Below are 71276 nucleotides of genomic sequence, written 5' to 3'. Positions count from 1 at the left end.
ACCCATTGGGGTATCTGGGACGGTTTAGCTCACTTGGCTAGCAAACAAAATTTAATCCCCTGTGGTTGTCCTCCTCTCGAACAGGTATACCCCTTTGGATACTGTCGGGGGGATAGCCTATCAGGGGAAAACAGCAGCAGCCGGAGCAGTGGCACCATGGCTGGCTCTGATGTTCAAAAGGGAGGGTCAAAGCGCAGAAGAGCAATAGTTATAGGGAACTCTATAGTCAGGGGCACAGATAGGTGTTTCTGTGGACATGAAAGAGACTCCAGGATGGTATGTTGCCTTCCTGGTGCCAGGGTCCAGGATGTCTCCGAACGGGTAGCGGGCATCCTGAAGGGGGAGGGCAAACAGGCAGAGGTTGTTGTACATATTGGTACTAATGACATAGGCGGGAAGGGGCATGAGGTCCTGCAGCAGGAGTTCAGGGAGCTAGGCAGAAAGTTAAAAGACAGGACCTCTAGGGTTGTAATCTCAGGATTACTCCCTGTGTCACGTGCTAGTGAGGCTACAAATAGGAAGATAGAGCAGCTGAACACGTGGCTGGACAGCTGGTGTAGGAGGGAGGGTTTCAGTTATCTGGATCACTGGGAGCTCTTCCGGGGCAGGTGTGACCTGTATAATGAAAATGAAAATCGCTTATTGTCACGAGTAGACTTCAATGAAGTTACTGTGAAAAGCCCCTAGTCGCCACATTCCGCCGCCTGTTCGGGGAGGCTATACGGGAATCGAACCGTGCTGCTGGCCTGCTTGGTCTGCTTGGGCATAAATATCCTGACCGAGAGGTTTGCTAGTGTCACATGGGAGAGTGTAAACTAGTATGGCAGGGGGGTGGGTACCAGAGCAATAGGTCAGAAGGTGAAAGCATTGAGGGAGAACTAGGGAATAGGGCCAGTATGGCTCTGAGGCAGAGCAGACAGGGAGATGTTGCTGAAAACAGCGGGTCTGGTGGCCTGAAGTGCATATGTTTCAATGCAAGAAGTATTACAGGTAAGGCAGATGAACTTAGAGCTTGGATTAGTACTTGGAACTATGATGTTGTTGCCATTAGAGACCTGGTTGAGGGAAGGACAGGACTGGCAGCTAAACATTCCAGGATTTAGATGTTTCAGGCAGGATAGAGGGGGATGTAAAAGGGGTGGCGGTGTTGCGCTACTGGTTAGGGAGAATATCACAGCTGTACTATGGGAGGACACCTCAGAGGGCAATGAGGCTATATGGGTAGAGATCAAGAATAAGAAGGGTGCAGCACAATGTTGGGGGTTTACTACAGGCCTCCCAACAGCCAGCGGGAGATAGAGGAGCAGATAGGTAGACAGATTTTGGAAAAGAGTAAAAACAACAGGGTTGTTGTGATGGGAGACTTCAACTTCCCCAATATTGTCTGGGACTCACTTAGTGCTAGGGGCTTGGATGAGGCAGTTTGTAAGGAGCATCCAGGATGGCTTCTTAAAACAATATGTAGACAGTCCAACTAGGGAAGGGGCTGTACTGGACCTGGTATTGGGGAATGAGCCTGGCCAGGTGGTAGAAGTTTCAGTAGGGGAGCATTTCGGGAACAGTGACCACAATTCAGTAAGTTTTAAAGTGCTGGTGGATAAGGATAAGAGTGGTCCTAGGGTGAATGTGCTAAATTGGGGGAAGGCTAATTATAACAATATTAGGCGGGAACTGAAGAACCTAGATTGGGGGCAGATGTGGGAGGCTTTCAAGTGTCAGTTGAAAGGAATTCAGGACCGGCATATTCCTGTGCGGAAGAAGGATGAATACGGCAAATTTCAGGAACCTTGGATGAGAGATGTTGGTCGTTCTGGGTGAGTGTGCTTAACACTCACTTTGGCTCTGTTTCTTGTTCTAAGCTCTGGAGTCGCCAGGTGCCGTTAAGACACCGCCACAAGCTTCAAGGTGAAGTTCAAAGCAATAAAACCATACACCAATTAGTAAGTCCAAACAACTAGAGTTTATTATAATACAATTATAATAACTACCCATGCACACGCTAAAGGATTAAACTTACTCCTACCGCTAAACAACTAATACTTATCTCGAAGAAACTGCTGGGTCAGGGAACAAGGCCTCTTGCTCTTCTCTGGTCTGCAGACTTCGGATTGTTATCAATTGCAAAGGGGGTCAGGAGTGCCTATCTCTGGTAGCGGTCGTCGTTAGGCACTTACTTGTTGGTGGCTGCTGCTTGACGGCTGGAGTGGAAGACAGGAGACAGGAGGCTGAACCATGTGTGGGACCTTTCTATTATAGATCCCAGGGGGTCCGCGCCCCTTCGGGCGGACTCCCTTACCTGCTTGGAATCGATTGGGTCTCTTCCCAATCGATATGTTTGAACCCCCCAATCATAGGGCAGTTCCACAGTTGCTGGGGCGGTTCTTGGGACCTATTGTTTTGGGCTTCTCTGGCGCCACTGGGTCTGGCCGTCCATAGAATGTATCGATTTGTGCTTAACTTGTGTCCATTGTATCTGGGGATCGCCCGGTATCGCCTCATTAGTATGTTAACTGGTTTTCTTTCACAGTGCTGTCTGGTTTCTGCAACAGTCAAAACCGGTTTCTGCAGTCATCCCAATATACAATCGCCTTGCAAGCTGCTTGCTTTCCAACGTGTCCATTTTCCCTGCATTCCTTGCAATCTTCCATTTTGTGTTGGGCAGTGGCCACCCCAGGTGGCTACAGAGATATTGTGGGCCTCGTCAAAAAGAAAAAGGAGGAATTTGTCAGGGCTAGAAGGCTGGGAACAGACGAAGCCTGTGTGGAATATAAGGCAAGTAGGAAGGAACTTAAGCAAGGAGTCAGGAGGGCTAGAAGGGGTCACGAAAAGTCATTGGCAAATAGGGTTAAGGAAAATCCCAAGGCTTTTTACACGTACATAAAAAGCAAGAGGGTAGCCAGGGAAAGGGTTGGCCCACTGATGGACAGGGGAGGGAATCTATGTGTGGAGCCAGAGAAAATGGGCGAGGTACTAAATGAATACTTTGCATCAGTATTCACCAAAGAGAAGGAATTGGTGGATGTTGAGTCTGGAGAAGGGTGTGTAGATAGCCTGGGTCACATTGAGATCCAAAAAGATGAGATGTTGGACGTCTTGAAAAATATTAAGGTAGATAAGTCCCCAGGGCCTGATGGGATCTACCCCAGAATACTGAAGGAGGCTAGAGAGGAAATTGCTGAGGCCTTGACAAAAATCTTTGGATCCTCACTTCTTCAGGTGATGTCCCGGAGGACTGGAGAATAGCCAATGTTGTTCCTTTGTTTAAGAAGGGTAGCAAGGATAATCCAGGGAACTACAGGTCGGTGAACCTTACGTCAGTGGTAGGGAAATTACTGGAGAAAATTCTTTGAGACAGGATCTACTCCCATTTGGAAGCAAATGGACGTATTAATGAGAGGCAACATGGCTTTGTGAAGAGGAGGTCATGTCTCACTAACTTGATAAAGTTTTTCAAAGAGGTCACAAAGATGATTGATGCCGGTAGGGTAGTGGATGTTGTCTATATGGACTTCAGTAAGGCCTTTGACAAGGTCCCTCAAGGTAGACTGGTACAAAAGGTGAAGTCACACGGGATCAGGGGTGAGCTGGCAAGGTGGATACAGAACTGGCTAGGTCATAGAAGGCAGAGAGTAGCAATGGAAGGGTGCTTTTCTAATTGGAGGGCTGTGACTAGTGGTGTTCCGCAGGGATCAGTGCTGGGACCTTTGCTGTTTGTAGTATATATAAATGATTTGGAGGAAAGTGTAACTGGTCTGATCAGTAAGTTTACAGACGACACAAAGGTTGGTGGAATTGCGGATAGCGATGAGGACTGTCAGAGGATACAGCAGGATTTAGATCGTTTGGCGACTTGGGCGGAGAGATGGCAGATGGAGTTTAATCCGGACAAATGTGATGTAATGCATTTTGGAAGGTCGAATGCAGGTAGGGAATATACAGTGAATGGTAGAAGCCTCAAGAGTATTGACAGAGCGATCTAGGTGTACAGGTCCACCTAAGGGGCAACACAGGTGGAGAAGGTAGTCAAGAAGGCATACGGCATTCTTGCCTTCATTGGCCGGGGCATTGAGTATAAGAATCGGCAAGTCATGTTGCAGCTGTATCGAACCTTAGTGAATGAAATGAAATGAAAATCACTTATTGTCACAAGTAGGCTTCAAATGAAGTTACTGTGAAAAGCCCCTAGTCGGCACATTCCGGCGCCTGTTCGGGGAGGCTGATACAGGAATCGAACCGTGCTGCTGGCCTGCCTTGGTCTGTTTTGAAAGCCAGCGATTTAGCCCTGTGCTAAACAGCCCCTAGGCCACACTTGGAGTATAGTGTTCAATTCTGGTCGCCACACTACCAGAAGGATGTGGAGGATTTAGAGAGGGTGCAGAAGAGATTTACCAGGATGATGCCTGGTATGGAGGGCATTAGCTATGAGAAGCGGTTGAATAAACTCATTTTTTTCTCACTGGAACGAGGGGCGACCTGATAAAGGTCTACAAAATTATGAGGGGCAGAGACTGAGTGGATAGTCAGAGGCTTTTCCTCAGGTAGAGGGGTCAATTACTAGGGGGCATAGGTTTAAGGTGCGAGGGGCAAGGTTTAGAGGAGATGTACGAGACACGTTTTGTACACAGAGGGTAGTGGGTGCCTGGAACGGAGGTGGAAGCAGGGACGATAGTGACATTTAAGGGGCATCTTGACAAATACACGAATAGAACATAGAACATTACAGCACAGTACGGGCCCTTCGGCCCTCGATGTTGCGCCGACCTGTGAAACCATCTGAAGCCTATCTGACCTACACTATTCCATTTTCATCCATATGTCTATCCAGTGACCACTTAAATGCCCTTAAAGTTGGCGAGTCTACCACTGTTGCAGGCAGGGCGTTCCACACCCCTACTACTCTCTGAGTAAAGAAACTGCCTCTGACATAAGAACATAAGAACATAAGAACTAGGAGCAGGAGTAGGCCATCTGGCCCCTCGAGCCTGCTCCGCCATTCAATTAGATCATGGCTGATCTTTTGTGGACTCAGCTCCACTTTCCGGCCCGAACACCATAACCCTTAATCCCTTTATTCTTCAAAAAACTATCTATCTTTACCTTAAAAACATGTAATGAAGAAGCCTCAACTGCTTCACTGGGCAAGGAATTCCATAGATTCACAACCCTTTGGGTGAAGAAGTTCCTCCTAAACTCAGTCCTAAATCTACTTCCCCTTATTTTGAGGCTATGCCCCCTAGTTCTGCTGTCACCCGCCAGTGGAAACAACCTGCCCGCATCTATCCTATCTATTCCCTTCATAATTTTAAATGTTTCTATAAGATCCCCCCTCATCCTTCTAAATTCCAACGAGTACAGTCCTAGTCTACTCAACCTCTCCTCATAATCCAACCCCTTCAGCTCTGGGATTAACCTAGTGAATCTCCTCTGCACACCCTCCAGCGCCAGTACGTCCTTTCTCAAGTAAGGAGACCAAAACTGAACACAATACTCCAGGTGTGGCCGCACTAACACCTTATACAATTGCAACATAACCTCCCTAGTCTTAAACTCCATCCCTCTAGCAATGAAGGACAAAATTCAATTTGCCTTCTTAATCACCTGTTGCACTTGTAAACCAACCTTCTGTGACTCATGCACTAGCACACCCAAGTCTCTCTGAACAGCGGCATGCTTTAATATTTTATCGTTTAAATAATAATCCCGTTTGCTGTTATTCCTACCAAAATGGATAACCTCACATTTGTCAACATTGTATTCCATCTGCCAGACCCGAGCCCATTCACTTAACCTATCCAAATCCCTCTGCAGACTTCCAGTATCCTCTGCACTTTTCGCTTTACCACTCATCTTAGTGTCATCTGCAAACTTGGACACATTGCCCTTGGTCCCCAACTCCAAATCATCAATGTAAATTGTGAACAATTGTGGGCCCAACACGGATCCCTGAGGGACACCACTAGCTACTGATTGCCAACCAGAGAAACACCCATTTATCCCAACTCTTTGCTTTCTATTAATTAACCAATCCTCTATCCAAGCTACTACTTTACCCTTAATGCCATGCATCTTTATCTTATGCAGCAACCTTTTGTGTGGCACCTTGTCAAAGGACAGATATAGGACATCTGTCCTATATCTACTACCCCTCAATTTAAAGCTATGTCCCCTTGTGTTGGTCATCACCATCCGAGGAAAGAGACTCTCACTGTCCACCCTATCTAACCCTGACTATCTTATATGTCTCAATTAAGTCACCTCTCAGCCTTCTCCTCTCTAACGAAAACAACCTCAACTCCCTGAGCCTTTCCTCGTAAGACCTTCCCTCCATACCAGGCAACATCCTAGTAAATATCCTCTGAATCCTTTCCAAAGCTTCCACATCCTTCCTATAATGTGATGACCAGAACTGCACGCAGTACTCCAGGAGCGGCCGCACCAGAGTTATGTACAGCTGCAGCATGACCTTGTGGTTCCGAAACTCAATCCCCCTACTGATAAAGGCTAGCACACCATATGCCTTCTTAACAGCCCTATTAACCTGGGTGGCAACTTTCAGGGACTTATGTACCTGGATGCCGAGATCTCTCTGTTCATCTACACTACCAAGAATTTTGCCATTAGCCCAGTACTCTGCATTCCTGTTACTCCTTCCAAAGTGAACCACCTCACACTTTTCCGCATTAAACTCCATCTGTCACCTCTCAGTCCAGCTCTGCAGCGTATCTATGTCCCTCTGTATCCTATAACATCCTTCAGCACTATCCACAACTCCACCGACCTTCGTGTCATCTGCAAATTTACTAACCCATCCTTCTACACCCTCTTCCAGGTCATTTATAAAAATGACAAACAGCAGTGGCCCCAAAACAGATCCTTGCGGTACACCACTAGTACCTGAACTCCAGGATGAACATTTGCCATCAACCACCACCCTCTGTCTTCTTTCAGCTAGCCAATTACTGATCCAAACCGCGAAATCACCTTCAATCCCATACTTCCTTATTTTCTGCAATAGCCTACCGTGTGGAACCTTATCAAACGCCTTACTGAAATCCATATACACCACATCAACCGCTTTACCCTCATCCACCTGTTTGGTCACCTTCTCAAAAAACTCAATAAGGTTTGTGAGGCATGACCTACCCTTCACAAAACCGTGTTGACTATCGCTAATCAACTTGTTCTTTTCAAGATGATTATAAACCCTATCTCTTATAACCTTTTCCAACATTTTACCCACAACCGAAGTAAGGCTCACAGGTCTATAATTACCAGGGTTGTCTCTACTCCCCTTCTTGAACAAGGGGACAACATTTGCTATCCTCCAGTCTTCCGGCACTATTCCTGTCGACAAAGACGACATAAAGATCAAGGACAAAGGCTCTGCAATCTCCTCCCTGGCTTCCCAGAGAATCCTAGGGTAAATCCCATCTGGCCCAGGAGACTTATCTATTTTTACACTTTGCAAAATTGCTAACACCTCCTCCTTTTGAACCTCAATTCCATTTAGCCTGGTCGACTGAACCTGAGTATTCTCCTCGACAACATTGTCTTTCTCCAGTGTAAACACTGACGAAAAATATCCATTTAACGCTTCCCCTATCTCCTCTGATTCCGCACACAACTTTCCATTACTATCCTTGATTGGCCCTAATCTTACTCTAGTCATTCTTTTGTTCCTGATATACCTATAGAAAGCCGTAGGATTTTCCTTGATCCTATCCGCCAACGACTTTTCGTGTCTTCTCCTCGCTCTTAACTCTCCCTTTAGGTCCTTCCTGGCTAACTTGTAACTCTCAAGTGCCCTAACTGAGCCTTTATGTCTCATCCTAACATAAGCCTTCTTCTTCCTCTTGACAAGTGCTTCAACTTCCCTAGTAAACCACGGTTCCCTTGCTCGACAACTTCCTGCCTGCCTGACAGGTACATACTTATCAAGGATACGCAGTAGCTGTTTCTTGAAAAAGCTCCACATTTCGATTGTACCCATCCCCTGCAGTTTCCTTCCCCATCCTATACATCCTAAATCTTGCCGAATAGCATCATAATTGCCTTTCACCCAGCTATAATTCTTGCCTTGCAGTATATACCTATCCCTGCCCATTGCTAAAGTAAACATAACCGAATTGTGATCACTATCACCAAAGTGTTCACCTACATCTAAATCTAACACCTGGCCGGATTCATTACCTAGTACCAAATCCAATGTGGCCTCGCCCCTTGTTGGCCTGTCTACATACTGTGTCAGAAAACCCTCCTGCACACACTGCACAAAAACTGACCCATCTATAGTACTCGAACTATAGTATTTCCAGTCAATATTTGGAAAGTTAAAGTCCCCCATAACAACTACCCTGTTACTCTCGCTCCTGTCGAGAATCATCTTTGCAATCCTTTCCTCTACATCTCTGGAACTATTCGGAGGTCTATAGACAACTCACAACAGGGTGACCTTTCCTCTCCTGTTCCTAACCTCGGCCCATACTACCTCAGTAGACGAGTCCTCAAACGTCCTTTCTACCGCCGTAATACTTTCCTTGATTAACAATGCCACACACCCCCGTCTTTTACCATCTTCTCTGTTACATAGAACAGTACAGCACAGAACAGGCCCTTCGGCCCTCAATGTTGTGCCGAGCCATGATCACCCTACTCAAACCCACGTATCCACCCTATACCCATAACCTAACAACCCCCCCCCTTAACCTTACTTTTATTAGGACACTACGGGCAATTTAGCATGGCCAATCCACCTAACCCGCACATCTTTGGACTGTGGGAGGAAACCGGAGCACCCGGAGGAAACCCACGCACACAGGGGGAGGACGTGCAGACTCCACACAGACAGTGACCCAGCCGGGAATCGAACCTGGGACCCTGGGACCCTGGAGCTGTTCTTACAGAAACATCTAAATCCTGGAACCTGCAACAACCATTCCTGTCCCTGCTCTACCCATGTCTCCGAAATCGCCACAACATCGAGATCCCAGGTACCAACCCATGCTGCAAGCTCACCCAGGTTCCCATCCCCCTGCTGAATTAGTTTAAACCCCCCCGAAGAGCACTAGCAAATCTCCCCCCCCCCCCCCCCCCCCAGGATATTGGTACCCCTCTGGTTCAGGTGAAGACCATCCTGTTTGTAGAGGTCCCACCTACCCCAGAATGAGCCCTAATTATCCAGGAAACCAAAACCCTCCCTCCTACACCATCCCTGTAGCCACATGTTCAACTCCTCTCTCTCGCTATTTCACACTTTGCGAGCACGTGGCATGGGTAACAACCCAGAGATAACAACTCTGTTTGTTCTAGCTCTCAGCTTCCACCCTAGCTCCCTGAATTTCTGTCTCAAATCCCCATCTCTCTTCCTACCTATGTCGTTGGTACCTATGTGGACCACGACTTGGGGCTGCTCCCCCTCTCCCTTAAGGATCCCAAAAACACAATCAGAGACATCACGAACCCTGGCACCTGGGAGGCAACACACCAACCGTGAGTCTCTTTCGTTCCCACAGAACCTCCTGTCTGTTCCTCTAACTATGGAGTCCCCAATGACAAATGCTCTGTTCCTCTTCTCCCGTCCCTTCTGAGCAACAGGGACAGACTCTGTGCCAGAGACCTGTGCCCCATTGCTTACCCCTGGTAAGTTGTCCCCCCCAACAGTATCCAAAACGGTATACTTGTTATAGAGGGGAACGACCACAGGGGATCCCTGCACTGCCTGCCGGTTCCCTCTCCCTCCCCTGATGGTAACCCATCTACCTTCTTCTTTTACCTGAGGTGTGACTACCTCCCTTTAACTCCATTCAATAACCCCCTCCGCCTCCCGAATGATCCGAAGCTCATCCAGCTCTAGGTCCCTAACGCGGTTCTTGAGGTGCTGGAGTTGGGTGCACTTCCCGCAGATGTAGTCAGCAGGGACACTCTAGGTGACCCTTTCCTCCCACATTCTGCAGGAGGAACATTCAACTGCCCTAGCCTCCATTCCCACTGAACTAACTTCCCAACTACTGAAAACTAAAAACCAAAAAAAAATAAAGAAAGAAAACTTGTTAGTTAAGCAATCCGACGGACAGAACTTTTTTTTTGGTTAGAGGAGGAGGATGGGTGGGAGACGCTACGCAAGTAGTGTTTTGGGTAAAGCTGTCACTCGAGAACAGCCCCTTCACAAACCACCTTCAACTTACGCTGACCGTACTGCATGTATGCAAATCTCCCCGGAACAGCCAATCAGAAGCTCTGCTGCCCTCTGCTGGATGCTTGCCTTCCATCGAACTCCTCTGGTCACATGCGCAGGTACACCTTCAACTTACGCTGACCGTACTGCACATATGCAAATCTCCCCGGAACAGCCAATCAGAAGCTCTGCTCTGCTGCCCTCTGCTGGATGCTTGCCTTCCCTCGAACTCCTCGGGTCACTTGCGCAGGTACACCTTCAACTTACGCTGACCGTACTGCACGTATGCAAATCTCCCTGGAACAGCCAATCAGAAGCTCTGCTCTGCTGCCCTCTGCTGGATGGGAATAGGATGGGAATAGAGGAATACGGACCCAGGAAGTGTAGAAGATTTTAGTTTAGACGGGCAACATGTTCGGCACGGGCTTGGAGGGCCGAAGGGCCTGTTCCTGTGCTGTACCTTTCTTTGTTCTTTGCGGGGGGGGAGGGGCAGATACTCACTGGGGGGGGGGAAGATACTCAGTCTCAGTGGGTGGGGGGGGGGGCAGATACCCAATGGGGGGGCCAGATACCCACTGTGGGGGGGGGGGTGATACCCACTGGGGGGGGGCAGATACCGGGGGGGTGGGTAGATACCCATTGGGGGGGGCAGATACCCAGGGGGGGTAGATACCCAGTGGTTGGGGGGGGGGGGTGGGCGTATAGCCACTGGGGCAGATATTCTGGGGCTGATATCCATTGAGGCGGATGTACGGTGGGGGTGATATCCAGACGGTAGATATCCGTATGGGCAGATATCCACCCATACAAATAGCCACTGTGCACTCCCTCCAATGCCTCTGCACATTCCCAATTAATGTGTTTGATGCCTGAAGGAAACTGTCCATTTCTAATAGGTAAAAGGGTCATTGATTTTGCCATTTAAATGTAAAAACTAAAGCCCAGTTTAAAATCCATTTTAAAATGGATTTCATCATATAACTTCAAGCATAATTTAGATTACAAAAACACAGCTTGCAGAATTTGCAGTGGCAAAACACAGAATCTGAAACATTCAAAGAAACTAGCTCGAGCTTATGCACCATGTTTACTGATATCATAAACTGACCATTGTTTTAACGAGCAAAAGCTATGCAGCGTACCCAAGGTCGCCATGACTACATGAACACACCATTGTTCAGAATTCAGATAGAAGCACAGTCAGCAATAAACCAGCAAAAACTAGAATTGATTAAAAGGACATATCACATTCCAACACACACAAAAATCTATAAATGCAACATATCCAAATATATGTTGCACATTGATGATTAACAACTAACCATTCAACCAAATATATTTTGAAACGCATCCAAGCCAATCAGCACATTGCAGGGGTCGGGACAGATGGAGTTGGACTGATAACATTCTCCTTAAACATAGAAGTTCGGGAAGCCATTTTCCATCCGGATCAATCTATACTTTTACTTGACTATTCACTATCCTTATTTTCATATTTTCCCTTCAGAAACTCTTGAAGTCTGTGCAAGCTGTCATTGCCTTAAGCAAGAAACCATTTCTGTATTATTTTTGAAAGTTAAAATTGTTTTATAAATTACTTCTCTTTAAATCTTTTGCTGGCACGGCTTTATTGAGAATAGATTTAAGTTTCTCTCAATTGTAATCAGGAGAGGCAATAAAAGATCCTTACTTCGCATCCGGGAAGTGTACCTCAAATTTCTACCCAGTTTTAAATTGTATGCGAGGCTGCACTTAAACCGCATGGTAGATCTCCACAATGCTTTCCTGAATAAACCAATTTGGTCAGTCACAGGGTGGGATATTTTACCTTTTCAGGGATGCTTTGTGCCCAGGAAGATATTAACCAGGACAAATATTCACCCAGGTAGCCACACATCAAGGTAGATAGGCAAGATATCCACTGGGAATGATATCCACACGGCAGATATCCAATAGGGCTGATATCTAACTAACACTAACCTGGGCAGAAATATATCTGGGCAGCTATATCCAAGGCCAAATTGGTATGTGGGTAAATATGCAGACAGGGAGATCATAGAATTTACAGTGCAGAAGGAGGTCATTCGGCCCATCAAGTCTTCACCGGCCCATGGAACGATCACCCTATCTAAGCCCACATCTCCACCCTATCTCTGTAACCAAGTAACCCCATCTAACCTTTTTGGACACTAAGGGCAATTTAGCACGACCAATCCACCTAACCTGCACGTCTTTGGATTGTGGGAGGAAACCAGAGCACCCGGAGGAAACCCACGGACACACGGGGAGATCATGCAGACTCCGCACAGATAGCGACGCAAGTCAGGAATCGAACCTGGGACCCTGGAGCTGTGAAGCAACTGTTCCGCCCAAATACCATTCCGTCCAGACAAAGACTTAGCCATTCAGATATCACCAAGGCGAATATACACATGGACAGATGTAGACAAGGAAGATCTCCACCTGGACAGATATATGCACAGGCAAATTTAGACAGAGGTAAATATACACTTGGGCAGATATATATATATATATCTGGACAAACATACACTAGGTCAGATATACACCCAGACATACATGCAGCTAATAATATACGCATCAGCAGAGATAAATCTGGTCAAATATGTGCCTGGGAAAATATACACCAGACCAATACACTCTAGGATAAGCTTTATACTGAGGCAAATGTACATCTGGACAATATACACTGGATAGATACACTTGGCAAAATCTACAACTAGGCTATATACATCGAGACAAATAATTGAGCAAACATACAACTTGATAATCACATTCTCTGGCAAATATACCCAGGGAATATATATTGACAAATATATATCCTGGGAAATATACACCTGAGTAAATGCACACCCGGACAATGATATTCCAGGCAAATATACTGTATGTAAAATATACAACTGGGTAAATATACTCAGGGTAATGATATGTCAGAGCAAATATACTCCTAGGGAAATATATTTATGGGAAATATACACCAGAGTAAATATACCAGTGCAAATACATATTGGTGAAAATATTGAGGAAAATATACTTCCATGGAAACATACACCTGGTAAAAGGTACATCCAGGCAAAAAGACACAGGCTATGTACTTACAAGCAAATATACACAGTTGGAAAATATACTTTGAGAAAATATATAGCCAAATACATCCTGGGCAAATTTATACAGAGGTGGATAATCTTACAAAATTTCTCTCAGCACATATTCGCCCCAGAAAATATATCCCAATTAAACCAAATTTAACTCTTGGTTAAATATACCCACATGAAAATATTCTCTTCGGAAAATATACAGACTAAATATCCCTTGGAGAATATGGCAACGAAATGCCCCAGATAAATATGTAGCCAGCAAATATACTCCTGGACAAATATGCTCCTGGGTAATACGCTGACTGAATACCCCCGGAGAAACCTGGGTCATTTGACTCTTACAATTCTGATTACCAACCTTAACCTTTTTCCAGCTATTACTAAATGACCCAGCACCCCAGTCTCACCCATCCTCTCCGTTCCCCATTCCCATCCAAAACTAACCCTTGTGTAATGATTTTTTTCCCTGTTCTTTATTCCAGGATTGTTTTATATCAAACAGAATCACTGGCAGGAAACTCATTTTTATCAACTGCTCCACCCTACCCCGTTTGGGAATCACAGACTTTGAACACATGAAGGTCAGCCAGCTGATTTGTAGAATTAAGAGCAAATTACTGCGGATGCTGGAATCTGAAACAAAAACAGAAAACGCTGGACAATCTCAGCGGGTCTGACAGCGTCTGCAGTGAGAAAAGGGAGCGAACGATTCCAGCCTGACTGTAACTTTGACAAAGAGTCATCCAGACTCGAAACATTCACTCCCTTCTCTCTCCGCAGATGTTGTCCGACCTGCTGAGACTGACCGGTATTTTCTGTTTTTGATTTAAGATATTACTTGTCCGTCTCCTGCTGATGTTCATTTTAAAGTCATACGCTGTGTCCATATGTTTGTATTGCCGTTAGAAATTCCAACATCCATAACTTTGTAAGAAACTCGGCCCTTGGTTACCATCAACTATAGAGCAATCTGGGGATGACAGGACCAAGCATGGTCCTCCTCGACACAGAGTACAGCAGGCAGGTTATATTGCAAGCTGTCTGTAAATGAGTCACACTGTAATTACATTCTCCAGCCAGTGGTGGTGCTGCAACACCCTGCTGCTGATTGATATAATTCAGTCTGACAATAGACAATTTCTATTAATACACAAATAGGAATTTTTTTAAGTGCCCAATTCTTTTTTTCCCAATTAAGGGGCGATTTGGCATGGCCAATCCACCTACCCTGCACATCTTTTGCGTTGTGGGGGTGAGACCAACGTAGGCACGGGGAGAATGTGCAAACTCCACACAGTCAGTGACCCAGGGCCGAGATCGTACTGCCATGAAGAGCAGACAATTGGGAATTTATCATTCAAAATTTTACAAAGGACAATTAATATTTTAATGTGAGAACCATCTGCCAGCTCAGGCAAATGGAGCCTCAACAATTTAATCTCAACAGAGATGAGGTGGGGGGGGGGGGGGGGGGTGAACCCCTGGCGGGGGGGGGGGGGGGTGAGCCCCTGGCAGAGAGAGGGCAGTGAGCCCCTGGCAGAGGGGGGGTGAGCCCCAGGCAGAAGGGGGGGTGAGCCCCTGGCAGAGGGGGGGGGTGAGCCCCTGGCAGAGGGGGGGGTGAGCCCCTGGCAGAGGGGGGGTGAGCCCCTGGCAGAGGGGGGGGAAGCCCCTGGCAGAGGGGGGGATGAGCCCCTGGCAGAGGGGGAGGGTGCGCCCCTGGCAGAGGGGGGGGTGAGCCCCTGGCAGAGAGGGGGATGAGCCCCTGGCAGAGGGGGGGTGAGCCCCTGGCAGAGGGGGGGGTGAGCCCCTGGCAGAGGGGGGGGTGAGCCCCTGGCAGAGGGGGGGGTGAGCCCCTGGCAGAGGGGGGGGTGAGCCCCTGGCAGAGGGGGGGGGGTGAGCCCCTGGCAGAGGGGGGGAGGGGTGAGCCCCTGGCAGAGGGGGGGAGGGGTGAGCCCCTGGCAGAGGGGGGGGGTGAGCCCCTGGCAGAGGGGGGGGTGAGCCCCTGGCAGAGGGGGGGGGGTTGAGCCCCTGGCAGAGGGGGGGGGGAGCCCCTGGCAGAGGGGGGAGTGAGCCCCTGGCAGAGGGGTGGGGGGTTGAGCCCCTGGCAGAGGGGGGGGGGGGTTGAGCCCCTGGCAGAGGGGGGGGATGAGCTCCAGGCAGAGGGGGGGAGCGAGACTCTGAAACTTGATAAGTAAGGGAGTGATAGGCTTTCCGGGGTGGGAGGGAAGCAGATTTGAGGTTACTATTAGATTAGCCATGATCTTATTAAATGCTGGAACTGAATGGCCTACAGTTTCCTTATTGATTGTACAGTGGTTAGCACTGTTGCTTCACAGTGCCAGGGACCCGGGTTCAATTCCCGGCTTGGGCCACATTGTGAATTCTCCATCAGTGTTCCCGAACAGGTGCTGGAGTGTGGCAACTAGGGGCTTTTCACAGTAACTTCATTGCAGTCTTAATGTAAGCCTACTTGTGACAATAATAAAGATTATTATGGAATGAAAATGAAATGAAAATCGCTTATTGTCACGGGTAGGCTTCAAATGAAGTTACTGTGTAAAGCCCCTAGTCGCCACATTCCGGCGCCTGTTCGGGGAGGCTGGTACGGGAATTGAACTGTGCTGCTGGCCTGCTTGGTCTGCTTTAAAAGCCAGCGATTTAGCCCAGTGAGCTAAACCAGCCCCTTATTATTGTTTGTATGTAAAAGATCCCAAGCCGCTATTTTGAAGGAGAGCTATCCCTGGTGTCCAGGTCAATACTTATCCCTCTACATCACAAAAACAAATTAGCTGGTCATCATCGCATTGCTGATTGTGCTTCTCTATTAGTTCACAGGATGTGGGCGTCGCTGGCTAGGACAGCAGTTATTGCCCATCCCTAGTTGCCCATCAGAAAGTGGTGGTGAGCCGCCTTCTTGAACCGCTGCAGGCCCTGAGGTGTAGGTACACCCACTGTGCTGTCAGGGAGGGAGACCCAGGGTTTTGTCCCAGCGACAGTGAAATAAATTAGCTGCTGCATTTCCTCCATTACAGCAGTGAGTACTCCATTGGCTGTGAAGAGCCTTGAGGCGTCAGTGATCATGAAAAGTACCACATCAGCACAAGTCTTTCTTTTCTACCACATTAGGTGTAGGTTTTTGTGGTGGGGGTGGGGAGGTGGGCTGGACAAGGGAACATAGAGTGCGACAATAAAGAGCAACAAGCAGTGGGATTCCCTCACACCTGCTGTTTGCCACTTGGAGAGTGTTCAAATTAGGGGCCTCACGGTAGCATGGTGGTTAGCATCAATGCTTCACAGCTCCAGGGTCCCAGGTTCGGTTCCCGGCTGGGTCACTGTGCGGAGTCTGCACGTTCTCCCCGTGTCTGCGTGGGTTTCCTCCGGGTGCTCCGGTTTCCTCCCACAGTCCAAAGATGTGCGGGTTAGGTGGATTGGCCATGCTAAATTGCCCGTAGTGTAAGGTTAATGGGGGGATTGTTGGGTATACGGGTTACGTGGGTTTAAGTAGGGTGATCATTGCTCGGCACAACATCGAGGGCCGAAGGGCCTGTTCTGTGCTGTACTGTTCTATTCTATTCTATTTGAACCTCAAGCTGGGTGTTCCTCTGGCAAGTAGGGATGAATGAGCCTGCTCCATGGACACTGATTTCACAGTTACACCGATGGAGTTTGATGAGGCTAGTAGTAGTGGAACAATAATTTATTGAACTATATACAATATTCTGCCACAGCAGTAACTCTCTCCCAATCCAGCCCGCACTGGATGAACCACACCAGTCCCTGCCTGGGCCGGCTTTAATGTGTAGCCTTTTACACGTTCCAGCTGGGTGGCCCCCGCCCCTATCTGGGAAGCTCATACTCATACGGAGAGATCAACAATGGTTTCCCTGTGGTCCGTGTGGGGGTTATAACAGCGTGCATCGATTTTAATGTAAAATGTGTAAATTCTCTGAAGAATGCCCCTCTCTGACACACCCATCCCTCGCTCACCAACCTCTGCCTTCAACTTCTGACTTTCCGCTTTTCGACTTTCACATCCAGTGGGTTTTTTACCCTGCTGCATGAAGAAATTTTGTGTAATTGCTTTGTGTGACGCGTAGTCAGGGTTGTTATTTACACCATCAATTTTGGTTACGTTCCCTGTTGCATTTTAAAGGCTGTGCTTACAGCAGTGTTATTAATGTTCACCTGGGGGCAGCACGGTGGCGCAGTGGGAGCCCTGCAGCCTCACGACGCTGAGGTCCCAGGTTCGATCCCGGCTCTGGGTCACTGTCTGTGTGGAGTTTGCGCATTCTCCCCATGTCTGCGTGGGTTTGGCCCCCACAACCCAAAGATGTGCAGGTTAGGTGGATTGGCCACACTAAATTGCCCCTTAATTGGAAAAAATGAATTGGGTACACTAAATTTATTTTTAAAAATAAAAAAAAATTAATGTTCACCTGCACAACATTGCTCATTTCTGCCTTATTACCCACACACTCAACTATTCCACACTCTCTTCTTCAGCCTCCCATCTTTCATCGTCCAAAACTTCAGCTCATCCAAAATTCTGCTGCTTGTCCCGTTACTCAAATTCTGTTCACCCATCTCTCTATGCTCTCTGGCCCACATTGGTTTCCACACCAGCAACAACCCTGATTTCAAAATTCTTGGGCGGAATTCTCCGCTCCCGGGAAAATTTGGGAAGGCCGTCGTGAACTCGGCCGAGTTTCACGACAGCCTCGGAGGCCACTCCTCTCACCGTATTCACCCCCACCCAGGGGGCTAGGAGCGGCGCTCCGTTATTCTTGGCCGCTGGGCCTTGACGCTTGCGTCAAGGCGGCGCGCCGAGAATGACGCGACGGCGGCGCCTATGTGACGTCAGCCGCGCATGCGCAGGTTGGCCGGCTCCAACCCGCGCATACGCGACTGATGTCATGACGGCTCAAACCCGCGCATGCGCGGTGGCCATCTTCCCCTCCGCTGCCCTGCAAGACGTGGTGGCTTGATCTTGCGGGGCGGCGGAGGGGAAAGAGTGCGTCATTTGAGACGCCGGCCCGACGATCGGTGGGCACCGATCGCGGGCCAGTCCCCTCCCGAGCACGACCGTGGTGCTCACTCCCCTCTCCGCCTCCCACAAGCTTCAAACGGGCATTTGGTGCAATGTTCACGACGGCAGCGACCAGGTCTGGTTGCCGCCATCGTGAACCGGTCACAACCGGCAGGCCGCTCGGCCCATCGCCGGTCGCGAGCGGCGATTCTTCTGAGCGGGGGGGGATGGGAGAATCGTGGGGGGCGCCAGGGGGGCGTGAAATGAGTCGCCCGGCCCTCCCACGGTTCTCCCACCCGGCATGGGGAGCGGAGAATCGCGCCCCTTATCCTTGTGTTCAAATCCTTGTCCATTCCTATTCTGTAATCTTCTCCAGCCCAACAACTCTGAGCTCTCTACATTCCTCCAATTCTGCTCTCCTGCACATCCCTGATTTTAAGTACCTGACAATTGGTGATAATATTGGCGATAATGGCCGGCACGGTAGCAAAGTGGTTAGCACTGTTGCTTCACAGCTCCAAGGTCCCAGGTTCGATTCCCGGCTTGGGTCACTATCTGTGCGGAGTCTGCACGTTCTCCCCGTGTCTGCGTGGGTTTCCTCCGGGTGCTCCAGTTTCCTCCCACAAGTCCCGAAAGATGAGCTGTTAGGTGAATTGGACATTCTGAATTCTCCCTCCGTGTACCCGAACAAAGAACAAAGAAAATTACAGCACAGGAACAGGCCCTCCGGCCCTCCCAGCCTGTACCGATCCAGATCCTTTATCTAAACCTGTCTCCTATTTTCCAAGGTCTACTTCCCTCTGTTCCCGCCTGTTCATATACCTGTCTAGATGCCTCTTAAATGATGCTATCGTGCCCGCCTCTACCACCTCCGCTGGTAAAGCGTTCCAGGCACCCATCACCCTCTGTGTAAAAAACTTTGCACGCACATCTCCCTTAAACTTTCCCCCTCTCACCTTGAAATCCAGGCGCCGGAGTGTGGAGACTAGAGGCTTTTCACAGTAACTTCATTGCAGTGTCAATGTAAGCCTACTTGTGACAAGAATAAAGATTATTGTGAAACCTCTCTGATTCTCTCCTCTCCTTTAAGATACCTTTTTGACCAAGCTGTTTAATCCTCTGTCCTTGTATCTCCCTCCACAGCTGAGTCACAACATTTTGTCTTGTTTTTAAAAAAATCATTTGTGGATATGAGCATCGCTGGTAAAATTAGTGTTTACTGCCCTTCCATAATTCACAGTAAGAGGGTGATGGGGAACTAGCTTCCTCAATTACTGCAAGTCAGGTGTAGCTACAAAAACAGTGCAGTTATGGAGTTTCAGGATTTTGATCCAGTAGTGACAATTATGCTCCTATTAAGTGACTTGGCTGACTTTGCTCCATTAAAAGGCACTATATAAATGCAGTTTGTTGTTGTTGTTTGTAGGTGATCTCCCATGAGATTCAGAAACTGCTGGATATCGAGGAGCCACTCTGGAAGCGGAGTATTTCCCAGCCTCGCAGGGATCCCATGGGGTTGTTTCTGGAACGCAAGGCTCCAACTGGACCCAGAGCTAATGGACTGACACTGGCAGAGTTCCTGAAGGAGATGGATGACTGAGTCACCTCCGCATTCAGGGCGCAAATTGGGAAGAATCTTGCCTGCTTTTAGGATCACAAAGAATCATGGGCTTCTCAAAGTGCCTAGAGCCAAGGGAGGCCAGCTGAAGAGGGATTCCATGATGCCCTCCTTATCAGCTTTCTGTATTTCACCAGATGTCATTTTCCTGTGTGTATTTTGGTATGTCATTATGTGTGAGTGTGTCTTTGATCACTATGATCTGGTCATCAATCCTGTTAGCTAGTCACATTAATGAATTTTCAGTCCCTGTGATGGGGGCACAGTAACTGCTTATTATGTAAAATCAGTTGGCTCCAATTTGAAAAGTATCCAATATTTTCTTTGAATGTAAAGGGTTTGACACCAGCAGTTATCAGCAGGGTCTTGTACTAACTCAAACTTCCTTCGTTGTGTGACTGTCACCCTGTTCTGACCATGAATCATTGCTGCAGTAAGTTGTCCATTGGTGGGTGTGGGTAACACTGGTCAGGTCAGCATTTGTAGCCCATCCCTAAATTCCCTTGAGAAGGTGGTGGTGAGCCAGTTTCTTGAACCACTGCAGTCCCTTTGGCAGTAGGTACATCCATTGTGTAGTTAGAGAGCGAGTTCCAGCATTTTCACCCAGCAACAGTGAAGGAATGGCGATATAACAACAAAGAAAAGTGCAGCACAGGAACAGGCCCTTCGGCCCTCCAAGCCCGTGCCGACCATGCTGCCCGTCTAAACTAAAACCTTCTACACTTCCTGGGTCCGTATCCCTCTATTCCCATCCTATTCATGTGTTTGTCAAGATGCCCCTTAAATGTCACTATCGTCCCTGCTTCCACCACCTCCTCCGGCAGCGAATTCCAGGCACCCACTACCCTCTGTGTAAAAAAACTTGCCTCGTACATCTCCTCTAAACCTTGCCCCTCGCACCTTAAACCTATGCCCCCGTGTAATTGACCCCTCTACCCTGGGGAAAAGCCTCTGACTATCCACTCTGTCTATGCCCCTCATAATTTTGTAGACCTCTATCAGGTCGCCCCTCAACCTCCGTCGTTCCAGTGAGAACAAACAGAGTTTATTCAACCGCTCCTCATAGCTAATGCCCTCCAAACCAGGCAACATTCTGGTAAATCTCTTCTGCACCCTCTCCAAAGCCTCCACATCCTTCTGGTCGTGTGGCGACCAGAATTGAACACTATACTCCCAAGTGTGGCCTAACTAAGGTTCTGTACAGCTGCAACATGACTTGCCAATTTTTAAACTCAATGCCCCGGCCAATGAAGGCAAGCATGCCATATGCCTTCTTGACTACCTTCTCCACCTGTGTTGCCCCTTTCAGTGACCTGTGGACCTGTACACCTAGATCTCTCTGACTGTAAATACTCTTGGGGGTTCTACCATTCACTATATTCCCTACCTGCATTAGACCTTCCAAAATGCATTACCTCACATTTCATAGAATTTCCTAGAATTTACAGTGCAGAAGGAGGCCATTCGGCCCATCGAGTCTGCACCAGCTCTGGGAAAGAGCACGTCCACCCCATCCCCATAACCCAGTAACCCCACCCAACACTAAGGGCAATTTTGAACACTTATGGCAATTTATCACGGCCAATCCACTTAACCCGCACATCTTTGGACTGTGGGAGGAAACCAGAGCACCCGGAGGAAACCCACGCAGATACGGGGAGAACGTGCAGACTCCGCACAGACAGTCACCCAGGCTGGGATCGAACCCGGGACCCTGGAGCTGTGAAACAATTGTGCTAACTACTGTGCTGCCCTGATTTGTCCGGATTAAACTCCATCTGCCATCTCTCCGCCCAAGTCTCCAAACGATCTAAATCCTGCTGTATCCTCTGACAGTCCTCATCACTATCCACATTTCCACCAACCTTTGTGTCGTCTGCAAACTTACTAATCAGACCAGTTACGACTTCTGGTGGTGCCATGTGGGAGGATGTTGCACATTGGGTGGCTCCTGCTTGTTTTTTTGGAGTTTAATGCTGGTTCCAAGGGCAATGTTTTGACAATCGAGTGCAGGATGGCATAAGGAAGGAGGAAGATGTCAAAACACCAGAAGAAAACTGCCGTGAAGAAGGGAGGGAGTGAGGGTTCGCTGTCGAGAGAAAGAGCCAGCCTGGGAGCTGGCAAGATGGCGGAGACTGGGTCACTGGGTGGGGCTGCACTGCTTACAGCAGAATAGATGACCGAGGTGATTACCTTGGATTTGGAGAAGCAGTTTGCAAAGCAGGGTGAGGGAATAAAGGGAGTAGAGGAAGCTATGTCGCGGCACATGATCAGCTCACCTCGATGGGGGAGGACCTGCGAAGGGTGGTCGAGGCCAACAAAGGCCTGCAATCTAAATGAGTGGATCTGGAAAATAGATCAAGGTGGCAAAATTTGATGCTCGTGGGCCTGCCCAAGGGGGTGGAGGGCTTGAGGCTGACTGAGTACTTTGCTAAGATGTTAGAGGGAGAGGATCCCTCCCGGTCTGAATCGGTTGTTGAGGCCTAAACCAAAGGCGAATGAACCACCAGGAGCAGTGATTGTTTGCTTCCACAGGTACCACGAGAAGGAGAAGGTCCTGAGGTACACGTGTTTTGCTTGTATTTCACTGCCTGCCGATCTTTTTGCCGAAGGCGTTTTTCGAGGAGGTGGATAAGTTGATCATCACGTTTATTTGGGGGGGGGTAGTAGCCAGGGTTGGGCAGGCAGGGGGGGTTGGGCCTCGGTGGTTGGGGGGGGGGGGGGGGGGGGGGGGGGAGGTAGCCAGGGTTAGGAAGCCAGGGTTAGGAAGGTTAGGGTTGGGCAGGCAGAGAGGTTGGGCCTCCCAAATTTATTGTACTATTATTGGGCGGCAAATGCAGAAAAGGTGAGGAGTTGGATCTCCGGGGGGGGGGGGGGGGCTCTGAGTCCCAGTGGGTTAGAATGGAGGAGAGTCTGTGCAGGGGGTCGGGGCTGAGGGTGTTGGTAACAGCACCGCTCCGATGGCCCCGGGGAAATATTCTGGGAGCCCGGTGGCAATGCTGACTATTTGGAGGCAGTTGAGGCAGCATTATAAGTTGTGGGCGGGGTTGAGGCAGCATTATAAGTTGTGGCCGGGGTCAAGAGAGATGCCGATTAGGAGGAACCATGATTTTGAGCCAGGGAAGTGGGATGGGAGATGGGAGGGGACGGGAGTCAGGGCATTAAAAGACCTGTTCCTGAGAGGTCGTTTTGCGAGGCTTGAGGAGTTGGGGGAGAAATATGGACTGGGGCAGGGGGAAGTATTTAGATACCTGCAGCTCCAGGACTTTGCCAGGAAGGAGGTTCAGAGCTTCCCGATAGCACCCCTCTCCCCCCCCCCCCTCATTGTTGGAAGAGATATTGACAAAGGGAGGAATGGAGACGGTGGTATCGACGATCTATGGGAGGTTTTTGGGGGAGGATAAGGTATCCTTGGGGAGGATTAAAACCAAGTGGGAGGAAGAGTTGGGGAGGTTATGGAAGACAGTCTGTGATGTGAGGTGCTCCGGAGGGTGAGTGCCTCAACTTTGTGCGCGAGGTTGGGGCTGGTAGAGCTGAAGGTCGTGTACAGGGTGCACCTCTCGAAGGAGAGGATGAACCGACCCTTTGAGGGGGTGGAGGATGTGCGTGAGCGCTGTGGGAGGAGCCGCTTCCCCGTGAAGCATGTTCACATGTTTTGGTCCTGCCCAAAGTTGGAGGGGTATTGGAGGGGGGTTTTGAGTTCATCTCGGGGTGGTACATATGAGCTTGGAACCAGGGCCCTTAGAAACCATATTCGGAGTGTCAGACCAGCAGGGGCTGCAGGCCGATGTGGGGGCAGGTGTCTTAGCCTTCGCCTTGCTGATTGCCTGGGGGCGGGTCCTATTGGGGTGGAGGTCAGCTCCTCCGTCCTTGGCATGCGGGGGGACCTGCTGGAATTTTTGACGCTCGAGAAGGTGAAGTTTGAGCTGAGGGGGAGGATGGAAGGGTCCTACAATTCATGGACATTGTTTACCCTGAACTTTCAAGAATTGGATGCCATCGAACGTTAGGCGGGGGGGTGGTCTATTGGTGGGGCTCAGTATATTGTTTATGGGATGACTGTTAATTTTCTTTTTTTTTGTTTATTTCGAATGGGTAATGTTTGGGTTTGTATATTGAACGGGACGCTGTTTGAGGGATTGACACTGTATTTGCTATTGGTGATTATCTTTTGTGCATTTGATGAAAATGAGGAGAATAAAAAAAATATTTTTTTAAAAATCAAACCAGTTTTCCTCCAAATCATTTATATATACTACAAACAGCAAAGGTCCCAGCACTGATCCCTGTGGTCGTAGCCCTCTGTTCAGAAAAGCACCCTTCCATTGCTACCCTCTGCCTTCTATGACCGAGCCAGTTCTGGATCCATCTTGCCAGTTCACCTCTGATCCCTTGTGACTTCACCTTCTGTACCAGTCTGCCATGAGGGGCCGTATCAAAGACTTTACTGAAGTCTGTATAGACAACATCCACTGCCCTACGTTCATCAATCATCTTTGACACCTCCTCAAAAAACTCGATCAAGTTAGTATGACACGACCTCCCCTTCACAAAACCATGCTGCCTCTCGCTAATACGTCCATTTGCTTCCAAATGGGAGTAAATCCTGTCTCAGAGAATCCACTCCAATAATTTCCCTACTACTGACGTAAGGCTCACTGGCCTGTAGTTCCCTGGATTAACCCTGCTACCCTTCGTAAACAAAGGAACAACATTAGCTATTCTCCAGTCCTCTGGTACCCCACCTGTAGCCAGTGAGGATACAAAGATTTCTGTCAAGGTCACAGCAAATTCCTCCCTTGCCTCCCTCAATGTTCTGGGGTAGATCCTGTCAGGCCCTGGGGACTTATCTACCTTAATGTTTTTCAAGATGCCCAACACCTTTTTGATCTCAATGTGACCCAGATTATCTTCACATCTTTTCCCAGACTCATCATTTTTTAAAATTAATTTACGGGATGTGGGTGTCGCTAGTTAGTCCAACATTGATTGCCCATCCCTAGTTGCCCTTCAGAAGTTGGTGATGAGTTGTCTTCTTGAACTGCTGCAGTTCTTGAGCTGTAGGTACACCCTCTGGGCTGTTAGGGTGGGAGTTCCAGGATGATGCCCCAGTGACAGTGAAGGAACCATGACGTATTTCCACGACAGGGGGGGTGAGTGACTTGGAGGGGAACCTCCAGGTGGTGGGGTTCCCAGGTATCTGCTGCTCTTGTCCTTCTAGATGGTAGTGGTCGTGGATTTGGAAGGTGCTGCCTAAGGAACCTTGGTGAGTTACTACAGTGCATCTTGTAGGTGGTACACACAGCTGCCACTGTGCGTCAGTGGTGGAGGGTGTAATGATATGTATAATGTAAGGAGTGTAAAGGGTTGACAAGATGATGTTTGAGGAATCTCAACACTAGATGGCACCACAGAATAGTCTTTGAAAAGGCTGCGTCTCGGTGTTCTGGGAGAAAGTTGTGAAGAAGGATAGTGAGAGGTTGAGATAAGAGTGTAAAAAGATATAGATTTCTGTGACATAAATTTTATACTGTTGTTTTATTAGCTATTACTCGGTGAAGTGTGTGAGCCATTTGAAGTAGTGTAAAATAAACTAGTTTTGTTTCAAATACATAGCTTGATGTTCTTTGTCAACACTACAACTTCTAGCCATCTGAGAGAACTATACAAGGAACATCACAGATGGTTTGAATGTTTGCGGAAGGTGGAGCAATCAAGCGGACTTCTTTGTCCTGGATGGTGTTAAGCGTCCTGAGTGTTGTTGGAGCTGCACTCATCCAGGCAAGTGGACAGTATTCCATCACACTCCTGACTTGTGCCTTGTAGATGGTGGACAGGCTTTGGGGGGGTCAGGAGGTGAGTTACTTGCCATAGGATTCCTAGCCTTTGACCTGCCCTGGTAGCCACAGTATTAATATGGCTGGGTCCAGTTCAGTTTCTAATCAATGGTAAGCCCCAGGATGTTGATTGTGGGGATTTAGTGATAGTAATGACATTGACTGTCAAGGGGCGATGGTTAGATCCATTGTTGCAGCAGATGGTCATTGCCTGGCACTTATGTGGCGCGAATGTAACTTGCCACTTGTCAGCCCGAGCCTGGATATTGTCCAGGTCTTGCTGCATTTGGACACGCACTGCTTCATTATCTGAGGAGTCACAAATGGTGCTGAACATTGCACAATTAGCAAACATCCCCTCATGATGGGAGGGAGGTCATTGATGAAGCAGCTGAAGATGGTTGGGCCGAGGACACTATCCTGAGGAACTCCTGCAGTGATGTCCTGGAGCTGAGATGAGTCCTTCTCTTTGGTAAATACTGATGCAAAGTACAGTACTGATTTAGTACCTCACCCATTTCATCTGGCTCCACACAGAGATTCCCTCCCGTCCTTGAGTGGGCCAACCCTTTCCCTGGCTACCCTCTTCTTTTTATAGATGTATAAAAAACTTTGGGATTTTCCTTAATCCTGTTTGCCGATGACTTTTTGCGACCCCTTTTAGCCCTCCTGACTTCTTACTTAAATTCCTTTCTACTTTCCTTATATTCCTCACGGGATTTGTCTGTTCCCAGCCTTCTAGTCCTTCCAAATGCTTCCTTTTCTTTTGGACTAAACTCACAATATCCCTCATAATTCAGGGTTCCCGAAACTTGCCATACTTATCATTCCTCCTCACAGGAACATACTGGTCCTGAATTCCTATCAACTGACATTTGAAAACCTCCCACATGCCAGATGTTGATTTACCCTCAAACATCTGCCCCCAATCTAGATTCTTCAATTCCTGTCTAATTAGGTTATAATTATCATAGCATTATAGCATTTACAGTGCAGAAGGAGGCCATTCGGCCCATCGAGTCTGCACCGGCTCCTGGAAAGAGCACCCTACCCAAGGTCAACACCTCCACCCTATCCCCATTACCCAGTAACCCCACCCAACACCAAGGGCAATTTTGGACACTAAGGGCAATTTATCATGGCCAATCCACCTAACCTGCACATCTTTGGACTGTGGGAGGAAACCGGAGCACCCGGAGGAAACCCACGCACACACAGGGAGAACGTGCAGACTCCGCACAGACAGTGACCCAGCCGGGAATCGAACCTGGGACCCTGGAGCTGTGAAGCGATTGTGCTATCCACAAGGCTACCATGCTGTCCCTTCCTAAATTAGCCTTCCCCCAATTTAGCACCTTCACCCTGAAGGCTATTCTTATCTTTATCCAACAGTACCTTAAAACCTTCTGAATTATGGTCCAGTGGTAGCCATGGAATGAGTGGTCGCACGCAAGACAGTTCCGGCTCGAAGGTGTCTCTTTTTACCCGAAAGTGGGGGAATTTTGACAGGAAAGCTCATGGTGAGGAGGAGAAGCTCCTCCCTCGGGGGTGGTATGTCTGCTGATTATCAGACCCGGCAGAAGAAAGTCAAGTCCTGGAACTGGAGGAGACCTGTGAGGTAGCAACAATTGGAAAGATGACGAAGAGGAAAGGGTTGTCGCATGCTGGAAAACCCCAGATGGAGCAGCTGATGCTGTTCATCAGAGAGGAGTTCCGTCAGCAACGAAAGGAGATGCAGAAAGACCGGTAAAAGGCCATCGAAGGAGCGGTAGCATCCTCGAAAGGCTCAATGGAGAGTCGAGAAATACTTGGAGGCATGGGGATTGCCCATCCGGGAGATGGAGAGGGTGATGTCTGATAGTGATCGGGTTTGGCATCAGAGGCACAGGTAGGGCACCTGGGGGACCGTTACAAGTTGCGAAGGGCTAAGGTAGAAGAGCAGAAGAACAGATCGAGAAGGCAGAAGCTGCATATCGTGGATCTGCCTGAAGGTGTGGAAGGCACGAGTGCCACGAGGGCCGGTGGTGGAGCCGGCTGGACAAGACCCCGGAGGGGGACAGAGCGCACAGGTCCCCAAGGCAGAAGCCAAGAGCGGGGGAGCCGTCACGGATGGTGATCATGAGGTTCCATAAGTTTGTGGAGGAGGAGCAGATCCTGCAGTGGGCCAGGGAGAAACAGAACTGTGAATGGGAGGGGTACAGGGTCTGAATCTATCAGGACATTGGAGCGGAGCTGGCAACAAGGTGCGCGAGGTTCAACAAGGCAAAAGCGGTTCTAAACCGAAGGCAGATCCAGTTTGGAGTGCTGCACCCGACAAAACTGTGGGTGATGTTGAAGGTCAGGAGTACTATTTCGAAACCCCAGAGGAGGTCAATGACTTTATTTGAGACCTTGAACTGGGGGACAACTGAACGTTGATGGGAGATGGAGGAGTTGGAACAACAGAGTTTGGAAGATGCGGGTAGTATGGGGGTCGAAGGGTGGGGGGGGGTGTTCTTCTCGGGTGGGGTGATTGTTGTTGTTGTGATTGTTTGTTATGGGGCAATAAGTTTGTAAGGAGGCAACTGCCCCCCCCCCCCCCCCCGGCTGCTTGTGGTGTTTTTTTCTTTTCTGGAGGGTGTGACCGTGGTTTTGGATGTGCCTTTGTTGGGGTGGGGGTGGGGGAGGTCCACAGGGATCCACTTGCACAGACTGATGCGACCATCAATTCACACGAAACAGAGAGTAGATGTAAACTGTGGCTTTAATCAACTAGAACAGTGCCTGCCTGTGACGGCTCTGCTACTGAGAGCCGCCTACAGGGCTACTGCTCTTTATGCCTCCCCTCAAGGGGAGGAGCCAGGGGCGGAGCCCACAAAGGCACCAACATGATACATCACAGGTAATACCTTACACTGGTCCATAGGTGGAGCCCTCATGGGCAACAGCGTGATACAGTTACATACATGGTGAATGGTTACTGCAATACATTAACCACACAGACCAAGGAGGAGAGGGTGGGGGGAAGGTGGAGGGGTAGATAGGAGGACCCTTGGGCGGGTACTGCCGCACTGGCAGGTAATGCTGGTGAACTGAAGGGAGGTGGGGGAGGTGGCTGATGGGATTGGCCAGGTTGGGGGGGTGGGTGATGAGAAAGAGGGGACACAACGTGGGGCTGGAATAGGAACGGGATCATGGATGGAGACGGGGCAATCTGGTGTGGGCCCGGTTTAGGGTGAAATTAGAGGGGACAGAATCGGAAGAGGAGGATGGCGGACAGTAGAGGGGAGTCGAGGTGCAAGCCTCCAGTAAGGTTCATAACATGGAACGTACGGGGGCTGAACGGGCCTGTGAAGAGTTCCAGGGTCTTCACACACTTGAGGAGCATGAAGACGGGGGTGGTCTTTCTGCAGGAGGCGTACATCCGGGTGAAGGATCAGGTTAGGTTGAGAAAGGGATTGGTGGGACAGGTATTTCACTTGAGGTTCGATTCAAAGTCACGGGAGGGCAGGGAGGGGGGGGGGGCATCCTGCTGAGCAAAAGAATGGGGGGGGGCGTGATTCTCCCTTTGGGGGACTGTCCCCACGCTGAGGACCCCCCTCCCGGAGTCAGATTCCCCCCGGCCCCCCCCACCAGGACCGCAGCCGTGGGTTCGAGCTCCCGCTGGGTGGTACCAGATGTGAACCACGCCGGCGGGAACTCGTCCAGTCGACCGCGGAGAATGGCCTCTTCCGATGGGCCCCAATGGGCGGCGTGTCGACCGCGCGCGCGGGACTGTTGGGTCCGCGGACAATCGCCGAAAGCGCCGTCACGCCGGTTTCTGCCGTGAACGGCTACTGTCCGACCCCGCGCCAGGTGCGATTCCGGCGCGGAGGGTCGGAGAATCCCGCCCGGGGTTTGTCAGTGCTAAGGAAGTTTGGAATTCAGGGGGGAGATGCGTGATAGCGAGCGGGGTGTTGGAGGCGATGCCGGTGGTGCTAGTGAATGTTTATGCGCCACATTGGGATGATGTAGGGTTTGTGAAAGGGTTACTGGGAGTGATTCCAGACCTGGACACGCATCAGTTGATTGTGAGGGTTGATTTTAATTGCGTGCTGCAGCCAAGAATGGATTGGTCGAGCCCTAAGTCAAAGGGAAGGTTGAGGATGGCGAAGGAGCTGGGAGGGTTTATGGAAAGGATGGGAATGCTGGATCCGTGGAGGTTTAGGAACCTGGGGGAAAGGGAGTATTCCTTCTTCCTGCATATGTACAAGGTCTACTACCAGAATTGAATTATTTGTGCTGAGCCGAGCGGTGTTGGTGGGGGTGGTGGGGGCAGAGTATGCAGGAATCGCTTTCTCTGACCATGCACCACACTGGTTTGAGGTTAATCTTAGCTCGAGGCAGGATCAGAGGCCGGGATGGAGGATACTCAGGGCTTTTAGTGGACAAGGGGTTCTGTGACAGGGTGCGGTCGGTGATCAGAGACGATCTGGAGTCAGAATGACGGCCACATTTTGGGAGGCGTTAAAGGCAGCGGTTCGGGGGGGGGGGGGAGATTATCTCGTTCAAGACGCACAGAGATAGGTGGAGGGAGGAGTATGGACAGTTGTTGGATGAGATAGTTGAGGTGGACAAGAAATATTTGCAGGCCCACCGAAGGAGGGGTTGGTGGAGAGAAAGACGTTACAGGGACAGTTCAACAGGCTGACGATGAGAACGATAGCTGGGCAGCGACAGAGGGCACGCAGGGTGCAGTATGAATATGGAGAGAAGGTGAGGCACATGCTGGCCCATCAGCTATGGAGACAGGCCACGACCAGAAAAATTCTGAGGGTACGGTCAAGAAAGGGGGGAGGTAGTGTCAGAGCCGGGGTGGATAAATGAGGCATTCAGGGAGTATTATGAGAAGTTATACAGGGCCGACCCGGGGGTGAGGAAGCGGACATGGGGTGTTTTTTAGACGGGCTGGAATTCCCACAGCTGGATGAGGGGAGGAGGATGTAGGCGCTGGAGGCATCTTCAGGGTTGGGAGAGGTGATGGAAAGCATAAAAGGACTGAAGTGGGGGAAGACCCCGGGACCGGAGGGTTACCTGGTAAAGTTCTATAACAGAGCAATGGAGCTGGCACCACATTTACTGGGAATGTTTAGCGAGGGGCTGGAGAAGGGGGAGCTGCCGGAGACACTGACCCATTGATCACGCTAATCCCGAAGAAGGGAAAGGTGAAGGACCCACTAGAGTGTGGGTCATATAAGCCCATATCGTTGCTAAATGCGGGTGTGAATGTGTTGGGTAAGTTAGTGGTGGTGAGGATGCGTTCTGAGGATGGTTGCAGAGGACCAAACGGGTTTTGAGATGGGCAGGCATCTTTCCGGTAACATTAGGCGGTTATCAATTGTGATTATGACCCAGCCGAAGAGATGGACATGGAGAAGACTTCGAACCGGGTAGAGGGGCAGTTACTGTTCGAGGTCCTGGAAAGGTTTGGGTTTGGGCCGAAGTTTGTGGTGTGGGTGTGTCTGCTGTATGTGGCACCGGTGGGTGGTGAGTGTCCAGCGAGATGAGCTCGCGGAGTTTCAGGCTGTACAGGGGAACAAGGCAGGGTGTCCGTTGTCACCGCTGTTGTTTGCGCTGTTGATAGAGTTGGAGTAACCCTGTTGGAGCGGTTGCTGCTCCCGGATGTGGAAGGGAAGGGTAGGATTGGAGATATATAAGGCGGCACTGTGGCGCAGTGGTTAGCACCGCTGCCTCACGGTGTCAAGGTCCTGGGTTCGATCACTCCCACAACCCAAAGATGTGCAGAGTAGGTGGTTTGGCCACGCTAAATCGCCCCCTAATTGGAAAAAAGATAATTGGGTACTCTAAATGTATTTTTAAAATTAGGATTGGGGATATATACGGTTGGATGGGGGAACAGGGGGGGGAATGGGGGGGTGCAGGTGGTGAGGATTAAGGAGAAATTGGAGGAGGAGCACAGAGGGAGATAGGGTGGAGTGTGTGGCGATGCACGGGGTGAATTCGACTTTGTGTGCGAGGATGAGTTTGATTCAGTTTAAGATGGTGCACAGGGTGAATATGACTTGGGCGAGGTTAAATGGGTTCTTCCAGGGGGTGGCAGACAAATGTGAGAAGTGTGGGCGAGCACCAGAAAATCATGCACACATGTTCTGGGGCTGCGAGAAGTTGGAGAGATACTGGGACGGGGTGGCGGCCTGGCTGGGGGACCTGTACGATTTTCTCTGAATGGAGAAGATTAAGTTCGAATTGAGGGGATCAGCAGAGGGCTTTGAGACACGGTGCGGACTATTCATGACCATGTTCGAGGAATTGTTCATTGCTGGGGTCGGGGGGGGGGGGTAAAAAGGGAGAAAAAAACTTGCACAAACTGTGAGATGTGAAGAATGCTCTTCAATGTATTTATGCTTTTGTACTTTTGAATATGTTTGGAATATAATACATTATAAAAAATTAATGAATTATGGTCAATGTTCCTGAAATGCTCCCCATCTGAAACTTCGACCACCTGGCCGGGCTCATTCCCCAATACCAGGTCCAGTACGGCCCCTTCCCTAATTGGACTATTTACATATTGTTTCAAGAGGCCCTCTTGGATGCCCCTCACAAACTCTGCCCCATCCAGGCCCCCAGCACAAAGTGAGTCGCAGTCAATATAGGAGAAGTTAAAATCATCCACCACAACAACCCTGTTACTTTTACACCTTTCCAAAATCTGCCTACCTATCTGCTCTTCTATCTCCCGCTGGCTGTTGGGAGGCCTGTAGTAAACTCCCAACATTGTACTGCACCCTTCCTATTCCTGAGCTCTACCCATATAGCCTCGCTGCCCTCTGAGGTGTCCTCCCGCAGTCCAGCTGTGATATTCTCCCTAACCAGTAGCGCAACTCCTCCACCCCTTTAACATCCTCCTCTATCCTGCCTGAAACATCTAAATCCTGGAACGTTTAGCTGCCAATCCTGTCCTTCCCTCAACCACGTCTCTGTAATGGCAACAACTTCATAGTTCCAAGTACTAATCTCTAAATTCATCTGCCTTACCTGTTTTACTTATCGCATTGAAACAAATGCACTTCAAACCACCAATCCGTTGTGTTCAGCAACATCTCCATGCCTGCTCTTTCTCTGAATCTCACTGACCCTTTTCTCTAGTTCCCCCTCAGTTATTTCACTTTCTGATATATTGCTCCGGTACCCACCCCCCAGCCACACTAGTTTAAACCCTCCCGAGTTACACTAGCAAACCTCCCAGCCAGGATATTGGTGCCCCTCCAGTTTTGATGCAACCCGTCCTTCTTGTACAGGTCACACCTGCCCCGGAAGAGCTCCCAATGGTCCAGAAATCTGAAACCATCCCTCCTACACCAACTGTTTAGCCACGTGTTTAGCTGCTCTATCTTCCTGTTTCTAGCCTCACTGGCACATGGCACTGGGTGTAAACCTGTGATTACAACCCTCAGGTCCTGTTTTTTAACTTTCCACCTAACTCCCTGAATTCCTGCCGCAGGACCTCAACACTCTTCCTGCCTATGTCGTTAGAACCAATATGTCCTACGTCCTCTGGCTGTCCACCCTCCCCCTTCAGAATGCCTCCAGCCTGTTCAGAGACATCCTGGACCCTGGCACCAGGGAAGCAACATACCTTCCGGGAGTCTATTCCACGTCCACAGAAGCGCCTATCGGTGCCCCTGTATAAAGAGTCCCCTATAACTATTGTTCTCCTGCACTTTGCCCTCCCCTGCTGAGCAACAGAGCCAGTTGTGGAGCCACTGGTAGCTGCTGTTTCCCCATCCTCCCAACAGTGTCTGAAATGGTTTACCTGTTACAGAGGGAGACAGCCACAGGGGATTCCTGCGCTGACTGCCTGCCCTTTCTAGCTGTCACCCACCTATCTTTCTGTTGTAACCATGTCTCTAAAACCCCTGTCTATGATGCTTTCCGCAACCTCCGTGCTCCTGTCGATGTAGTTGTCTCAAATGCTGGAAGCTTCACGGATCTCCCTCATCTCACAAGTGAAGCATTTTATCCCTCTAATTAAAAAATAAATACTTATTAAAATAAGTTAGTTACTTGCACTAACACTAGATTTCTACTCTAACTGTAAAATGCTAAATGCAGTAATCTCCTGCCTCAGGTTTAGGTACCCCTCTACTTATGATTAAGTAATTAATTAATTAGGTTTAATTAGTTTAACAATGTTTTATTTTCAAATTGAGTGCAGATTCCCTACCAGCCAATCATAGCACAACTGTGATGTCACTTTTTCAGTTTTTAAAATGAATTTAGAGTACCCAATTCATTTATGTTTCAATTAAGGGGTAATTTAGCGTGGCCAATTCACCTACCCTGCATATCCTTGGGTTGTGCGGCTGAAACCCACACAGACACAGGGAGAATGTGCAAACTTCACACGGACAGTGACCCAGGGCCGGGATTCAAACTCGGGTCTTCGGCGCTGCAAGGCAGCAGTGCTAACCACTGCACCACTGTGCCGCTCACACTTTTTCAGTTTTTTTCACCTGAGGCCAGTTACTCTGTTTACTCATCAGCTGGAACTCCGCCCTCTGACTCTGCTCTCCGTCAGCTGCACTCTTTGTAAACTCCGGACTCTCCTCACGCTCTTTGAGGAAATGTAGGAAATGATATGAGCACCTTGCTCCCTCCTCACCGAACTCCCTCAGTCATCAAACTCCCTCCTCACCGAACTCCCTCAGTCACCAAACTCCCTCAGTCACCAAACTCCCTCAGTCACCAAACTCCCTCCTCACAGAACTCCCTCAGTCACCAAACTCCCTCAGTCACCAAACTCCCTCAGTCACCAAACTCCCTCCTCACCGAACTCCCTCAGTCACCAAACTCCCTCAGTCACCGAACTCCCTCAGTCACCAAACTCTCTCCTCACCGAACTCCCTCAGTCACCAAACTCCCTCAGTCACCGAACTCCCTCAGTCACCAAACTCTCTCCTCACTGAACTCCCTCAGTCACCAAACTCCCTCAGTCAGTGAACTCCCTCAGTCACAAAAATCTCTCAGTCACCGAACTCCCTCAGTCACCGAACTCCCTCAGTCATAAAAATTTCTCAGTCACCAAACTCTCTCCTCACCGAACTCCCTCAGTCACCGAACTCCCTCAGTCACCAAACTCCCACTTTAGCACTCTAATGCAGCCCAAAGTCAGCACTCCATTGTCCAAGTCAGGATGGGAACCGCCAGGTGGTGGGGTTCCCATGTAACTGCTGCCCTTGTCCTTTTAGATAAATCTATCCCCTTAAATAAATCTGAAATTGATCATTCCCACTTTTGCCCTGGGTTTGGAAGGTGCTGCCGAACAAGAATTATAGAATCATGGGCCGGGATTCTCCCGCAATCGGCAGGCAGGCCGTGCCGGCGCCAAAGAGCGGTGTGAACCATTGCGGCGTCAGGCCGCCCAGAAGTTGCGGAATTCTCCGCACTTCCGGGGGCTAGGCCGGTGCTGGAGGGATTGGCGCCACACCAACCGGCGCCGAAGGGCCTCCGCCGGCCGGCGCGGGTTGGCGCATGCGCAGGACCACCAGCGTGTTCTGCCACATGCGTAGAACCGCTGCCGTGTTTCCTGCGCATGCACAGGGGGTTTCTTCTCCGCTCCAGCCATCGCGGAGCGGTATTGAGGCCAGCGTGGAGGGAAGGAGTGCCCCCACGGCACAGGCCCGCCCACAGATCGGTGGGCCCCGATCGCAGGCCAGGCCACCGTGGAGGCCCCCCGGCACGATCACCCCGCCCCCCCCCCCCCGAGGACCCCGCTAACCGCCCTCCAAGCCAGGTCCCGCCGGTATGGATCATGTCTAATCCACGTCGGCGGGACTGGCCGAAAACGGGTGGCCGCTCGGCTCATCGGGGCCCGGAAAATTGCCGGGGGGGCGCTGCCAACTGCCCCCGACCAGTGCGGCGTGATCCCCGCCCCCGCCTGAAAACCGGAGCCGGAGAATTCGGCAGCCGGCGTCGGAGTGGGATTCACGTCACCCACCGTCGATTCTCCGACCCCCCGCCATTGAATCTCTACAGTGCAGAAAGAGGCCATTTAGCCTATTGGATATGCACAACCCTCTGAAAGAGTGTCCTACCTTTGCCCACCCCCCCCCCCCCCCACCTATCCCCGTAACCTCACATAACCTGTACACTAAGGGCAATTTTATCATCAGCAATCTACCTAACCTGCACAGCCCCTGGTTGAGGAGACACGTCCTTCAAATTACTATTGGGGAGATTGACTTTGATCCCTTGCACACAATGGATTCCCTACACACAGGCTTCATCCCTTACCCTGGGCACTGAGACTAAACCAGATTGTCTGCAACCCTAATGTTGTTTGTGACTCAGTTAGCTTCAGTTTCATGCAGCTTATTGCTTCCTCTTGTAGCTGACTGCAAATCTTGTCCCAAGATCACTTTTGTGGTCAAGCGGGGGTCTGCAAGTTCAACGAACCTGACCCATAATCACTCCATTTAAGAGCGTAAACAACAGAAGATATTCAGTAAGATCAGGGCTGACATTAAATACCTTTCTACACTGTCCCCACATCCTTTGATTCCCTTATTATCCAAAAATCCACTGATGCCTAACCTGAATATAACAAAGTGTTCCAAGTAATAGAAAGATGGTTCTGGGCCTTTCCAATTCAATCGTAAAAGTGAACTAAGTCTCCAAACAAAGTAGACCACCTTGCCTCCAGGCAGAAGATAATCAATCCTTTCATGGTTGGTCATGATCTGAAAACAGTTGTGGCCTTTCAATAAGATTCACACCAGCAATCTGCTAGAAGGTGGCCTTCGCAAGGTCCAAAGGGTAGATTTCCTGGGGTAACCTCTCATACCCCTCCGCTCGCCATCCTCCTTTGATGTGGGGATGGAGTAGATTAGCACCCCCCACAAAAGATTACTGTGATGTGACAAATAGAACAGAATCCTGGCCGAAACCTAGATTTTGTCCCAGACATTGTCCGTGTTTGTCTCAATCTGGAACATAAGGGTCAGAACTTGACTTGTCTTAATTCCATTTGTTGAGAGCTGTCTTGTGTGAAAGAAAATTAAAATATCTGACATTGTAAAAGTCACTTCTGAATGAAGAATTTGACATGTTGGAGCTAAAAAGCTTTTTAAAAAAATAAACAATTGAACAGGTTAAAAAAATTGTTGTTTGTGAGCCTGAGATAAGCATCTGACCACATATCCACTCCATTACAGTGGCCTCTTATTTTCACCTCTGTAACGTTGATCGATTCTGCCCCTGCCTCATCCGACAGCTGCTGAACCCCTCATCGAGAATCTGTCACCTCGAGACTATTGGAATGCTGTCTAACCCCTCTGGGATTCCCTCCATCCTGGTGACTGTGGGATTTGCAGTAGTCCCAGCAGCAGCCACCACTCCACTGAGCAAAGCTGTGTACATCGCCCACTTTTTCGGTGGCGTGGTGGGAAAGCTAATCACCCGAAACACCCAGTCCCATATTCCATTGCCTGTAATGTGGCTGAGTGGGTGTCACTTTCGCCTCTCTGCCAGAACGCCGAAGGATCAGCCACACTCCACAGTCCTCAGCCACAATCAAGAGATCGCATGACAGCATTTGTAAAAGATCAAGGGAATCTGTCAGGGAACAAACCATCTCATTGCTGTTTGTGGGATCTTACTGTGCACAAATTGCCGTATTTCCTCCCCAGTGGTTACACTTCTAAACGGTTTCAATAGTTGCAAAATGCTTCGGGGAACCCTGGTGTAATGAAACGAGTGATAGAAATGCAAGTTAATGTTTCCTGTTAATGTACTGATTGATGCTTATGGTCCAGAGAAAAAAATAAAACAAAGACACAGACATCAGAAAAGACATTTCCTTTAATTGTGATTTAAGTGTAAAACAACAGAAAAAAATATGTGGAAAGTTTGTCCTTATTGAATTTTTAAAAAAAATTTAGAGTACCCAATTCATTTTTTCCAACTAAGGGGCAATTTAGCGTGGCCAATCCACCTACCCTGCACATCTTTGGGTTGTGGGGGTGAGACCCACGCAGACACGGGGAGAATGTGATCTCCTTATCTAATTCAGAGGCATCCAGCAAAAAGATCCATGTGACAATGGAGAGGGGACAGTTTGAATGCCCCCTCCTTCCTTGGCAGACGCCAAGGCCCTTACTGCCACTTCCCTGGGGTAGAGGCGGGGCAGGCAGGAGGGATCCCGGGCGCAGGGGCTGGGTAAGGAGTGGACAGAGTTTTCTTGGAAAAATAAATCTGAAATTGATCATTCCTACTTTTGCCCTGAGTTCGTTAGCCAATGATCAGCAACTGACCCAGGCAAGCCCCCTTTATAAAGTGTGGCTCCCTGTAATGTCCACTAACAAAGAGAATATTCTAATCCAAACCCGATCACTAATCACTTTACTGAAAAGGCTCTCCAATTGCCAGACTCTGAGCCGGTGGGAGTGCGACCTCAATCTGAACAGACTGCTCAGGGAAACAGGAAAGAGAAATAATGGCAGCCAGTTCAAGAGGGAGTGGGGTAGGTTACTGCTGAGCAAAGTGAGCGAGGCGCACACAGGTATAGATTGGGATTTTTGTCCTCTGGGACTGGTCGTTTAGTTAACGTCTATAATTGTCATTCTGATCCATAAACCCCTCCTGATGGTGTGTACATGTGGCAGTAATACTGGCATTGAGGATCACCCACTCAGCTGTTGCCCAGCTCTCCTTGGGCGATTCAGTGTCCGCAGCATTCATCGGTACCATTTAGGTGTTTCTTCTTCAACATGGACATGCGGTAAACGAAGCTGAGGTGATGCTGCAGGCGCGGATGTAATGAGAAGAACTTTGTGAGGGGTGTGTTCCTCAGGGACACCGATGACAGGTCGAACCAGGGGAATGGGCTGTGGGGAGATATTTTTTTAAAATTGTGATTCTCGCAGAAACCTTTGAAAACACAAGCTGCACAGCACATCCTCTTTGCTTTTCCCCTCTATTGGAAATGCTACCTGGGGTATGGTTCCCACAGATCCTCATGTGTGCCCAGGGAGTGGGGTGACTAGCTGACCACTTCACAAGTGAGCTTGATATGTGAGGTTGGCCAATGCCAGCAGCAGCAACAACTAGAAACAGGAGCCCAGACTGTGAATTGCCACTGTTCCCTATCCGTGGAGGGCACTCGTAGCTGAACTCTCTGATTGAGCACAGCCAGGTAAACACTGGACAGGGCGTGAACATGTCGGTGAGCTCCTCCTGCTCTGAACCAGCAGAGTAATCTGGGAATTGATGCTCCAATCATGGAAATAACTCCTGTTTTTCTTTCTAGTTTCTTTAGCCTTCAACCACTGCTGTGCCCTTGGGGACCTGCGCAGCAGCATCAACACTCGGGCAACGTTTGATAAGCAACTTTTTCCTTAACTTATCATTTTGCAGTTTAGTGTTTGTTATTTTATTTGAATTGATGACATTCATGTCATCCCAGTTGGCAGTCTCTAGGGTTTCATCTTCTCCAAGAGCCAAGGAACAGGCTCATTTGCAAGTCCTGAAAAAGCCAATCTCAAAATTCAAATAATCCCCCATTTGCCTGTTCCTGTAACTAGCAGGAAAAGCTGACCTGTCTCCGGGACTGAGACGCTGCCCTGGTACAGGAGGTTCCCACCTGGAGTCTATAACCCCGCCAGGGGTTTGCACAATGCTTTCAAGAGTTCAGGAAAAGTTAACCAGAGAATGTGTGGAAAAAAATACAACATATCCCCATAAATTAACAGCTTGGTGTCCAGCTACATTCACTTGAATGAATAGGATGACTACATTCTGCAGGCAATTCCCTCTGTCAGGAGGTTTTGAAACATTTCAACTGCATGAAAAGGCATTTAATACTGTCGAAGACGTTTCCATCTCAACATGAGTACAGCCAGAGTCTGTCATGTAACAAATCAGCTCAAAGGAGGGAGGCGAAGGGCAGCACGGTAGCACAGTGGTTAGCACAGTTGCTTCACAGCTCCAGGGTTCCAGGTTCGATTCCCGGCTTGGGTCACTGTCTGTGCGGAGTCTGCATGTTCTCCCCGTGTGTGCGTGGGTTTCCTCCGGGTGCTCTGGTTTCCTCCCACAGTCCAAAGACGTGCAGGATAGGTGGATTGGCCATTCTAAATTGCTCTTCAAGTCCAAAATAGTTAGGTGGGGTTACAGGGTGGAGGTGCAGGCTTAAGTGGGGGGTGCTCTTTCCAAGGGCCTGTGCGGACTCTATGGGCCGAATGACCTCCTTTTGCCCTGTAAATTCTAGGTCTACAAAATTATGAGGGGCATAGACAGAGTGGATAGTCAGAGGCTTTTTCCCAGGGTAGAGGGGTCAATTACTAGGGGGCATAGGTTTAAGGTGCGAGAGGCAAGGTTTAGAGGAGATGTATGAGGCAAGGTTTTTACACAGAGGGTAGTGGGTACCTGGAACTCGCTGCCGGAGGAGGTGGTGGAAGCAGGAACGATAGTGACATTTCAGGGGCATCTTGACAAATACATGAGTAGGATGGGAATAGAGGGATATGGACCCTGGAAGCGAAGAAGATTTTAGTTTAGATGGGCAGCATGGTTGGCGCAGGCTTGGAGGGCCGAAGGGCCTGTTCCTGTGCTGTACTTTTCTTTGTTCTTTGTATCAGCTATCAGGGTGCTAATCATTTGAGGTAGTTCCCCAGACACATTTCTATCTCACAGTGACTACTAGGTGTGAGGTGAGAGGTTGGTTAGGGACAGGGAGAAGAATTTAATATGGCTGATAGGTTAAAGCTTTAGTGTTAGTAATTGCGCAACTGAAGATATGGTTATAAAAATGCGCTTTAATTGGGGAGGGAGGCCATGAGACATTAGGTTTGAATGTTGGTGCGTGAATAGAGAATTTTTGCTCAGCACCAGGAGAGGTTCACACTAAATAATTAAAACAAAAATTAACAAAAAATGATTAATTATATAACTAAATATTAAAAATATGACTTGTGTTTCAGGGGTTTGAGGAATTGTTAAACCTCAGGAGGAGTTTCTGAAGCAAAAAGATTGATAACCCATTAGCTAACAGATGTCGTTAAAATGGTGGAAGGTTTGGTAGAGTTTGGGTTGTGTAGAGGAGATGGGCCCGACTTTAATTCTGTGGAAGTGGCTGGAATTTGAGTGTTGAAATCTTGCCTTATGGGGAGTTCAAACAAAGGGACCGTCAATATGAGACAGTTACTCAAAAATCCAATAGGAATTCAGGAGAAACCTCTTTATCCAGAGAGAGGTGAGAATGAGGAACGTGTTACCACACGGTGTAGCTGAGGTGAGTAGCATGCTGGGACATTGCTGGTGGTGTCTGACTATGTGTGTCTGACTACGTCAGGCTGTGGCTTGACTTCTCTGAGGGACAGCTCTCCCAATTTTTCAGCATAAGTCCCCAGATGTTAACAGGAAGAACCATGCAGGGTCAACTGGGCTGGGTCTGCCTTTGTTATGTTCAAATCTGATGTCTCGGTGAATGAAAATCGCTTATTGTCACAAGTAGGCTTCAAATGAAGGTACGATGAAAAGCCCCTAGTCGCCACATTCCGGCGCCTGTTTGGGGAGGCCGGAACGGGAATTGAACCGTGCTGCTGGCCTGCCTTGTTCTGCCCTGTGCTAAACCAGCCCTACCGCCAGGGCAGGGCACTACAGGTCAATCCAGCTGGTGCTTTTTCAAAGCAGTTTGATACAATTGAGTTGCTTGCTGGGGTGTTTCAAGACCAGGGCCAGGATTCTCCGACCCCCCCCCCCGCCGGGTCGGAGAATCCCCAGGGCAGGCGGGAATCCTGCCCCGCCACACCGATGCTGGCTGCCGTATTCTCTGGCACTGTTTTTCGGTCGGCGACGGGATTCTCACCATGCCGGTCAGGGGCCGTTGACAGTGGCCTCCCCTTGGCGATCCTCTGGAACCTGGTGGGCCACATGGCTGTCCAGTTTTGCCCAGTCCCGCCGGCGTGAATTACTCACCTCACGCAAGGTGGGACCTGGCAGATAAGTGTGCGGGGGCGGTCCTGGGTGGGGTGCAGGGGATCCGACCCTGGGGGTCTGGCCCACGATCGGGGCCTACCTGTGGGCGGGCTTTTTCTGTGGGGGCCTTCTTTCCTCTGCGCCGTGCCCCTGTAGGGCTCCGCCATATTGCCTGGGGGCCAGCATGGAGAAGAGAACCCCCGTGCATGCGCGGAAATACGCCGGCTGGTCCATGCATGCGCGAGATCACGGCGGCCGTTCCGCGCATGCGCGGACTCGCGCCGGCTCTTGACTGCCAGCTGAAGTGGCGCCACCCACTCAGGTTTCAAACTAGCCCCTGAAAATTTGGAGAATTCCTCAATTTCAGGGGCTGTTGACGCCGGAGTGGTTGGCGCCGGAGTGGTTGGCGCCGGAGTGGTTGGCGCCGGTGTGGTTGGCGCCGGAGTGGTTGGCGCCGGAGTGGTTGGCGCCGGAGTGGTTGGCGCCGGAGTGGTTGGCGCCGGAGTGGTTGGCGCCGGAGTGGTTGGCGCCGGAGTGGTTGGCGGCGGAGTGGTTGGCGGCGGAGTGGTTGGCGCCGGAGTGGTTGGCGCCGGAGTGGTTGGCGCCGGAGTGGTTGGCGCCGGAGTGGTTGACGCCGGAGTGGTTGGCGCCGGAGTGGTTGGCGCCGGAGTGGTTGGCGCCGGAGTGGTTGGCGCCGGAGTGGTTGGCGCCGGAGTGGTTGGCGCCGGAGTGGTTGGCGCCGGAGTGGTTGGCGCCGGAGTGGTTGGCGCCGGAGTGGTTGGCGCCGGAGTGGTTGGCGCCGGAGTGGTTGGCGCCGGAGTGGTTGGCGCCGGAGTGGTTGGCGCCGGAGTGGTTGGCGCCGGTTTTCCTGCTGGCGTGGGGACTTTGCCCCATTATCGGAGAATCCCACCCCAGTTACTGCTGTCATTCTGGAGTCACGGGTAGGCTTGACTGGGTAAAGGCAATCGGTCTCCTCCTCCAAAGGACATTTGTAAACTAATTGGGTTTTCTTGAGAGTTTAATAGCTTCATGGTCACTTTTACTGACATTAGCTTACTATTCAATTCACTAAATTCAAATTCACAGACTGTCACAGTGGAATCTGAATTCACACCTCCAGGTTATTAATCCAGGCCTCTGGAATACTGTAACATCATCATTATGCTGCTGTATCTACAATCACATTATGAAGAATCATAGAATTTACAGTGCAGAAGGAGGCCATTCGGCCCATCGAGTCTGCACCAGCCCTTGGAAAAGAGCACCCTACTTAAGCCCACACCATCCCTGTAACTCAGTAACCCCACCTAACCATTTTTGGTCACTGAGGGCAATTTATCACGGCCAATTCACCGAACCTTTTTGAACTGTGGGAGGAAACCGGAGCACCCGGAGGAAACCCACGCAGATACGGGGAGAACGTGCAGACTCGGCACAGACTGTGACCCAAGCCGGGAATAGAACCTGGGAGCTTGGAGCTGTGAAGCGACAGTGCTAACTACTGTGCTACCGTGCCGCCCTAAAAATTTACCTTCCATCTTGCCAATGCTCAATTCATGAGATACAACATACCTGCTGAGTGACAGTGATTGTACGCAGGATGCATTGATAAAGCTTTCACTGGAAAACAAAACTGGGCTGTCTATTGCTTCCACACCTTCTGAAGGACCGAATAATAGGTCATTAAGCATGCCCACCATGAGGCCATGGGGCACTTTCAGTAAGTAGCTGAAATTCAGGACAGAATACAGAACTTCTTCAAACCACTTCAGGTCCACACATGACAAACCTGCGAAAATCAGAGGTAAATTCAGAACCAACACAACTGAGATGAGAAATATCAAACAGGGCGAGGTTACATCCAGTTTACTCAGATATTCAGAAGGCATTTGATAACGTTCCATAATCAGACTTTTAAAGTAGATAGCCATCTTAAAGTTTTCTCTACCTGTCAATCTTCTCCATTTTCCCCTCACCAGCATTAAGTAACTCATGGTGTAACTCAAACATCTGGCCTGGGCTTGCAAAATCCTGGCTTGAGACAATTCACACCTCTTTAACCTGGAATCACCCCTATCTCTGACTCTGTAAAGATTTAATTACCTGCAAATGCTCGCATTCTAAGCATTGTCTGGCATCTTTGAATTTGCCTATGTATATGTTTCTGGAACATACCTCTTCATTCACCTGAGGAAGGAGCTGTGCTCCGAAAGCTAGTGATTGAAATAAACCTGTTGGACTTTAACCTGGTGTTGTAAGACTTCTTACTGTGCTCACCCCAGTCCAACGTCGGCATCTCCACATCATATCTCAAACATGTCCAATCCAGGCATCAGCCTAGACAGTGTCAACCATCTGTTTTACAATGCGTGGTGCTGTAGCCAAATACATTGGGTCTGCACCAGCATCAGTGGAAAACAACAAGAAAGCATTAACCCTGACTGCACCGTCCCTATATCCTCCTTAACCCAAGGGTGCTGGGATCAATTTAATGCTCCACCACTGCCCTGTCTGAGGTCAGCACAAACCAGGTATGAATATTCAATCTTTAATTGGTGAACTCCAAAAGAAGATAAAATTGTATGTGGTTAAAGACAATTATGGAATTGGGTAGCAAGGGATGTGATTGGGAATAGTAACATTTGCTTCTTCAAGGGGCGATGCTGTCATCTCCAAGAATCCATATTACAACAATGGCTCCACAAGTATCAGTGTAACCTCCTTCAACTAGTTACAATAAATGTAGTCACAAAACATAGCATTTCATCAAATTAATTCTCCATCTAACTATGTGAGAATATCTAATAATTGTAAAAACCGTTCTAAGTCTGCAATGCACAACGTCTCTACTAATGTTGGGTAATAAATCTTCCATAAACTTTTTAAAAATAAATTTAAAGTATCAAATTCATTTTTTTTCCAAATAAGGGGCAATTTAGTGTGGCCAATCCACCTACTCTGTGCATCTTTGGGTTTTGGGGGTCAGACCCACGCAGACACGGGGAGAATGTGCAAACTCCACACGGACAGTGACCCGGGGTCAGGATTGAACCTGGGTCCTCGGCGCCGTGAGGTAGCGGTGCTCACCACCGTGCCGCCCACAAACCTTACATAAACTTAGCCACATCGACAGCACAGCTGTCCATGTGCTAACCCACACCAAATCCTGTTCACCCATCATCCTCACGCTCGCTGACCTGTACTTGGTTATGTGTCCAGCAAAGCTTCAATTTTAACATTCTCAACCTGGTTGCCTCTGCCGAAGGACAGTCCCATTTTTAGCCAGTCTGGCGCTGCATGTGGTAACGTCTTAATGGTAAATTCACAGAGTGTCTCGTATGTGATGATGCCACTCTGCCCATGTCACAACACTCTGCTGGTCTGCTGAATCTTGGGCTGGATTCTCCGCCCCGCCGCGCCACATTTCTGCCCCGACCCGCTGGCGGGATTCTCCGTTACGCCAGCCGGTTAATGGGGTTTCCCATTGTGGGGCAGCCCCACGCCGTCGGAAAACCCCCGGGCTGCCGGCAAAACGGAGAATCCCGCTGGCGGAGAATCCAGCAAAGTGTCTGGTTTTCTTGGTCTCCGGTCGTAGCCGGTTAATTCTGTAATCACACCTCCCCTGTCCAACGCCCCCCACTCACCCCCAACCCAATCCTACAAAGCACTGAAATCTCCCTGCTCCTCCGACTCTAGCCTCTTGACCATCCCTGACTTCAATCATGCCATCCTTTAGTGGCCATGCCTTCAGTCGCTTGGGTTCTAAGCTCTTAAATCCCCTCCCTAAAGTTCTCTGCTTCGCTCTTCTGCTTTAAGACCTACCAAATATTTGACTATCTGTCTTGACGCCTGTCTTTCTCTGTCTCAATGCCAGTTATTGTCGGCAAATGCTCCTGAGAAGAGTTTTGAGACAGTTTTGCTACCTTAAAAATGTGAAATAATTGCAAATTGTTGTTAGTGTATTTAAGATTTGTGTGTGTGCTGTTCTTGAGGCAGTACTGTGTGACACTTTGATTTATTCCGTAACTAATTCCACCTTTGACTGTCTGGTCTGCAGTTCCCAAACAGCAAGGTTCATGAGGTCTGTGATATTTAGGGGAACACTGAACAATTCACACACTGGATTCGGGGCAGTTCACCACCTCAGTGTTTGGGCTGAGGAAATGCAGTGTGGCTTCCCCTTACCAGTCTCTTTGAATGGCGATGTCACTTCAATAACCTCCTGAACCTGTAAGGCTGTAAGAGGGCTTCTGCCAGTCTCCCACAGCTTAGACCAGGGATTTTGTTCGTTGAAGGAATAATGCGGCCTCACTATACTGCCGTGTGCCAGAAAGTTCCTGAGCCTGAGAAAAAAAAGAAAGCAATGTTTCAGTAAGCAGCAAATCCAACATAAATGAGAGATTTACAGAAAAGTTTAAAATCAAGGGTTTTGACTGGGTAAATAAGAAGAATGTTTCCATTGACAGGGCACGACTGAACTAAATAGGTACACAGTCCCAAAGCGAGCGTGTTTATCCGCGTGTTTCCCGGCACTCGCAGCGCGGGTCACGCGTGATCCCAGCGGTCAGGGGGCTGGTGTGCTGGCTGTGGAGGGTGAGAGAGAGAAAGAGAGGCCATGTGATCAGCATCCAGCGCTGCCACACTCGGCCGAGATCCGTGCAGCTGGCCGGGGGACTTCCATCAGGGCTGGGGGGAGTGGTGGCCAGGAGGTGGTGGGGGAGGTAGGCTGTGAGGTTGGGGTGGGTGAGGTTGGGGTGGGGGAGGTAGGCTGTGAGGTTGGGGTGGGGGAGGTTGGGGTGGGGGAGGGAGGCTGTGAGGTTGGGGTGGGGGAGGTAGGCTGTCAGGTTGGGGTGGGGGTGGTAGGCTGTGAGGTTGGGGTGGGGGAGGTTGGGGTGGGGGAGGTAGGCTGTGAGGTTGGGGTGGGGGACGTTGGGGTGGGGGACGTTGGGGTGGGGGAGGGAGGCTGTGAGGTTGGGGTGGGGGAGGTAGGCTGTGAGGTTGGGGTGGGGGAGGCTGGGGTGGGGGAGGTAGGCTGTGAGGTTGGGGTGGGGGAGGTAGGCTGTGAGGTTGGGGTGGGGGAGGTTGGGGTGGGGGAGGGAGGCTGTGAGGTTGGGGTGGGGGAGGTTGGGGTTGGGGAGGTAGGCTGTGAGGTTGGGGTGGGGGAGGTTGGGGTGGGGGAGGGAGGCTGTGAGGTCGGGGTGGGGGAGGTTGGGGTTGGGGAGGTAGGCTGTGAGGTTGGGGTGGGGGGGTTTGGGGTGGGGGAGGTTGGGGTGGGGGAGGTTGGGGTGGGGGAGGTAGGCTGTGAGTTGGGCTGGGGGAGGGAGGCTGTGAGGTTGGGGTGGGGGAGGGAGGCTGTGAGGTTGGGGTGGGGGAGGGAGGCTGTGAGGTTGGGGTGGGGGAGGTTGGGGTGGGGGAGGTAGGCTGTGAGGTTGGGGTGGGGGAGGTTGGGGTGGGGGAGGGAGGCTGTGAGGTTGGGGTGGGGGAGGGAGGCTGTGAGGTTGGGGTGGGGGAGATAGGCTGTGAGGTCGGGGTGGGGGAGGGAGGCTGTGAGGTTGGGGTGGGGGAGGGAGGCTGTGAGGTTGGGGTGGGGGAGGGTGGCTGTGAGGTTGGGGTGGGGGAGGTAGCCTGTGAGGTTGGGGTGGGGGAGGTTGGGGTGGGGGAGGTTGGCTGTGAGGTTGGGGTGGGGGAGGTTGGGGTGGGGGAGGTAGGCTGTGAGGTTGGGGTGGGGGAGGTTGGGGTGGGGGAGGTAGGCTGTGAGGTTGGGGTGGGGGGGTTTGGGGTGGGGGAGGTTGGGGTGGGGGAGGTTGGGGTGGGGGAGGTTGGGGTGGGGGAGGTAGGCTGTGAGGTTGGGGTGGGGGAGATAGGCTGTGAGGTTGGGGTGAGGGAGGTTGGGGTGGGGGAGGTAGGCTGTGAGGTTGGGGTGGGGGAGGGAGGCTGTGAGGTTGGGGTGGGGGAGGTTGGGGTGGGGGAGGGAGGCTGTGAGGTTGGGGTGGGGGAGGTAGGCTGTGAGGTTGGGGTGGGGGAGGTTGGGGTGGGAGAGGTTGGGGTGGGGGAGGTTGGGGTGGGGGAGGTAGGCTGTGAGGTTGGGGTGGGGGAGGTTGGGGTGGGGGAGGGAGGCTGTGAGGTTGGGGTGGGGGAGGGAGGCTGCGAGGTCGGGGTGGGGGAGGTTGGTGTGGGGGAGGTTGGGGTGGGGGAGGTTGGGGTGGGGGAGGGAGGCTGTGAGGTTGGGGTGGGGGAGGTAGGCTGTGAGGTTGGGGTGGGGGGGGGGTTGGGGTGGGGGAGGTAGGCTGCGAGGTCGGGGTGGGGGAGGGAGGCTGCGAGGTCGGGGTGGGGGAGGTTGGGGTGGGGGAGGGAGGCTGCGAGGTTGGGGTGGGGGAGGTTGGGGTGGGGGAGGTAGGCTGTGAGGTTGGGGTGGGGGAGGGAGGCTGTGAGGTTGGGGTGGGGGAGGGAGGCTGTGAGGTTGGGGTGGGGAGGTTGGGGTGGGGGAGGTAGGCTGTGAGGTTGGGGTGGGGGAGGTAGGCTGTGAGGTTGGGGTGGGGGAGGGAGGCTGTGAGGTTGGGGTGGGGGAGGTTGGGGTGGGGGAGGGAGGCTGTGAGGTTGGGGTGGGGGAGGTTGGGGTGGGGGAGGGAGGCTGTGAGGTTGGGGTGGGGGAGGGAGGCTGTGAGGTTGGGGTGGGGGAGGGAGGCTGTGAGGTTGGGGTGGGGGAGGTTGGGGTGGGGGAGGGAGGCTGCGAGGTTGGGGTGGGGGAGGTTGGGGTGGGGGAGGTAGGCTGTGAGGTTGGGGTGGGGGAGGTTGGGGTGGGGGAGGGAGGCTGCGAGGTTGGGGTGGGGGAGGGAGGCTGTGAGGTTGGGGTGGGGGAGGTTGGGGTGGGGGAGGTTGGGGTGGGGGAGGGAGGCTGCGAGGTTGGGGTGGGGGAGGTAGGCTGTGAGGTTGGGGTGGGGGAGGGAGGCTGTGAGGTTGGGGTGGGGAAGGTTGGGGTGGGGGAGGTAGGCTGTGAGGTTGGGGTGGGGGAGGTTGGGGTGGGGAAGGTTGGGGTGGGGGAGGGAGGCTGCGAGGTCGGGGTGGGGGAGGTTGGGGTGGGGGAGGTCGGGGTGGGGGAGGGAGGCTGCGAGGTTGGGCTGAGGGAGGGAGGCTGTGAGGTTGGGGTGGGGGAGGGAGGCTGTGAGGTCAGGGTGGGGGAGGGAGGCTGTGAGGTCGGGGTGGGGGAGGGAGGCTGTGAGGTCGGGGTGGGGGAGGGAGGCTGCGAGGTTGGGGTGGGGGAGGGAGGCTGCGAGGTTGGGGTGGGGGAGGGAGGCTGTGAGGTTGGGGTGGGGGAGGTTGGCTGTGAGGTTGGGGTGGGGGAGGGAGGCTGTGAGGTTGGGGTGGGGGAGGGAGGCTGTGAGGTTGGGGTGGGGGAGGGAGGCTGTGAGGTTGGGGTGGGGGAGGGAGGCTGTGAGGTTGGGGTGGGGGAGGTTGGCTGTGAGGTTGGGGTGGGGGAGGTACATGTCCAGCACGGCCGGCGCTATCTTTTCCGGCGTGACCGGTGCGTGTGTGGGGGGTGTAGGCGTACGTATGGCTGCAGGTTGTCAGCACGGGATCCAGTGATTCTCCATTCGCCAGTGCTAGCCCCTCACCGGTAGCAGAATCGGTGAGGTTGATGTGCCGATTTTCCCGTCATGGATCACCACCGATCTTCGGTTGGCGTCTGCACTTACCCTGAGGAACGGAGAATCCAGCCCCAGGGCTCTGAAAAGTTCATTATCGTCACAAATATCTCCAAGAGAAAGCTGTCACCCCATTCACCTCGCCTATACTTCCCTTTCAATACAGTCTTTATCAACATCTACGACTATAAACAAATTGATGCATTCCGTGGAACTACAGTTTCAGGAGTTCATTTTTTCCAATTAAGGGGCAATTTAGCGTGGCCAATACACCTATCCTGCACATCTTTGGGTTGTGGGGGCAAAACCCAGGCAGACACGGGGAGAATGTGCAAACTCCACACGGACAGTGACCCTGAGCCGGGATCGAACCTGGGACCTCGGCGCTGTGAGGCAGCAGTGCTAACCACTGCGCCACCGGGCAGCCCTCACTTTCAGGATTCTGGAGAATCATTGCACTTCCCTCCCTTAAACACCAGATGAACTCAATTTAAAATGCTTGAAATAGCAACTCATGTCCAGATATTTATCAATTCCGATTTCAAAAGCAGGCTTGGTGGTTTTCTGAAAGATTAGTCTTTTTATCTGTGCTTTAATTCTCAATACTACTGGCTTCACTCGGAGAGGGAAACCTGTTTAAAAAAACAAACATTCCATTCTGACTCTGATGAAGCACTCACTGAGTTAATGGTTGTGATCGAACAGAAACGTTTCAAGGTGTCATTTGTGGTGGGCAGTTCCAGGGTGGCAGTGCCAAGGTGGCCACATTCCAGGGGGAGGGTCAGGGAGCCATCCTGCACTGTGCCTGACCATCCAGGGGCCTGCAATGTCCCCTGGTCCCATTGCGCCTGGCCCACGTTTGTGTGAACCATACTGAATGGCACCTGGCTGGGGCCTCCTTGGGGAGGCTGGTGAATCTCGGGAGGCTGGTAGATCCCGGGTAAGTTTAAAACCAACTGAAGTGGGTGCGGCTTGGTCACGCGCATTATGGGCGGGATCCTGATCCCGACGCCTCACGGGATCTACCCAGATCTACCCATACTGGCTGCCAGGTAACTGGGGGAGGCCTCTCCTGGCATCTAACGGCCAGAACCGCAGTCCAGGTCGAGTGTAAAGCTGGCTGGTAAATCGTGGCCATTATGTCCAAACAGAGGTCACATTAAAAGAAAGCTGGGCAGCACGGTGGCGCAGTGGCTAGCACTGCTGTCTCACGGCGCCGAGGACCCAGGTTCGATCCCGGCTCTGGGTCACTGTCATAGAACATAGAACATTACAGCGCAGTACAGGCCCTTCGGCCCTCGATGTTGCGAAACTCCTCTAAAGCCCACCTACACTATTCCCTTATCGTCCATATGTCTATCCAATGACCATTTAAATGCCCTTAGTGTTGGCGAGTCCACTACTGTTACAGGCAGGGCATTCCACGCCCTTACTACTCTCTGAGTAAAGAAAAGCAGCAATGATTCCACTGGGGCTCGAACCCAGGACCTTCTGCGTGTAAAGCAGACGTGATAACCACTACACCATGGAACCAGTCTGTGTGGAGTTTGCACATTCTCCCCGTGTCTGCGTGGGTTTCGCCCCCACAACCCAAAGATGTGCAGGGTAGGTAGATTGGCCATGCTAAATTGCCCCTTAATTGGAAAAAATGAATTGGGTACTCTAAATTTATAAACAAAAACAAAAGCTGTGTGGAGATTTTTTTTAATCAACTTTCTGCGGAAAGGGTTAACTTCTCTGCAGAACCTAAAGAGGCTGAGGGTGGGCGGAGAAAACCTCTTCTGTTCTGCTGTCTTCAATTTTGCTCAAAGTTCATGGCTTTTGCCTGTCCATTTTTCCTTAAAACCAAATTTAATTTCCAATTTTTGCTACTTAATCAAAGTTGAAAGAAATACTTTGTGAAATGTGTTGACAATCTTAACAGTTTTTTTAACTCTAAAGTTTTGGAAAGTTCTAATTGGGTTCCTGCCGCACTGCAGGCTTATCGTTATGTTTCAGGAACTAACTGGCCTTCGCAATTCTAAATGTTTAAGCTGATGAACAACACCCTGCTTCAACACTGTATTATACACAGTATAAAGGTGAGCCAGCTACAGTGCAGACTTTGTTTGCATTGAGTGCTGAATTTGGTGGCATTTGAGTGCTATAGTGAGAGTTTGGTGACTGAGGGAGTGTTGAATTTGGGTGCATTTGAGTGCTATAGTGAGAGTTTGGTGATTGAGGGAGTGCTGAATTTGGGTGTATTTGAGTGCTATAGTGAGAGTTTGGTGACTGAGGGAGTGCTGAATTTGGGTGCATTTGAGTGCTATAGTGAGAGTTTGGTGACTGAGGGAGTGTTGAATTTGGGTGCATTTGAGTGCTATAGTGAGAGTTTGGTGACTGAGGGAGTGTTGAATTTGGGTGCATTTGAGTGCTATAGTGAGAGTTTGGTGATTGAGGGAGTGCTGAATTTGGGTGTATTTGAGTGCTATAGTGAGAGTTTGGTGACTGAGGGAGTTAGGTGAGGAGGGAGTAAGGTGCTCCTTTCATTTCATTGCCACAGAGTGAGAAGGGAACCAGGAGTTTACAGAGACTGCAGCTGACTGGGAGCAGAGTCGGAGGGTGGAGTTCCAGTTGGTCCACAGGGCAGCTACACTCTGTAAGGTAAGAGTTGTTTGTTTTGGGTTTTTTAATTTGGGTTTTTAAATTTTTTTGTTTTATTTTGGGGGGGGGGGGGTGCAGCAAGCTATCATTCTTTCATTTTGCAGAATCACCAATTTTCACGAGTTCACTTGGGAGAGTAGCAACAGTATAAGGGCCGAACGGGTGTTTAATCTTTCTTTTTCCCCCCCCTTTAAATCTCTTTGTGAATTCAGATCAGAGGGGATGGAGGCCAGGGCAGTTGCATGCTCCTCCTGTAGGATGTGGGTGGTGAGGGATACCACCGGTGTCCCTGCTGACTACCTGCGGGAAGTGCATCCAACTCCAGCTGCTCTGAGACCGTGTTAGGGAACTGGAGCTGGATGAACTTTGGATCATCCGGGAGGCAGAGGGGGTGATAGAGAGGAGTTACAGGGAGGTAGCCACACCCAAGGTACAGGACAAGAGTAGCTGGGTTACAGTCAGGGGAAGGAAAAGGAATGGGCACAGCGAAGGGATCCCTCGTGGCTGTTCTCCTTCGAAACAAGTATGCCATTTTGGATGCTGTGGGGGGGGGGGGGGGGGATGAGCTACCGGGGGAAGGCCCGAGTGGCCAGCTCTTTGAGAAGGGGGGAGAATTGAAAAGCAATAGTGATAGGAGACTCAATAGTTAGGAGAATGGATAGGAGATTCTGCGGTCGCGAGCGAGATTCTGGAAGGTATGTTGCCTCTCGGGTGCCAGGGCCAGTGATGTCTCGGATCGAGTCTACAGGATTCTTAAGAGGGAGGGGGAGCAACCAGAAGTCGTGGTGCACATAGGCTCCAACGACATAGCTAAGAAAGGGGATGAGGATCTAAAAAGTGATTTTAGGGAGTTAGGTTGGAAGCTAAAGAGCAGGACAAGCAGAGTAGTGATTTCATGATTGCTACCGATGCCACGTGTGTGCCAGTGAGGCAAGGAACAGAGAGTGAGTGCAGCTGACCACGTGGCTACAGGGCTGGTGCAGGAGGGAAGGCTTCAGATATTTGGATCATTGGGATATCTTCTGGGGAAGGTGGGACCTGTACATGAAGGATGGATTGCACCTAAACTGGAGGGGCACCAATATCCTGGGTGGGAGGTTTGCTAGAGCTCTTCGGGAGGGTTTAAACTAGTTTGGCAGGGGGATGGGAACCAGAGCTATGGATCAGAGGATAGGGTGTTGAACAGGCAGAAATAGTATGCAGCGAGTCTGTGAGGAAGGCTAGACAGTTGATAGGGAAAAGTTGTACCCAGTTGAATGGGTTAAAGTGTGTCTGTTTCAATGCAAGGAGTGTCAGGAATAAGGGAGATGAACTTAGACCATGGATCAGTACTTGGAACTATGATGTTGTGGCCATTACGGAGACATAGATTTCACAGGGGCAGGAATGGTTGTTAGATGTTCCGGAAGAATAGGGAGGGAGGTAAAAGAGGAGGGGGTGTGGCACTGTTAATTAGGGAGTGCACCACAGCTGCAGAAAAGGAGGTAGTTGAGGAGGGTTTGTGAAGCACTATCAATTACGACGAGACGTGGGTAGAGAGTAAGCGAGGCTTTATTACACAGAGATGTGTGGCCTCCTACAGCAGCTGACGAAATGCCTGCTGTACGGAGAGCACACACATTTATACTCCGCCTACTGGGTGGAGCCAGCAGGCAGGGATCTACCCCCATACCTGTAGTACAGGGGCCTTACCGTAAAACCCATATATACAATATAATACAACAGTGGTGGCTACAGGGTCCAAAGTGGCTGGTGGAAAACTATATACATACAGATTGCTGTCAAAAATTACAGAGAAGGTTACAAATTTGGACGATCCGGTGCCTTGATCTGTCGTTGAGAGCACCGCAGTACTGGTGGCGACTCAGGCGTCAGCTTGGTCTTCGGTGAGTCCGGGAGCGTGTCGAAATCCTCTTCATCCCCGGGTGGGAGCAAGGGGAGGACGGATTGTCCTGGAGCGGGGGCTGCAGTGGGGTGGGCCGAGGAAAGGGAGGGTGGCGCCAGGGCGGGGGGGGGGAGCCAGCTGGTGCCAGGTCCCTGAGGGAGACTGTGTCTTGGCAGTCGTCAGGGTACGCTACATAAGCGTATTGCGGGTTGGCGTGACGTAGCTGTACCCTCTCAAACAACGGGTCTGCCTTGTGGAGTTGCACGTGCTTACGGAGGAGAACGGGTCCTGGAGCTGCCAGCCACATTGGGAGCAAAACCCCGGAGGTGGACTTCCTGGGGAAGGCAAAGCGATGTTCATGGGGAGATTTGTTAGTCACGGTGCATAGGAGCGACCGAATGGAGTGAAGTGCTTCGGGGAGGACCTCCTGCCAGCGGGAGGCCGGGAGATTTCTGGACCGTAGGGGCAGCTGGACGGCCCTCCGACTGTCCCATTCTCCCACTCCACCTGCCCGTTTCCCCTGGGGTTGTAGCTGGTCGTCCTGTTCGAGGCAATGCCCCTGCTGAGCAGGAACTGGCACAGCTCATCGCTCATAAATGAGGATCTCCGGTCGCTGTGGACGTAGGCTGGAAACCTGAACAGAGCGAGGATGGTGTTGAGGGCTTTGGTGACGGTGGCAGGCGTCATGTCGGGGCATGGGACGGCAAAGGGGAATCGGAAATATTCATCGACCACACTGAGAAAGTACGTGTTTTGGCCGGGGGAGGGGTGGGGCCTTTTGAAGTCCACGCTGAGGCGTTCAAAGGGGCGGGGGCCTTCACCAGGCGCGCACGATCTGGCCGGTAGAAGTGCGGTTTACACTCCGTGCAGACCTGGCAGTCTCTGGTGATCGCCCTGACTTCCTCGATGGAGTAGGGCAGATTGTGGGCCTTTATGAAATGGTAAAAACGGGTGACCCTTGGGTGACAGAGATTGTCGTGCAGGGTCCGGAGTCGGTCCACTTGTGCGCTGGCACATGTACCTCGGGACATAGCATCGCGGGGGGGGGGGCTCGTTGAGCTTACCGGGGCGATACAAAATCTCGTAGTTGTAGGTGGAGAGCTCGACCCCCCACCTCAAGATTTTATCATTTTTGATCTTGTCCCTCTGTGTGTTGTTGAACATGAAGGCAACCGACCGTTGGTCAGTGAGGAGAGTGAATTTCCTGCTGGCCAGGTAATGCCTCCAGTGCTGCACAGCTTCAATGGTTGCTTAGGCCTCCTTTTCGACGGAGGAGTGCTGAATTTCGGAGGCATGGAGGGTGCGGGAGAAGAATGCCACGGGCCTGCCTGCCTGGTTGAGGGTGCCAGCCAGAGCGATGTCTGATGCATCGCTCCCGACCTGGAAGGGGAGCGTCTCGTCAACCGCGTGCATCGCGGCCTTGGCGATGTCGGCCTTGATACGGTTGAAGGCCTGATGAGCCTCGGCCGTCAGTGGGAAAACAGAGGAGTGAATTAGTGGACGGGCTTTGTCTGCATAGTTTGGGACCCACTGGGCGTAACACGAAAAGAAACCCAGGCATCGTTTGAGGGCCTTGGGGCAGTGGGGGAGGGAGGAGTTCCATGAGGGGTGCATGCGATCGGCGTTGGGCCCTAGAACTCCATTCTGAATCACATAGCCGAGGATGGCTAATCGGTTCGTGCTGAATACGCACTTCTCCTTGTTGTAAGTTAGGTTGAGGAGAGTGGCGGAGAAATTTGGCACGGTTAGCGTCGCGGTCCTGCTGGTCGTGGCCGCAGATGGTGACGTTGTTCAGGTACGGGAAAGTGGCCCACAGTCCGTTCCGGTCAACCATTTGGTCCATCTCCCATTGGAAGACCGAGACCCCGTTGGTGACGCCGAAGGAAAGTGGTAAAGGCGGCCGTCTGCTTCGAACGCCGTGTATGGGCGGTCTGCCTTACGGATGGGGAGCTGGTGGTAGGTAGATTTCAGGCCCACTGTCGAGAAGAGCCGGTACTGTGCAATCTGATTGACCATATCAGATATGTGAGGGAGGGGGTACGCGTCGAGCTGCGTGTACTGATTGATGGTCTGACTGAATTCAACGACCATCCTGTTTTTCTCCCCGGTTTTCACCACTACCTGTACCACCTGGGCTCTCCAGGGGCTGTTGCTGGCCTCGATAATACCTTCCCACAGCAGCCGCTGGACCTCAGACCTGATGAAGGTCCTGTCCTGGGCGCTGTACCGTCTGCTCCTGGTGGCGACGGGTTTGCAATTCGGGGTTAGGTTTGCAAAAAGGGAAGGCAGGTCGACCTTAAGGGTCACGAGGCCGCAAACGGTAAGGGGTGGTAGGGGCCCGCCAAATTTCAGGGTTAGGCTCTGGAGGTTGCACTGGAAGTCCAGGCCGAGTAGCAGGGCAGCGCAGAGGTTGGGTAGGACGTAGAGCCAGAAACAGCTGAACTCTACGCCCTGGACGGTGAGGGTGGTGATGCAGTACCCCCCCGGATTGCCACGGAGGGAAGATTCTCTGGTTAGCGGGGTGTACCGCGAGGGAGCAGCGCCTTACCGTATCGGGGTGGATGAAGCTCTCAGTGCTCCCGGAGTCCAGAAGGCAGGATATCTCGTGCCCCTCGACCTTCACCTTTGTTGAAGCGGTCGCGAGGTTGCGCGGTCGAGACTGGTCAATCGTGACCGAGGCGCGACGCGGCTGGTCGACGGCAGTTGCAGGCGATGAGCGGCCTTATGAGGTGCCCGATGGGCAGCCGTCCTGAGGCGGGTAAGATGACGGCGCCCATGGGCTGCACGTGTCCTGGGGCAGGCAAGATGGCGTCGCCCACGGGCCGCACGTGTTGTGAGTAGAGCAAGATGGCATAGCCCACGGGCCGCACGTAGTCTGAGGAGAGAAAGATGGCGTCGCCCACGGGCCGCACGTGGGGAGTGCCGGGACAATAGCGGCGATTGAGTGGGCCTGGCACACTGCAGCGAAATGTCCCTTCTTGCCACAGGCCTTGCAGAGCGCACTCCGCGCCGGGCAGCGATGCTGGGCGTGTTTTGTCTATCAGCAGAAGTAGCATTTGGGTCCCCCAGGCCTGCCGCGTGGCGCAGGCGTGGGGTTGGCTGGGGCCGATCGCTGATGGGGTCCACAATGGGGTGGCCACCGGCGGAGTCCACGATGCACAGGGGGGGTGGGCCGTGCGGCAGGGGGCATAAGCCTGTACGTTGCGTGAGCGACCTTAAGCAAGAGCGCTAGTTTCTTGGTCAAGCATGGCCCCTTCTAAGAGGCGCTGGCGGATGTAGTCAGACCCTATGCCCGTAACAAACGCATCTCTCATCAGCAGGTTCGAATGTTCAGTGGCCGAAACGGCCTGGCAGTCACAGTCTCTCACTAGGGCGAGCAGGGCACGCCAGAAACCTTCCACGGACTCACCGGGAAGTTGGTGCCGCGTGGGCAGGAGGTGCCTGGCGTAGATCTTGTTGGTCCGCTGAGCGTAATTCTCCTTCAGTTGCACCATGGCTTCTGCGTAGGTCGGCGGGTCCTGGACGAGGGGAAAAACGTTGGACCACAGCCGCGTGTACAGAATCTGGAGCTAATGTGCTTCTGGGATTGGGTGTATGCTTCAAAGCAGACTAGCCAATGTTCAAAGTCTTTTTTGGCGTTGTCTGCTTGAGGATGAAGCTTCAGGCAATCCAGCTTGATGCGGAGGTCCATCTCTGAAACATCTCAGTGTAATAAATTGAAGCACTATCAATTACGACGAGACGAGAGTAGAATGTAATGGAGGCTTTATTACACGGAGATGTGTGGCCTCCTACAGCAGCTGATGAAATAGCTGCTGTACGGAGAGCACACACATTTATACTCCGCCTACTGGGCGGAGCCAGCAGGCAGGGATCTACCCCCGTACCTGTAGTACAGGGGCCTTACCGTAAAACCCAAACATACAATATTATGCAACAGTGGTGACTACCACAGTTTGTCTAGTGAGTCACTGTGGGTGGAAGTCAGAAACAAGAATGGAGCAGTCACTTTCTTGGGAGTTTTCTGTAGACCCCCCAATAGCGGCAGAGAGATGGAGGAACAGATTGGGCGGCAGATCTTGGAAAGGTGCAGAAGTAACAGAGTTGTTGTCATGGGTGACTTCAACTTCCCTAATATTGACTGGAACCTCCTTAGTGTAAATGGTTTGGATGGAGCAGATTTTGTCAGGTGTGGACAGGAAGGATCCCTGACTCAATATGTGGATAGGCCGACTAGGGGGGAGGCCATATTGGACTTGGTGCTCGGCAGCGAACCAGGCCAGGTGTCAGATGTCTCGGTGGGAAAGCATTTCAGTGACAGTGACCACAACTCCTTGACCTTTACCATAGTCATGGAGAGGGATAGGAACACACAGTATGGGAAGGTATTTAATTGGGGGAGGGGAAATTATACTGCTATTAGACAGGAGCTGAGGAGCATAAAGTGGGAATAATTGTTCTTGGGGAAAAGCACAACAGTAATGTGGGGGTTGTTTAAGGAGCACTTGCTGCGAGTGCTTAATTGTTTTGTCCCACTGAGACAAGGAAGGAATGGTAAGGTGAAGGAGCCTTGGATGACGAGAGAAGTGGAGCTTCTAGTCAAAAGGAAGAAGGAAGCTTAGGTTGAGGAAGCAAGGATCTGACTCAGCTCTAAAGGGTTACAAGGTAGCCAGGAAGGAACACAAAAATGGACTGAGGAGAGCTAGAAGGGGGCATGAAAAAGCCCTGGCAGGAAGGATTAGGGAAAACCCCAAGGTGTTCTACCCTTATGTGAGAAATAAGAGGATGATCATAGTGAGAGTAGGGCCGATCAAGGATAGTGGAGGGAACTTGGGAGATGGGGGAGGCCCTAAATGAATATTTTGCTTCAGTATTCACTAGAGAAAGGGACCTTGTTGCCCATGAGAACAGTGTGAACCAGGTTAATAGACTCAAACAGTTTGATATTAAGAAGGAGGATGTGCTGTAAATTTTGAAAAGCATCAGGATAGATAAGTCCCCTGGGCCTGACTCAATATACCCAAGGTTACTACGGGAAGCGGGGGAGGAGATTGCTGCGTTGCTGGCGATGATCTTTGCGTCCTCACTCTCAACTGGAGTAGTGCCGGATGATTGGAGGGGGGGGGGGCGAATGTTGTTCCCCTGTTCAAGAAAGGGAAATCCCTGGGAATTACAGACTCATCAGTCTTGCGTGTGTGGTGAGCAAAATATTGGAAAGGATTCTGAGAGATAGGATTTATGATTATTTAGAAAAACATAGTTTGATTAAAGATAGTCAGCCTGGCTTTGTGAGGGGCAGGTCATGCCTCACAAGCCTCATTGAATTCTTTGAGGATGTGGCGAGACACATTGATGAAGGTCGGGCAGTAGATGTGGTGTATATGGATTTCAGTAAGGCATTTGATAAGGTTACCCATGGTAGGCTCATTCAGAAAGTTAGGGGTCATGGGATACAGGGAAATTTGGCTGTCTGGATACAGAATTGGCTGGCCGAAAGAAGACAGTGAGTGGTAGTGGATGGAAAGTATTCCGCCTGGAGGTCGGTGACCAGTGGTGTCCCGCAAGGATCTGTTCTGGGACCTCTGCTCTTTGTGGTTTTTATAAATGATTTAGATGAGGAAGTGGAAGGGTGGGTTAGTAAGTTTGCCGATGACACGAAGGTTGGGGCAGTTGTAGATAGTGTCGAGGGCTGTTGCAGGTTACAGCAGGACATTGACAGGATGCAGAGCTGGGCTGAGAAGTGGCAGATGGAGTTCAACCTTGATAAATGTGAAGTGATTCATTTTGGAAAGTCGAATTTGAATGCTGAATACAGGGTTAAAGGCAGGATTCTTGGAAGTGTGGAGGAACAGAGGGATCTTGGGGTCCACGTACATAGATCCCTCAAAGTTGCCACCCAGGTTGATAGGGTTGTTAAGAAGGCGTATGGTGTGTTGGCTTTCATTAACAGGGGGATTGAGTTTAAGAGCCGCAAGGTTTTGCTGCAGCTTTATAAAACTCTAATTAGACTACACTTGGAATATTGTGTCCAGTTCTGGTCGCCTCATTATAGGAAGGATGTGGCTGCTTTGGAGAGGGTACAGAGGAGATTTACCAGGATGCTGCCTGGACTGGAGGGCATGTCTTATGAAGAAAGATTGAGGGAGCTAGGGCTTTTCTCACTGGAGCAAAGAAGGCAGAGAGGTGACTTGATAGAGGTGTACAAGGTGATGAGAGGCATGGATAGAGTGGATAGCCAGAGACTTTTCCCCAGGGTGGAAATGGCTGTCACGAGGGGACATAATTTGAAGGTGATTGGAGGAAGGTATAGGGGAGATGTCAGAGGGAGGTTCTTTACACAGAGTGGTGGGTGTGTGGAATGCACTGCCAGCAGAGGTGGTGCAGTCAGAGTCATTAGGGACATTTAAGCGACTCTTGGACAGGCACATGGACAGCAGTAAATTGAAGGGGTGTAGGTTAGGTTGATCTTAGATTTGGATAAATGGTCGGCACAACATTGTGGGCCGAAGGGCCTGTACTGTGCTGTACTGTTCTATGTTCTATGTTCTAACACTGACGACTCAAATGTGCGGCATTCCTTCAACTGGATAAATGAAGTAAGGGTTGTGGAGTAATGTCTAACCTTACACACTGGCATTGCCTTATGACACAGGAGAGGTGGAGGAAAGTGCTTTCAACTGTAGCCAGATAGCCAACGGCCTGAGAAGCTGGGCCAGATACAGAACTGGACAATCTAAATTAAACAATGGGCTGGCCTGTTGAGAATTGGGACAGGCCAAATGAACACAGACACTGGTCAGAGGCAAACAAGGGCAAGTCTGGACTCGTCCTGGAAGCTGGGACTAGAGGTGCTCGACCTTGGCCAAGGTCATAGATCATAGAATTTACAGTGCGGAAGGAGTCCATTCGGCCCATCGAGTCTGAACTGGCCCATGGAAAGAACATCCTACTCAAGCCCGCACCTCCACCCTATCCCCGTAACCTAGTAACCCCACTTAACCTTTTTTTGGATACTAAGGGAAATTTAGCATAGCTAATCCACCTAACCTGCACATCTTTGGACTGTGGGAGGAAACCGGAGCACCCGGAGGAAACCCACGCAGACACGTGGAGAACGTGCAGACTCCACACAGATAGTGACCCAAGCCGGGAATCGAACCTGGGACCCTGGAGCTGTGAAGCAGCTGTGCTAACCACTATGCTACCGTGCTGCCCAAATAAAGACATGATTTTTGTGTACCGGGCAGACTTGCAAGCACCTGTTACCAGTTTATTCATGATTCAAGCACGGAGGGAACTACCCCAGAGAAACGAACATCCTCCTCTGATTCAGCTCTCTCAGCTTTAACACAGCTCTCACAGGAGAAGATGATAAACCTGCCCTCAGCTCGAAATCACTGATACAGCCTGCTTATACAGTGAATCAGTACACAGAGCATTGTTCACAATTCCAATCTTGAGTTATTAAACCTTCACCCAAAAGCTTGTCTGTAATCTCATGGCCAGGAACCGTCTGTTGTCCAACAACCTTGCTGGCAGCTCCTGCTGGTATTCGGATCTTGGGATATAACTATTTAATTAGCCTGTGATTTTACTCTAATGCAGGGGTGTCAGATCTATTTCCTCTTTTACTAAATCTATGAATTCACTCTTACAGCAACAGATTGTGTATGTATTATGAGACTCCTGTCCTGTGTAAGTGACAGACTTACCTGGCAGCAGGCACTGCAGTTACTAAGCTGTACACAATACAGGTCTTGGGGATGGAGCCCCGGATCTGGGAAGAAACAGCAAATAACTGGGAGGGTAGACAGCAGAGAAACATCACGTCCACTGAAGCGGCTAGACGTCTGTTATCATAAAAACACTGGATTCCCAAGTCAGTTAGGTCACCTGAAACAGAAAGCAGTTGGCGTAGCATCAAAGAATGCTCTTCAGTCCACCGGATCTTACTGACTTAGAATTCTACCCCTACAATCTCCCCATTCAGCTGCTTCTCACATCAATCCAGTGTCCTGGACCCTCCCAATGTTAAGCAAACCTGTGTGGGGAGGCCCAGACCAGAGACATGCAGGGCTGCAATTCTAAACTTACTCGGCCTTTCCCAATGGGCACAGGTCCCCCAAGGTGGGAAACATGGCAGGTTGTGAGCCGTTGCTGGGGTAAAGCGATATTTGGGGGGGAGGGGATGGAGAGCAGGCAGTCACCATTTGAATATCTGCTGCAAATGACTTTTACTCTGATAATGCTATTTCCCTTAAGGTTCCTGAAGATAGTTTGGACAAGGTAAGTCAATTCATGAACTTTGGATAAGCCGGCTGCCTGAAACTGGCAAGACCTTTTGATAGATAAGTTTAAAAGTTCTTGCCAACTTCAAATGTCACAATGTAACGGTGTATGAAGATTAAGGTATGCATGAATGCAGTGATTGGGCTCTGTCTTTAAAAGGTAACTGACCATTAAATTAACCAGTATTGTGGAAGTGTACTAATGCATTAGAGTACTTTATCAAATGGATAAAGTTTTATTTAGCGTTCAACAGTATTTAGAATCTGATTTAAATGGGTCATCAAGACATTCTGGTTTAAGTTTTACACGGATTTAAAGTAAAGGGATCTGTTAAAACTTGCAATCATGATCTTTACCCACCACCTTATAGGTAATGAGTTCCAGGTCATTACCACTTTCTGAGTAAAAATGTTCTTCCTCACATTCTTCCCTGCATCTCTTGTCCAAAACCTTAAATCAGCTTCCCCTAGTCTTGTACCATCAGCTAATGGAAACAATGTTTATTTGTCCACCTTATCTAATTGTTATAAACTTGTACACCACTATCAAATTCTCCCAAGGAGAGGATGCCCACTTTTTATATCTAACCATGTGGCTAAAATACCTCATTCCTGGAACTATTTTGGTAAATTTCCTCAGCAGCCTCTCAAGGACCTTCACACTCTTCCTGAGGTGTGGTGATCAGTCCTGGGCTTAATACTCTCCCTGTAACCCAACTAGAGCTTTATAAAGATTATGCATAAACTCCTTCCGTCTGTACTCAATACCTCTGTTTATGAAGCTCTGCTAAATACTCCCTCAATATGGCTTGCCACCTTCAAAGATCGATTCACTTGCTATCATGGCCCCTCTGTTCCTGCACAATTTTGAAAACTGTGGCATTAGATTTATTTAGCCTCTCCAGGTGGCTGAAGCCAAAATGAATCACTTCACTCATTTCTGTATTAAATTCCATCTGCCACTTGTCTGCCCATTTTATCTGCCCATGTCCTGTTGCAGGCAATCTTTACTGTTTACCACTCCCCCACGTGTGATATCATCAATACATCTGAAACTTTACTCCGAATTCCGATATCTAAGTGATATGTATCAGAAAACCAGTGGTCCTTGCACTGACCCATGGAGAATACCATTGTCGACCATCCTCCTGTCTAAAAATCAAGTATTGACGAAAACGCACTGCTTTCTACCCTTAAGCCAAGCTGACACGGACCCGTCTGTTCCATCCACCTCAATTTTGTTAAGCAGCCTTTAATGTGGGACCTTCTCAAAATCTTCCTCAGTAAACATTGTTAAGTATTGTCGCCTTGCCCAGCGGATCTAAGTATCTATCAATCTTTTTGTTCCTAATAGGACCCACTCTACCTCTGACTGCCCACTCACAGTTTCCAGGCAAGTAGATGATATTTGGGTTACCTTTCCTACTGATTGCAATTACATTCTCAGATTCTCCTCTTTGCATGGCATATTTTGCTCTTCACTCTGCCTTTCAAATAATTGTATTGGACCTGGCTCTCTCCTGAAGAATTCATCTGACATGCATCATACTGCCTCTACTCTGTTTAATAATATTCTCTATCCTGCTTATCATCCTGGCTTTACTTCCCAATATTTGCCCTTTATGAAATGAACCCAGCTTTGACTGAGGCTGCCCCCCTTAAACAACACCTCAGTACTGACCCTCCAATGGTGCGGCACTCCCTCAGTACTGACCCTCTGACAGTGCAGCACTCCCTCAGTACTGACCCTCTGACAGTGCAGCACTCCCTCAGTACTGACCCTCTGACAGTGCGGCACTCCCTCAGTACTGACCCTCTGACAGTGCAGCACTCCCTCAGTACTGACCCTCTGACAGTGCAGCACTCCCTCAGTACTGACCCTCTGACAGTGCGGCACTCCCTCAGTACTGACCCTCTGACAGTGCAGGCACTCCCTCAGTACTGACCCTCTGACAGTGCAGCACTCCCTCAGTACTGACCCTCTGACAGTGCGGCACTCCCTCAGTACTGACCCTCTGACAGTGCGGCACTCCCTCAGTACTGACCCTCTGACAGTGCGGCACTCCCTCAGTACTGACCCTCTGACAGTGCGGCACTCCCTCAGTACTGACCCTCTGACAGTGCGGCACTCCCTCAGTACTGACCCTCTGACAGTGCAGGCACTCCCTCAGTACTGACCCTCTGACAAGTGCGGCACTCCCTCAGTACTGACCCTCTGACAGTGCGGCACTCCCTCAGTACTGACCCTCTGACAGTGCGGCACTCCCTCAGTACTGATCCTCTGACAGTGCGGCACTCCCTCAGTACTGACCCTCTGACAGTGCGGCACTCCCTCAGTACTGACCCTCTGACAGTGCGGCACTCCCTCAGTACTGACCCTCTGACAGTGCGGCACTCCCTCAGTACTGATCCTCTGACAGTGCGGCACTCCCTCAGTACTGACCCTCTGACAGTGCGGCATTCCCTCAGTACTGACCCTCTGACAGTGCAGCACTCCCTCAGTACTGACCCTCTGACAGTGCGGCACTCCCTCAGTACTGACCCTCTGACAGTGCGGCACTCCCTCAGTACTGACACTCTGACAGTGCGGCACTTCCTCAGTACTGACCTTCTGACAGTGCAGCGCTCCCTCAGTACTGACCCTCTGACAGTGCAGCACTCCCTCAGTACTGACCCTCTGACAGTGCAGCACTCCCTCAGTACTGACCCTCTGACAGTGCGGCTCTCCCTTAGTACTGACTCTCTGACAGTGCGGCACTCCCTCAGTACTGACCCTCTGACAGTGCGGCACTCCCTCAGTAATGACCCTCTGACAATGCGGCACTCCCTCAGTACTGACCCTCTGACAATGCGGCACTCCCTCAGTATTGACCCTCTGACAATGCGGCACTCCCTCAGTACTGACCCTCTGACAGTGCGGCACTCCCTCAGTACTGACCCTCTGACAGTGCGGCACTCCCTCAGTACTGACCCTCTGACAGTGCGGCACTCCCTCAGTACTGACCCTCTGACAAGTGCGGCACTCCCTCAGTACTGACCCTCTGACAATGCGGCACTCCCTCAGTATTGACCCTCTGACAATGCGGCACTCACTCAGTACTGACCCTCTGACAGTGCAGCACTCCCTCAGTACTGACACTCTGACAGTGCGGCACTCCCTCAGTACTGACCCTCTGGCAGTGCGGCACTCCCTCAGTACTGATCCTCTGACAGTGCGGCACTCCCTCAGTACTGACCCTCTGACAGTGCGGCACTCCCTCAGTACTGACCCTCTGACAGTGCGGCTCCCTCAGTACTGACCCTCTGACAGTGCAGCACTCCCTCAGTACTGACCCTCTGACAATGCAGCACTCCCTAAGTACTGACCCTCTGACAGTGCGGCACTCCCTCAGTACTGACCCTCTGACAGTGCAGCACTCCCTCAGTACTGACCCTCTGATAGTACAGCACTCCCTCAGTACTGACCCTCTGACAGTGCGGCACTCCCTCAATACTGACCCTCTGACAGTGCGGCACTCCCTCAGTACTGCCCCTCTGACAGTGCGGCACTCCATCAGTACTGACCCTCTGACAGTGCGGCTCCCTCAGTACTGACCCTCTGACAGTGCAGCAGTCCCTCAGTACTGACCCTCTGACAGTGCAGCACTCCCTCAGTACTGACCCTCTGATAGTACAGCACTCCCTCAGTACTGATCCTCTGACAGTGCGGCACTCCCTCAGTACTGACACTCTGACAGTGCGGCACTTCCTCAGTACTGACCTTCTGACAGTGCAGCGCTCCCTCAGTACTGACCCTCTGACAGTGCGGCTCTCCCTCAGTACTGACCCTCTGACAGTGCAGCACTCCCTCAGTACTGACCCTCTGACAGTGCGGCTCTCCCTTAGTACTGACTCTCTGACAGTGCGGCTCTCCCTCAGTACTGACCCTCTGACAGTGCAGCCCTCCCTCAGTACTGACCCTCTGACAGTGCGGCACTCCCTCAGTACTGACCCTCTGACAGTGCGGCACTCCCTCAGTAATGACCCTCTGACAATGCGGCACTCCCTCAGTACTGACCCTCTGACAATGCGGCACTCCCTCAGTATTGACCCTCTGACAATGCGGCACTCCCTCAGTACTGACCCTCTGACAGTGCGGCACTCCCTCAGTACTGACCCTCTGACAGTGCGGCACTCCCTCAGTACTGACCCTCTGACAGTGCGGCTCTCCCTTAGTACTGACTCTCTGACAGTGCGGCTCTCCCTCAGTACTGACCCTCTGACAGTGCAGCCCTCCCTCAGTACTGACCCCCTGACAGTGCGGCACTCCCTCAGTACTGACCCTCTGACAGTGCGGCACTCCCTCAGTAATGACCCTCTGACAATGCGGCACTCCCTCAGTACTGACCCTCTGACAATGCGGCACTCCCTCAGTATTGACCCTCTGACAATGCGGCACTCCCTCAGTACTGACCCTCTGACAGTGCGGCACTCCCTCAGTACTGACCCTCTGACAGTGCGGCACTCCCTCAGTACTGACCCTCTGACAGTGCGGCACTCCCTCAGTAATGACCCTCTGACAATGCGGCTCTCCCTCAGTACTGACCCTCTGACAATGCGGCACTCCCTCAGTATTGACCCTCTGACAATGCGGCACTCACTCAGTACTGACCCTCTGACAGTGCAGCACTCCCTCAGTACTGACCCTCTGGCAGTGCGGCACTCCCTCAGTACTGATCCTCTGACAGTGCGGCACTCCCTCAGTACTGACCCTCTGACAGTGCGGCACTCCCTCAGTACTGACCCTCTGACAGTGCAGCACTCCCTCAGTACTGACCCTCTGACAGTGCAGCACTCCCTCAGTACTGACCCTCTGACAGTGCGGCACTCCCTCAGTACTGACCCTCTGACAGTGCAGCACTCCCTCAGTACTGACCCTCTGACAGTGCGGCTCCCTCAGTACTGACCCTCTGACAGTGCAGCACTCCCTCAGTACTGACCCTCTGACAATGCAGCACTCCCTAAGTACTGACCCTCTGACAGTGCGGCACTCCCTCAGTACTGACCCTCTGACAGTGCAGCACTCCCTCAGTACTGACCCTCTGATAGTACAGCACTCCCTCAGTACTGACCCTCTGACAGTGCGGCACTCCCTCAATACTGACCCTCTGACAGTGCGGCACTCCCTCAGTACTGCCCCTCTGACAGTGCGGCACTCCATCAGTACTGACCCTCTGACAGTGCGGCTCCCTCAGTACTGACCCTCTGACAGTGCAGCAGTCCCTCAGTACTGACCCTCTGACAGTGCAGCACTCCCTCAGTACTGACCCTCTGATAGTACAGCACTCCCTCAGTACTGATCCTCTGACAGTGCGGCACTCCCTCAGTACTGACACTCTGACAGTGCGGCACTTCCTCAGTATTGACCTTCTGACAGTGCAGCGCTCCCTCAGGACTGACCCTCTGACAGTGCGGCTCTCCCTCAGTACTGACCCTCTGACAGTGCAGCACTCCCTCAGTACTGACCCTCTGACAGTGCGGCTCTCCCTTAGTACTGACTCTCTGACAGTGCGGCTCTCCCTCAGTACTGACCCTCTGACAGTGCAGCCCTCCCTCAGTACTGACCCTCTGACAGTGCGGCACTCCCTCAGTACTGACCCTCTGACAGTGCGGCACTCCCTCAGTAATGACCCTCTGACAATGCGGCACTCCCTCAGTACTGACCCTCTGACAATGCGGCACTCCCTCAGTATTGACCCTCTGACAATGCGGCACTCCCTCAGTATTGACCCTCTGACAGTGCGGCACTCCCTCAGTACTGACCCTCTGACAGTGCGGCACTCCCTCAGTACTGACCCTCTGACAGTGCGGCTCTCCCTTAGCACTGACTCTCTGACAGTGCGGCTCTCCCTCAGTACTGACCCTCTGACAGTGCAGCCCTCCCTCAGTACTGACCCTCTGACAGTGCGGCACTCCCTCAGTACTGACCCTCTGACAGTGCGGCACTCCCTCAGTAATGACCCTCTGACAATGCGGCACTCCCTCAGTACTGACCCTCTGACAATGCGGCACTCCCTCAGTATTGACCCTCTGACAATGCGGCACTCCCTCAGTACTGACCCTCTGACAGTGCGGCACTCCCTCAGTACTGACCCTCTGACAGTGCGGCACTCCCTCAGTACTGACCCTCTGACAGTGCGGCACTCCCTCAGTAATGACCCTCTGACAATGCGGCACTCCCTCAGTACTGACCCTCTGACAATGCGGCACTCCCTCAGTATTGACCCTCTGACAATGCGGCACTCACTCAGTACTGACCCTCTGACAGTGCAGCACTCCCTCAGTACTGACACTCTGACAGTGCGGCACTCCCTCAGTACTGACCCTCTGGCAGTGCGGCACTCCCTCAGTACTGATCCTCTGACAGTGCGGCACTCCCTCAGTACTGACCCTCTGACAGTGCGGCACTCCCTCAGTACTGACCCTCTGACAGTGCGGCTCCCTCAGCACTGACCCTCTGACAGTGCAGCACTCCCTCAGTACTGACCCTCTGACAATGCAGCACTCCCTAAGTACTGACCCTCTGACAGTGCGGCACTCCCTCAGTACTGACCCTCTGACAGTGCAGCACTCCCTCAGTACTGACCCTCTGATAGTACAGCACTCCCTCAGTACTGACCCTCTGACAGTGCGGCACTCCCTCAATACTGACCCTCTGACAGTGCGGCACTCCCTCAGTACTGCCCCTCTGACAGTGCGGCACTCCATCAGTACTGACCCTCTGACAGTGCGGCTCCCTCAGTACTGACCCTCTGACAGTGCAGCAGTCCCTCAGTACTGACCCTCTGACAGTGCAGCACTCCCTCAGTACTGACTCTCTGATAGTACAGCACTCCCTCAGTACTGATCCTCTGACAGTGCGGCACTCCCTCAGTACTGACACTCTGACAGTGCGGCACTTCCTCAGTACTGACCTTCTGACAGTGCAGCGCTCCCTCAGGACTGACCCTCTGACAGTGCGGCTCTCCCTCAGTACTGACCCTCTGACAGTGCAGCACTCCCTCAGTACTGACCCTCTGACAGTGCGGCTCTCCCTTAGTACTGACTCTCTGACAGTGCGGCTCTCCCTCAGTACTGACCCTCTGACATTGCAGCCCTCCCTCAGTACTGACCCTCTGACAGTGCGGCACTCCCTCAGTACTGACCCTCTGACAGTGCGGCACTCCCTCAGTAATGACCCTCTGACAATGCGGCACTCCCTCAGTACTGACCCTCTGACAATGCGGCACTCCCTCAGTATTGACCCTCTGACAATGCGGCACTCCCTCAGTACTGACCCTCTGACAGTGCGGCACTCCCTCAGTACTGACCCTCTGACAGTGCGGCACTCCCTCAGTACTGACCCTCTGACAATGCGGCACTCCCTCAGTATTGACCCTCTGACAATGCGGCACTCACTCAGTACTGACCCTCTGACAGTGCAGCACTCCCTCAGTACTGACACTCTGACAGTGCGGCACTCCCTCAGTACTGACCCTCTGGCAGTGCGGCACTCCCTCAGTACTGATCCTCTGACAGTGCGGCACTCCCTCAGTACTGACCCTCTGACAGTGCGGCACTCCCTCAGTACTGACCCTCTGACAGTGCGGCTCCCTCAGTACTGACCCTCTGACAGTGCAGCACTCCCTCAGTACTGACCCTCTGACAATGCAGCACTCCCTAAGTACTGACCCTCTGACAGTGCGGCACTCCCTCAGTACTGACCCTCTGACAGTGCAGCACTCCCTCAGTACTGACCCTCTGATAGTACAGCACTCCCTAAGTACTGACCCTCTGACAGTGCGGCACTCCCTCAATACTGACCCTCTGACAGTGCGGCACTCCCTCAGTACTGCCCCTCTGACAGTGCGGCACTCCATCAGTACTGACCCTCTGACAGTGCGGCTCCCTCAGTACTGACCCTCTGACAGTGCAGCAGTCCCTCAGTACTGACTCTCTGACAGTGCAGCACTCACTCAGTACTGACCCTCTGACAGTACAGCACTCCCTCAGTACTGATCCTCTGACAGTGCGGCACTCCCTCAGTACTGACCCTCTGACAGTGCGGCACTCCCTCAGTACTGATCCTCTGACAGTGCGGCTCCCTCAGTACTGACCCTCTGACAGTGCAGCAGTCCCTCAGTACTGACCCTCTGACAGTGCAGCACTCCCTCAGTACTGACCCTCTGATAGTACAGCACTCCCTCAGTACTGATCCTCTGACAGTGCGGCACTCCCTCAGTACTGACACTCTGACAGTGCGGCACTTCCTCAGTACTGACCTTCTGACAGTGCAGCGCTCCCTCAGTACTGACCCTCTGACAGTGCGGCTCTCCCTCAGTACTGACCCTCTGACAGTGCAGCACTCCCTCAGTACTGACCCTCTGACAGTGCGGCACTCCCTCAGTACTGACCCTCTGACAGTGCGGCACTCCCTCAGTACTGACCCTCTGACAGTGCGGCACTCCCTCAGTAATGACCCTCGGACAATGCGGCACTCCCTCAGTACTGACCCTCTGACAATGCGGCACTCTCTCAGTATTGACCCTCTGACAATGCGGCACTCCCTCAGTACTGACCCTCTGACAGTGCGGCACTCCCTCAGTACTGACCCTCTGACAGTGCGGCACTCCCTCAGTACTGACCCTCTGACAGTGCGGCTCTCCCTTAGTACTGACTCTCTGACAGTGCGGCTCTCCCTCAGTACTGACCCTCTGACAGTGCAGCCCTCCCTCAGTACTGACCCTCTGACAGTGGGGCACTCCCTCAGTACTGACCCTCTGACAGTGCGGCGCTCCCTCAGTAATGACCCTCTGACAATGCGGCACTCCCTCAGTACTGACCCTCTGACAATGCGGCACTCCCTCAATATTGACCCTCTGACAATGCGGCACTCCCTCAGTACTGACCCTCTGACAGTGCGGCACTCCCTCAGTACTGACCCTCTGACAGTGCGGCACTCCCTCAGTACTGACCCTCTGACAGTGCGGCACTCCCTCAGTAATGACCCTCTGACAATGCGGCACTCCCTCAGTACTGACCCTCTGACAATGCGCCACTCCCTCAGTATTGAT

General features: G+C 51.3%; 2 protein-coding genes and 1 non-coding gene across 4 annotated transcripts in view; 1 reads left to right on the top strand and 2 right to left on the bottom strand.

Annotated features, from left to right (window-relative positions):
* LOC119979523 (sterile alpha motif domain-containing protein 15-like) overlaps positions 1–20242 on the top strand; it is a 30336-nt gene extending 10094 nt beyond the window's left edge. The window contains exons 2-3 of one of the 2 annotated variants that reach the window (XM_038821877.1): positions 13773–13871; positions 19743–20242. In XM_038821877.1, the coding sequence (XP_038677805.1) occupies positions 13773–13871; positions 19743–19916 (273 nt within the window). In that variant the 3' untranslated portion in view covers positions 19917–20242. The remainder of the gene's footprint in view (positions 1–13772; positions 13872–19742) is intronic. The other variant, XM_038821888.1, reaches the window with a different exon arrangement.
* A 17779-nt stretch (positions 20243–38021) lies between these two features.
* On the bottom strand, positions 38022–63318 carry LOC119962487 (NADP-dependent oxidoreductase domain-containing protein 1-like). The gene is made up of 5 exons (XM_038790432.1): positions 63246–63318; positions 61609–61789; positions 45911–46068; positions 43298–43514; positions 38022–38637 (listed from the first exon to the last, which is right to left on the bottom strand). Exons 1-5 carry the CDS (start codon positions 63316–63318, stop codon positions 38472–38474), a joined length of 795 nt encoding a protein of 264 aa, XP_038646360.1. The 3' UTR covers positions 38022–38471.
* On the bottom strand, positions 50829–50901 carry trnav-uac. The gene has a single exon. It is a non-coding gene; the product is annotated as a tRNA-Val (tRNA).
* Positions 63319–71276: the final 7958 nt, after the last annotated feature.

The sequence above is a fragment of the Scyliorhinus canicula genome, chromosome 2 (assembly GCF_902713615.1).
Source record: "Scyliorhinus canicula chromosome 2, sScyCan1.1, whole genome shotgun sequence".
Lineage (NCBI taxonomy): Eukaryota > Metazoa > Chordata > Chondrichthyes > Carcharhiniformes > Scyliorhinidae > Scyliorhinus > Scyliorhinus canicula.
Note: the sequence above shows the minus strand (reverse complement) of the source record. Positions and strands in the feature narration are given on the sequence as shown.

Coding starts and splice junctions, on each gene's coding strand:
- LOC119962487 (XM_038790432.1), bottom strand. CDS start 63,318: ATGGTATTCTCCATGGGTCAGTGCAAGGACCACTGGTTTTCTGATACA. Junction 61,790..63,245: donor CTTAGATATCGGAATTCGGA/GTAAAGTTTCAG, acceptor TTTCTGTTTCAG/GTGACCTAACTGACTTGGGA. Junction 38,638..43,297: donor CAATCACTGTCACTCAGCAG/GTATGTTGTATC, acceptor ATCTCCCCACAG/CCCATTCCCCTGGTTCGACC.